Source organism: Peromyscus leucopus, chromosome 7 (genome assembly GCF_004664715.2).
Source record: "Peromyscus leucopus breed LL Stock chromosome 7, UCI_PerLeu_2.1, whole genome shotgun sequence".
Taxonomy (NCBI): domain Eukaryota; kingdom Metazoa; phylum Chordata; class Mammalia; order Rodentia; family Cricetidae; genus Peromyscus; species Peromyscus leucopus.
Window position 1 is genome coordinate 62,039,726 of NC_051069.1, and position 63,459 is coordinate 62,103,184.

Sequence of the window (63,459 nt, forward strand, 5' to 3'; positions counted from 1 at the left end):
CTGAGGGTGAGGTCTGAGTGGCATCGTGATCCGAACATGTCTCAGTGCTCCTCAGTCCTCCTTGTGATCTTGATGCATGGAGAAGTACCATGATGGTGGTAATTCAGCAGTCCCCGAGGACCAGGGTGTCACCAAAGGTCTGCAATCTGAAGACAGAGCCACTGAGAGAGCAGTTACAACAGAGTTAAGCTCGGTTAACTCACATTCTGTTTACCCGGCTCAGTAATGAGCCCTTCCAAGGCAGGGTTCTGGAGCTGAATATTGCTTCCGTGTGGCTGATTGAAATCTGGAGTTCTGCCATAAAAAGGCATTTTCCACAGTCATGCAGGCCAAATGAATTCCATTTTCAAAAGAGCCAACAAGTTATGTTTCTTTTAATCCGTCATCACCACAGCAAACCAAATAAAGGCAACTAGCCTGGAAGCCAAAAACACCTCCTTGGTGCTTGCTTTGCCCATAGGTCCCTGGGGCTAGCTTTGGCTACAGTTTCTATTTTCTCCCCTTAGTCCTAGTGGAAAGCGCTGTAGTCGACTCCTGTCCGGTCTTTCCTAACCCACTGTGTAGTGCTGAGCCAGGGCAGAGGTACGAGAATAACAGAAGGAACTTCCCCCAAGCTCTCTCGTCAGCTGGTGACCCATGGGTTCGCTGTACAGAGTCTGCCCATCACAGTCGCTCGGGAAGCTCCAGCAGTCTCTGGCCCTGGGGACTGTCTGAGCTGCTGTCCTTGGGTCACCTGAGGTGTCTGCATTAGCAAGTCAGTCTGTCCCTCAGTTCAAAGCTGTGGAAGGACAGGTTGTTTGTTTATTTTGCTTTGCATACAGGGTCTTGTTATGCTGCCTAGGCTGGCTTTGAACTTGTGATCCTCGGTTTCAGCCTCCTCAGTTTTCAGATTACAGGTAACAGACACACCCAGAAATATAATTTTTTAAAAGAAAAATGGTGATGATAAACCCAAAATGTAAGCTAATGTGTCACACCTCCAACCTCAGTGTCCCCATGTGTCACCTCCAACCTCAGTGTCCCCATGTGTCACCTCCAACCTCAGTGTCCCGTGTGTCACCTCCAACCTCAGTGTCCCCCGTGTGTCACCTCCAACCTCAGTGTCCCCATGTGTCACCTCCAACCTCTGTGTCCCCCGTGTGTCACCTCCAACCTCAGTGTCTCCGTGTCACCTCCAACCTCAGTGTCCCCCGTGTGTCACCTCCAACCTCAGTGTCCCCCGTGTGTCACCTCCAACCTCAGTGTCCCCATGTGTCACCTCCAACCTCAGTGTCCCGTGTGTCACCTCCAACCTCAGTGTCCCGTGTGTCACCTCCAACCTCTGTGTCCCGTGTGTCACCTCCAACCTCAGTGTCCCCCGTGTGTCACCTCCAACCTCAGTGTCCCCCGTGTGTCCCCTCCTATCCACAGCTGACTCACTCTCTTATTGCAGTTAATTGTCCTGCTTTCCTATTACATGTACACTGTTGCCTGATTTTTTTTTCACCTCTCTTCAAGATATCTTCCTTTCTCACTGTTATGACCCCCATTCTAGGTCTGTGGCCAACACACACACACACACACACACACACACACACACACCACCTACATATACACACCACACACACAGACACTCATGGTGTGGGAATTCTGTTACCAGTCTGCTAGCCAACTGAAAGGAGCAATTCTGTCCAAAGGGCAGAGAGAGATTTTATTGGGGAGTAATTGGCCCAAAGAGAAGGCAGGGCCGCGGGCGGCATGCTCCTTTGGAAGGTGGGCGAATGGGCAGCCAGCCAAGGGTGCAGGTATGGCTGGTGACTTGGTCCAGGTTCCCCATCCCCATTTGGAATGAGGAAGTGACTGCAGCAGCAGAGAACAGTGGAACAGTGTGATTCGGCCTGATTCCTCACTCTGTCTGTGACTATTGTGAACAGATTCTGCTGCGGAATGCCAGTCTGTGTGCTGTGAATGTGTGTTGCTCTGATTGGTTGATAAATAAAATGCCAACTGGCCAGTAGTCAGGCAGGAAGTATAGGCAGGGCGAGCAGATGAGGAGAATTCTGGGAAGAGGAAGGCTGAGGAAGGAGTCACCAGCCAGACACAGAGGAAGCAAGGTGACAAGGTAGAACTGAGAAAAGGTACCAAGTCACGTGGCTAAACATAGATAAGAATTATAGGTTAATTTAAATGTAAGAGCTAGTCAGTAATAAGCCTGAGCTAATGGCCATATAGTTTGTAATTAATATAAGCCTCTGTGTGTTTATTTGGGTCTGAGTGGCTGTGGTCCGGGTGGGACACAGGAAAACTTTCAGCTACATTTGATGTACCGATGTGGGGCTCTTGAATTTCCATAAGGCCTAAAAAAGTTTAAAAAGGGCTTCTAAACACACAATAATGGAGGCAAAAACAGCTTTCTCTTGTACAATATTAGAGGGACCAGCCTTAATATTATACATCCCAGGAGCTCAGGAAAGAGAACTTCAAATACTGAGGACTATTGTTGGGAAATAGAATCTCAGCACACTGAACTCTATAGTCCACTTGCTTTAATTCCTCTGGGATAACATCCTGTTTACACAGCTTCAGTTCTGTTCTCATGCTTAGCTCCTTTCCTGCCTGATTTCTCTCTATATTTATCTACTGCTCTCTCTAAGTTCTATCTTAATTCTCTTAATTGTCTTAATTCTGCCTCATCTAGGTCCTTTTCATCTTGTTCTTACCCAGCTAGTACTTCCCCATCTTCCATCTTGTTCCTCTAGTACTCCCTTCTGGCCTTTTCTAGTTCTTTCCCTTCTCAGTTTGTTCCTCTCAAGTTTTTACCCATCTAGTTCTTCCTTTCTCTTTTCTCTTCTCCATCTCCTTATTCTCTCAGTTCTCCCTAAGTCTCTCTGGAATCCAGTTATAAACCCAAGCAATAGCAATCCTCTGGCGAGCAAGGTCACCAGGCTTGAATTCTACGGGGTCATAAAGGCAGGTAAGAATTTTCCTCAGGCAGTGAAGTCAGGCTTTCTTTACAACCCAAAATAGGAGTGGTAAAAGAGGAGGTTAACTGAGTGCTAATGACTGGTTAGTGTATGAAAAAGGGGGTCTATGTGCTCAGTCTACATTCCTAGAAGTGGTTAGGTAGGAAGTTAGGGGTCTATAAAGTTAGTAAAACTTTAAGAAAGGAGGGTCCAAGCTAAATGGGTCACAGTGTGTTTGAAAAATGTACATAGTCTTGGGAGAGAGAAGAGAAAGGGTATATACAGTCTTAGATTAAAAATATAGATTTAAAATAATAAAATGAAACAAGCCACATAAAGATGGAAAATTCACAGAGTTTGGATTGTGTATATTATTGTGTTGTCTTTAAAAGTTTTGACTGCTATGAGACATTTGATTATAAAAGCTGCTAGATTAAACCAATCTATATACTTTAAAAATATCTTAACCCAAAACTTAAGTCAAAAGTTATGTCACTTTGGGGGAGAGGTTGTGTTTTTGTTTCTGCATAAAATGAGAGGCTATGGATTCATATCAGATTAAGAAAAATCAGGTTAGATCAAGGAAGACCCCCCTGAAAAAGCTCTGATGGGAACTGATGGCCCTGGATATCCAGCATCCAGCACAGCTTCCAGGCTGCTGACTGAGATCATCCAGCCCCACAGAATACTCTAGTCAGGACTGGACTATAATCCTGATTTTCTCAGGGTCCCTCAAAGATTACCAGCACCCACAATCAAGGTCAAAACAGTCCCACTAGCCAAGGTCTTACATTAGGAAACTCAGAGTAAAAGTCCCGGTAGGATATCTTGACATGCCTTTGGTGGTGGGCCACTGGAATTCAAGGGTTGTTCAGTACCACAGTGTGATCTTACCTCTGGTCACTTCATGTGATGAGGCTTCATCCTGAACTGTCCTCTTTTCTCTCCAGTTAATCTATGTAACTGTGTATTCAGTGGTCTGAGCTGACACCACCAAATCTCCCTTTCACCCATTTTGAGCTCCATGTTTCCATATTAAACAGTTTATTGATACCTTCATGTGGTTACCTCTTAGGAGTCTATACATGAGATTAAAAATGAGATTATTCCCGTGGACTATTGTCTCATCTTCCCTGACCATTGAAGCCTCTTCCCTCCAAGAAGTTACTCAGACCATGAATCTAGGATTGCTTCTTGTACTTTTGTCTTTTCCCTGGGAACTGTCTATCTATTATAAAACCTGAGTGTTATAAAATGTAGCTCAAATCCAGTGGTCTCATACAGTCTTCTCCAAGCAGCTCTGTCCTTAATACCCAGCTCTGTTAGCTACAAAGCCATTTATTTTTTCTTTTTAAACTTTTTTCATTAAAAATATTTTCATACAATATATTTTGATCATGTTTTCCCCTTTCCTTATTCCTCCCTTTCTTCCTACCCACCCAATTTGTGTTCTTTTTCTTTCTCTCTCCTAAAAAATAGATTAAAAATGAAACACACACAAAAACACTCCATAAAAAGCACAAAAAATGGGAATCAAAATAATAAGAAAAAGACCAATAAGCAAAAAAAAAAAAAAAAAGTTCAAACAAAGCAACATGAGACAAAAAGTCTACAAAAATACCATTGAGTTTGTTTTGTGTTAGCCAACTGCTCCTGGGCACAGGGCCTGCCCTGAAGTGTAGTTAGTATACCCAGTGAGATCCCACTTGGGAAGACTGGCCTTTCCTTTGCCTTCAGGTATCAATTGCAGAGAGCATCTTGGGGTGGATATAAGTGTCTACACAGCCCTTTTATCATTGTTTCCTCCCCTGCTTGTTCTTTTCAGGTAGAGAAATTGTTCACTACAGTGGATCACGTTACTTCTCTCTTTACATTTCCTTCAATGCATAGTGTAGCTGGAGTTTTCCTGTGTCCACCCGGCTCCTGCAGCTTCTCAGAAAACACACAGAGACTTATATGACTTATAAACTGTATGGTCATGACAGGCTTCTTGCTATCTAGTTCTTATATCTTAAATTAACCCATTTCTATAAATCTATAAGTTGCCACGTGGCTTGAGGCTTGCTGACACTTTTACATCTTGCTTCCTCTGTGTCTGGCTGGTGACTCCTGACTCAGCCTTCCTGATCCCAGAATTCTCCTCTCTCTTTGTCTGGCCTATACTTCCTGCTGGCTACTGGTCAATCAGTACTTTATTTATTAACCAATCAGAGCAACACATTCACAGCATACAGAGCAAAATCCACAGCAGCATAGTAAGTAAAATGTAGTTCCATAAATATCTAGATAGCCTGGATGTCTTGTTCTGTGTACCTAATATCATCTTCTACATCTCCTTTCCCACTTCTTGTGTGTGTGTGTGTGTGTGTGTGTGTGTGTGTGTGTGTGTGTGTCTCCACTTTCTTCTTCCTCATCTTGTCACTTCTTTAATAATATCTGTCACTTGTAGTTATATAACAATTTGCTTTTGTTTGCTCAGCTTACCCCCTACCACCCCATATGGAAATCAATGAGGTTGGGTTAAATGTATTTTTGACTTGGTTCTGTGCCTTGGATCTATGACAGCAGCAGACATTTATGTGAATCAACAATAATGTACCTGGTATGGGTAGGACACATCTCAGTGTGAGAACACTACCACACAACTAGAATGCATGTGAATCCTCTAGAAACAAGAACCAAACGAGAATGTTTTGATGAAGAAGTGAAGTTGTTATGAGAACTCCCTTCTCTGTGACAGGCAGGAGTACCAGTGAAGAAATGAAGAGATGACTAAGTCTCCAAATTAATTTTGTTTCCCTACATGTAAAGTCACAAAGTAGACTAGCTCATAACCTCGGTTTGCAGGCTTCAGTATTCTAAAAGGCTCCTTCCCCAGTCTTACAGGACAACTCTTAATGTATCTCATTCTTCTTAAGATACATAGAGAATGCAACGTGTATGAGGCAAAAGTAAAGATTTTGTTGGTGCAGACATTCCACATGGCCCCATCCGAGAAGTGCATGCTCCATTGCTCCTATGCATCTTGTCTTTCAGACGCTCAGTCTACAGCATGACTAATGTTCTGAGCAGGAATTACTCTAGGAAGCCAGGAATGGTCCAAAAATAAAGCTCTTTATTAAACAATGAAGTACTCATGGAGATGCAGCCTCTCCCCAACTGCAATGAGAAATGTTCACTCCTGTGCAGTGTAACTCAAGAGCAAGTGCAGGAGTTCAGGTGATGCTCTCTAAGAAAGACATCTCTGGACTCATCTTCTTGAGCCACAGAACACACAGGAATAGTTAATCATCCTGACACATAATAAGTTAGGTAAGAAATGGCAGGGCTCATTTTCCAGTGTTTGTACATGTCTCCTCATGACAGTCAGCACAGGAGCCAACTGTTACTCTTCAGGGTGTGGGTCACCGTCCTAGCATTGGGGTCAAATTCAAACTGTGATGATCCGTGGAAGAAATAAAAAAAACCTGCAGACACAGATAAGAAAAATGATGACACTATCTTAAATAAATCCAATTTATGATATCAGTAACTAAGAAAGAACACGAGCTGATGGAGGAGGATGTAGGCTAGGTGTTGTCTGCCTGGCACTGAGCTGAATGATTTGCATGATTTTAACTCATTGATGAATCCTTACCAAAAATGTCTGCCAAACTGAATGAGGACAAACTAAAAATTAGGAAATGTTAACATTTTCCCAAGGCAATAGCCCCAGTGAACAGCAGAGCAAGGATTCCATCTCATTTCTCTGGCTCTGAAGCAGCATGCTAAAACACCAGTATATACTACTATTAAACAGATAGAATTGGAAAGGATTTTAATATTTAAGGGTTCCTTCCTTCCTTCCTTCCTTCCTTCCTTCCTTCCTTCCTTCCTTCCTTCCTTCTTTCCTTCCTTCTTTCCTTCCTTTCTTTCCAAACTCCCTTGTACCAACTAGCTCTTAAATCATGGTGTGGGAGTCAATGGACCCAAGAGAGTTAGACAAATGAAACTCATCTGAGGTCCATTTTCTTCTTGTGTATGTCATGGGCAAGTAGTTTTAATAACAATGTCAGTGGTCTCATGAGTACCACAGTTGAAGCCCAGGGAGACCCCCAGATATACCTTCAGAGGGAGCAAGCAAACGTTTTATTTTCCCATAAGCCCAATACCAGCAATCAAATTTTGTCACTTGAGCACATGAAAGGATGGTATCTATTTTCTAGTGAGCAATGTAAGTAATTTCAGACTGCAACAGAAGCCCAGGCATGGCAGTTGGGATAGGAGATGGGCTGGTGGGGATGGAACCAGCTACCAGCCAGCCTGGCTCACACTCACCTGGTGTGAACTATGACTGTGAGCCAGTGTCATGGGACAGAATATTGAAAATTGTTAAAGAAAAACAGAATTTTAGACCCAATTGGCATCAATTTCAAGTTAATATTTCAGGATTTGAATAAAAAAGGCATAAGGCAAATGATTTGAAAGCTTTTCGTTTTCTTACTTCATTATTGACATTTTAACAACCTTATCAAGTTTTGACATCACATAAAATCAACCAACTTTGATAAGTTTTTGTGAATATTACTTAAAAAATTATAGGCAAATGTTTATTGTAACATTTTTTAATAGTAAGCTACCAGTTCAAACAGCCTCACAGACACTGGAATGCCCAAACGCCCCCACTGCTGTTGGCATGAAGTTCTCCTTACCAAAGGCCTGCAACACCGCATCCACCTGTGATTCGACTCCGGGAAAGTCATCTTTAATCAGCCTGGGGAAGCCTTTATCCATCAGATTTCTCTTCTCATTAAATCTATAGCAAGCAAAAGGAATTCAGATCCACACCAAGACAAGTCCCGTCATACACGCTGTCACACAGCGCTAACAGTTCAGTGTGGGGTCCTAGGGCAACTTTTCAAATTGTGCAGCACTAAATACTTTTTGTGTTGGAGGGGCATATGGTAACATGTGAACTTTCTGGCTTGTAAGCATCTCTTGTAGAATAATGATCTCCTGAAACAGGGGCATCATGCTATAGTCTATAGAAATTCCATATATGTACCTAAGGTCAATTTTCTAAGCCTGGATACACAAAACCCAAGAATCTACCTGTCATAAATACATAAAATCTATATAAACAGAAGATGGAAGCTAAGTTTAAAAAGTTGGCTAAAAATAGACTTGCTATTTACCACACCAGGACCTGGTAGACCCTACAGTCTGCTACACCTGACTCTGCATGGCAGCCACATGCTGAGTGTCTGTGTAGCAGCCACGTGGTGATCGACAATGGCGTGAGAAGACAACTGTCCTGTGGCCCTCGGGTTCACACTTCCTCATGTCCGCTGGTGTCTGGATAGGTGCACCTGGAAAGCCCTGTGTGTTTGTGAAATTGAACAGCCATGCTATCTTTTGCTTAGTCTGAACACTGGAGGTTTGGGAACGTTAGAGGGTGGGCAGGTATCCCGAGAGACAGGAAACTGACTCCTGTAGCCAGGCTCCAAGCAAAGTTCCCCACAGCAGCTCACCTCCAGTATTTGTCCTCCACAAAGAAGTACGTCTTCTTCTTCTGCTTGTCACTAACAGCTGCGTCGATCTTCCTCACAGAAGGAGGAAAGCCGAGAGAGTGGATCGATTTTGGATAACCCTCTTGGACCTCATTTCCTCGGACTGCCCAGAACTGACTTCCTGTTGAAAAATTTCCCAAGAAATGTTGAGTGAAACTAATTGGTTTTAGAAACAAGAACAGTGAATTGTTTGATAAAGGTGAAAGATGAAGCCTTGGTTTTCATTCCAACTCCATGCTTAGTCCGTAGCTGGTATTTTAAAAAGTGTTTCCTGGCTGGGTGTGGTGGCACACACCTTTGATCCTAGCACTGGGGAGTCAGAGGCAGGGGAACCTCTGTGAGTCTGAGGCCAGCTTGGTCTACACAGTGAGTCTGAGACCAGCCAGAGCTATATAGTGAGACTTTGCCTCAAAAATAACACTTTCTGAGTGAGGGGGAAACGGTAAATGAAAAAAATAGATGAGCAGATTCACTGCCCTTTCTGTAGTCATTTTTCTGCATTTATTCCATATTTCTATATTTATTCTCTGAGTTACAGTAGCCAGCTCTAGTTATTTCTTCTAATGGCCTCTTGGTCTACACTTCTTAGACTTCCCTCACAAGGTTCTCCTTGGTAGGTCAGACTTTTAAAACGCTTATTCACAATCACCAATTCTGACTTGTTCTTCTAATAAAACATCTAAAATTTAACACAATGGAGAAAACTCATGCGTTGAAGGTTTTACAGTAAGCTTTATTTCAGCAAAGCCAAAAATGTGTACAGTTCTTACCTTTAAAAATGAAAACACTGTCCTTATTGTGAGCTTCATAGGCAGCATCTAAGTGTGAAGGAAGAGAGGGCCAAAATGCCGAGATCAAGTGGACTTCAGGCTCAGAATTCCAGCGGGTTCTGCGCCAAAAGTACCTGCAATGTATGAGAACTGCAGCAGTCTTTCTCTTGAAACAATAGGCACAGAAGGGCACAGTCTCTGGCCAACAATGATTCACCTCTTCACAGCAGTGTGCCCTGCATGTCCTACATGTGATCCCAGGGGATGGATGTAGCCTGGGGTGACAGGGATGTTCACCCTGTTCCAATAAGATTACTCAGCTCAAATCCATTCAAAAGTATGTAAAGTAGCATGTATTTTATGAATCCATTAATATTTTAAAATATTACATATTTAAATATTAAATGTATTTTAATATTCGTACCTTTTTAAATGTGAGCACCTTGGTAAAGTGGATAAAGAAAGTTGGTAGCAGTCGGTACACACGGGCAAGGATCTGGGACAGCCGAAACAGAAGGGCTTTTCTTATATCTTTTGGTACTATTTGAGCATTGTGTGTGAGTATGTATCACCTTTTCTAAAATGAATTAATTGAAATAATAGCACTTTCTAGCAAGGATAAAGATATTTGTCTGGTTCTAAAGATGGCTAGCACTTTTAGAAGTTCCTTGAGTCATGATATATAAAGAGTGAAAAATATAAAAAAGAGACAAATTTCCCTGGTTGTATGGATCTTATATCCTACTGACCAAAAATCCTCTTCTGGGAGTCTAGAAAGAAATAATCTGGACAATTCCAAGGGCATCTTTAAAAATGCGATATAAACCAGAGCTGAGTGATTTTAAAACATGCTGAGAATATGTTGTAATCATACTACATTGTATTTATTATGAAAATATATATAATCCCAAGTTTATTTTCCTCTCTGAGCATTGAACACCAAAAGGGTAGCTAGGGAAATACAATGTTGTGTTCTAACCTGTCTTTGAAGAGTAGGAGTTCCCCTCTCAGGGTGCTGGCAGCATCAAAGGACAAAGCAGGATCACACTTGGCTGGGGTCTCAGGTCTTGGTGCGACAGAGGACAGAGGTACTACTATGGTGTCAGGGGAGGGACGTGGTCCTGAAGGAACAGGTAGGAGAAGCAAGTGTTAGAAGATCAGGGGTGCATTTAACCATTTACACACTGTCCAAACTTCTTCACCGTGTTTTGAGATGAAACAGTATGCAGCCCTTTAAACCTGGGGCCAGGGAGGAGGCTCAGCTCATAAAGGAACCTGGTGCTTCCAAGTCTGACCACTTGGATGGGTTCCCATGCCCCGCAGGGTGGAAGGAGAGAATGCACTGCCACAGGCTGGCCTCTGACTCTCACGTGTGCGCTATAGCATGCATGCACAGCACACACACAAATAAATAACGTAATAAAAGCAAAACTTTCCTGAAGACTTACTGTACAGTGTTCTTTCTTTTTAAAATGAGAATTGAAAACACCACATTTATTCAGTGTAACTAATTTGAAATACTGATGAAGACACAAAGCAACACATTCATCCTTGGAGTCCTAACCCATTTAGATAGAAGGCAAGTGATATGCAAAACGAAATAACCTAACCAAGTCATATAAAGGATTTTTTTTTTCTATCCTTAAACTCCTCCCCCATTCTCAGCTCCCTCTCTCCTGCAAGGTGATCAGATAAGGAGTAAGTGCTTCTTCAGTAGAGACATTCTCATCTGGAGGATTCAGTCTTTTCCCACAATGAGATTCCTTCAGAAATTAGAATTTCAAGGGGCCCACCATTTCATCAGTTGTTAGCCAAATGTCTCTTTAGAATATCCTTATTCCTACCAGGCAGGCGGGTTCCAGGGATGTCAGGGTAGGGACTGCCAGCTGGGGGACTTCCAGGTGCTGTCACTGACAGCGACATGAGTTGCCCAGAAAAGGAAAGAGTGGAAGACCTGGAGGCGGCTGACCCACCAGGAGGTGGTTGGATAAGAGAGCTCAGTAGGAGCCAGCCTGCCCTCAGGTACACCCCAAGCACTGTGCTCTGGTCACCTGATCCTTGGGCCTTCACACCTAAAGCTTCCTCCCTAACAGTTCCACCATGCTCCACAGCTCTTCGTAAATGCCTGATGGCACCAGCCTCAGAGTGACCTCCATTTAAGTCTCAGGATCTTCTGACAACCTGGATGTCATCTTGAGTCACCATCATTCAGGGTTTTTGCAGGGATCAGGGAAGAGTAATACCATCCTGGTCAGACAAGTGGGTCTTCACATTTGCGAGTTCTCTCCTTACAGGAGGCATGAACTCAAGCAGGGACATACCTGACCTGTGTCCTTGTGGAATCCCATTGCTTCCCATTTACTGCATTTGAGATAAACTCAGTCTTGTGGCCTTGGTCAAGTGGTCAGACACTTTTTAAAGATTTGTATGCCAGTTTCGCTCCTGATCATTTTTTGAACTCCTTCCTCATTTTGTGGAGATTTTAGTTCAGAAACTTCTTTAAGCACCAAGTCTAAGTTAGTTTCTGATGCTATTAATCTTATATTTCTTCTGGGTCATCAGGGCTGAGGGAAAGATGATCAGCCACTCACACCTTACTGCTATTAATGGCATGTTCAGTATTCTCAAAGAGCGCTTATGAGAGTAAACAAACAAACAGAATGCCCTGGGCCCTTATTTCTTCATGCTCACCATAGAGGGACTGAATGCCGTCTATATCATCTTGAGAAAGCCGGAACTGGGTCGGGTTTGTGGAGAACCTGTAGACTGGATACATCAGAGCTCCTTTGTTATTTGAGTGAAAGAGACCCAGGGAGTGGCCAAGCTCATGGGCAGCAACCAGGAATAAGTTGGTCCCTGTTTGAGAAACCACAAATGTTCAGAGCCTAGCAGTTACTATTTCATAGACATGCACATATTACTCCTGCCTACTACACAGGGCACCCTCAGGATCACACGCTGCCTCTTCCTTATTTGTTGACTCACTAACTGGCATACTCCATCACATATCTTTCCTGGTTAACTCGAAGTCAGTGTCTAAGACAGGTTTTCACTAGCTGCTTTCTAGCAGTCTCCTTAGTCAGGATACTAGGTCACTTTTCCTATATCAACAGTAGTAAGTCCTGTTTCCCGAAGAGATTTTTTTTTTTTTTTTTTGGCAGGACCAAGATGAATCACATGCCAATAAAAATAATTCTTTATTGTCTAGAAATCAGAAACCATTGTTAATATTTAGTAACAAACTGGTTTAACCACAGTTCAAATCAACCACAAGCTATTTATATATTCTTCAATCTCTTAAGTAACAAAACTATGGGGACATCATCATCAACCTTTGATTGTTATAAAAAAAAAAACCTTCCTAAGAGAGGTTAATGGAAATAAATATATTCATGGAGCATCATATATATTTATGAAACCATCAAAAACTAGATTTAGAGAAAATCCATCTCCTAGTAAGGGGTGCCGTATGAAGAGCACAAATCCCAGTATAAACAGAAACATGTCCATTGCCTGTTTCTGCTGTGAACACAGCAGGACTCAGAGTTGCCTCACATAATGAAAGGTTATGTCAGTGCTAATCATTAAACCAGAAGTTCAGGCAATTTTGGAAATATTGTTCATCATGTGGCATTGCTGCAGACCTACACAGTTAGTAGAGACCCGCTTCACATTAATGGTCTAACCCACACTTAGAAATCCAGAAACTGTGATTGTTTCAACAGTCTGTCTCCAAAGTACAAATGCAATTTATAAAATTTAAGTACAGTGTAGTTAATAGTAGTCACCATGTCTAGACTCAATAACGTTTTTCAGAAAAAAATTTTGGGAGGAGAAAGGCTTCTGAGATAGCAAAGGTGGCATGCTTATTTAAACAGAGCATCTTCCTTTAGCTTCTGGCATTCTCCCAATCACTACATTTAAAAGAAAAAGGAGCAAATGAGAGTTCAAAGGCAAGGGCAACCTTTGGGGCTTCAACTTATTCAATGGCACTCACTCAACACCACTCGTTTATTATTGGAATGATAAACAGTATTACTTATAATACACTTGAACCCTGTACAAGATCCTGAGTTGTGGAAATGATATCTAATGGGGCTTACTGTATTGTACTTGGTGGAGACAAAGAAAAAAGCAGTTTACAGATTTTTAGTAATGATTAGATGAATAGGGCTTGAGGTTGCCACACAGATAATCAGAAATTGAAGCTGGCAGAACATTCCATTTGAGGCTTGCTTTAGACAAGCTATTCTTGGACAACTCATATTTGAACTCATCCTACCTGAGGGTCCCAGTGTCCATTTTTCATCATCATCAAAATGAGCATCTCCATAAAATCCAGGCCCAGGGGGGTAGGCATGAGCCAGACTCTGTCCTGGTCCATCAAAAGGGTAAAAGTCTCCATGCTCTGATGGGAAACAAAGTTATGGAGATATAACAAGTAAGAATTTCTTCTAATCCTTTTCAGCAAAATAGCACAGGGACTGTGTGGTCTGGATGTTGATGTCTCCCATAATTCTCATGTTGAAATGTAATCTCCATTGTGACAGGATCACAAGGCAGCTCTTTTAGAAGACGCACAGGGTATGAGTGCTCTGTGATGGTTAGCACCCAGGTGAAAGCAGCTGGAGAAACCTCTGGGCCACTTCGGCTACGCGAGGAAACACAGGTGTTACCTAATAACAGACCCTCACCAAGCTGAGTCTGTGGCCCCTTTGTTTTATATTACTCATCCTCTGGAACTCCACACAGTACCTTTCTGTAGTTTACAAATTTCCCAGTGTGAGGTACTTTGCTTTAGTAGCCTGAACAACTCAAACACCAGATGAGTGACTGTACAACTTCATTACCTCCAACTGCAAAGGAGATCATGATGTCAGCCTCTCCTTCAGAGAGCCTGGAGAAGGTGAGCGGGGTCACCTCCTCCCAGACTTTCAGCGCTTTCTCAATGGCAGAATCCACACTCTCTTTCGGTAAATCTGGTGTATAATCCACAATCCTGGATGAGAGAAATGGAAGAAGGTAGTGTGCGCCGCCGTGATGCCTCTGACACAGTGTTAACACTCAGTGAAAACTGGACCCATTACCTGTAGGTGAGGTGGTTTTTCCTCCACTTTGGTGACCCTGGAAAGGTAGTGAAGCCACCAACGTCAGGGACGCCACACCTGGGTTTCAGCATCACATCCATAGTGCTGGAGTCCAGCTTCCCTGTCATCTCCAGCCCGAGGAACTTCTGCATTTCTTGGATTTTTTTGACCACAGGACTACTGTCCTTTCTTCTAAACACTTGTTCCACGTTTTTTTCAAAGTTGTAGTACTTTTCTAGATATTGCTAGTGGAGTGACAAGCACAATTTTAAAGCTGTGACTGTGAATTTTAAACCTTTTATACAAACCTCAAAATTTATTTTAATTATTCCCCAGAAGCAAAAGTAAGACTCATACTTTTAATTTTTTTCACTAAGATGCCCCATTTTATTATTTCATTGCAATTTAATTTGCTACGAAAGTTGTGAGTACATTAAATGAATGTATCTAAGTTTCCATTTCCATTATTAACATAGACCTGCTAATACTGACTGGTGTTAGATAAACTCATTTTTTCTTCACAAATGAAAAATTAGAGTAAGCGTTATTTCTTGAAGTTGTAGAAGATAAATAACTCCGAAGCAAAAGAGATCTCATCCATCGCCATCATCTCTTGTCAACTGGTGCTGCTCCAGCTATCCACCCTGAGTAAGTACACCTTCTTCCTGGCCTCGCTGCCTTTCTCTGTAAAGACGGAGTTTCTACCTCTCACACAACTTCTTATCAAGTCATCTACTCCTGTTGGAAGATCAAGGAGGCACAGTTATCCTTCCACTTGGGCTGAATGGATCCCTCACTGATTGCTTACCTGAGCAAACTCCATGCTGGGGTGGTCTTTGCTCACTGCCCCGGGCAGAGGATATGCCGAGGAGATCGGCAGGCTCAGCATCACCAGGATGGCCAGCGGCTCCATGCAGACAGTCTCAACTTGTAAAGCAATCCTTCTCCAGTTCCTGACTTCTGTAGCTTCGTTTAGTGGCCACTCTTTTATAGGCAGTCAGTGTTTAGGTCACTAACAGCATGACTCACATGTGCAAGCTCATTCACAAAACTCAGCATGAAGACAGAATAGCTTACATCAGTGAGTCCCTCAACCTACTAAACTTGAAAGAATGCTTAATCTCAAGGAAGTGGCTTCTGTGTTTATAAAGAGGAAAAGGAACTGACTGGAGTGCTATGTCCAGATCACCCCCAGAGAGGCCACCAAAGACCAAGGATATCCAGAATGCAACAGTAAGGTTTATTGTAAGCAATACAAGCCGGCAGGGAATTCTTCCCCAAGCACTCACTGGTCACAATGAGGCAGGAAGGAGTTGCTCTTTCTTTGCGAGGCTGGCTTTTTAAAGGCAAAAACCACGAGTCCCTCTAGGTTGTGGGGGAGTTAGTACAGGTACAATTCTAATTGGCCAAATCTTCCTGGGCCTCCGTGTTATCTTATTTTAGTTTGTCTGTTTACTGTGTCAGAACTTTTTACAGCCTGTCTCCAGAGTTGAGATGTGCCATCTCAGGTGTTGGGACATCCCGTGGTTAATCAGTCACCACCAAATGGCCTGGCTTTTGTCAGGCATTTGGGGCACTCTTTTGTTAATTAGTTGCTACCAGATGGCTCTTCCTGACTTTGTACTTTTGAGTTCCTGGGGCTGGCGCCATCATTTCTGGGAGCTTGAAACTGGCCTGGGTCTATCTATATTAAGATATCTTTGTCTAAGTCTCCTTCTTTGTCTTAGAGAATAGAGTGAGGGTCTCACATGGAGAATTAATGTTTGTAGAATATTTAGACATTTTGAAAACAGTGTTTTTTTTTTTTTTAAACATGCATTAGGCTCAAATACATGCAGTCAAGGAGTAAACAGATTAATGGAAAAAGATTCCAAATGTAACTATGAGGATGGCGATCTAGGAAGACATAATGACAGAAACTCCATTTTTTGAGTCTTTGTGAACAGGTATTACTGATTTTCAGATGGATTTACTGGCCCTTGGGAGAGGTGGGGAGTACTGTGAGAAGGCCACCAACATGGAGGAGGCAAGGTCCAGAGGTGAAGCTCAGGCGTCCGCCCAGTCTCTGTCTCATGACTGAGGTCCTCATGTACTGGCTCCACAGAGACTCGTCACGTGGAGGTCAGACACTGCACATTAGATGAAGATGCTCCCCTGGCCTCCTTCCTTATCTCTGCTTTCCAGTATTTACCCTTCCCTTCTCCCAAAGTACAGATGATTGAGGTTTACAATGGGACCTCCAGGCCTTTCTCTTCGAGTAACATTACCCACTAAAAGCATTTTCACTTCCTCCCTTGGCCAAGCTGAGTGCTCTTCAAACACAGAAAGTCTGCAGTAGCTCTGTTAAGCCAAAACTAGCTCTTTTTAAAGAAATATTTGTTTTATTTATGCATATGAGTACATGTTTCTGTGTGTGTGTCACGAGTGTGCAGGTGTTCTCAGAGGCTGGAAGTAGGGTCAGATTCCTTGGAGTGGAGTTACAGGGGGTGGTGAGCTGCCATGTGGGTGCTAGGAGCTTGAACACATACGTCCTCTGGAGGAGCAAGTGCTCTCAGCTGCAGAGCCGTCTCTCCAGCCCCACAAGCTTGCTTCTTAATAGAGAGGCCAGAGGATGCCAAAACATTTTAAGTACATTTTCCTTTCAGTGAAAAGAAAGTAATCCTACCATATCTGAAGTATGATATTTCAAATTAGTGGGATAGAAACAAGTAAATATAGGAGTGACCCTTTTCAGGAGCATCTACCTCCCTACCAGAGGGAGGCATGGCAACAGAAACCTCCATAAACCAGGAGCCTCTGAGACCTCTCAGCCACAGCCTGGAGGGGGAGATGCATGCACTCAGCCAGTCAAGTGCTACACAGACTAAACCAACCTGAAAATCAGAGGCAAAGCTGACCACCAGGAGACTCAGACAAAGTCGGCTCAACTTGAGCAAGTACATGATATCACCACACAATTACTTTTCCTGTGGTGTGGAAAACATCACTCAAAGGTATTAGTTTTTATGCATACTCCATGCTGGGAACAAGCCCCTTTTCATTATATTCTAGTGTCTTTAACAGATGGAGCTTATTGGCTGGGCAGCTTCCTAACTGTGCCCCGAGGTGCTGACTTGACAAGTTTTGAGATGCCTTGTGTTCCTTTGAGTCACACCTTTGTTGGTGTTGGCACACCCTGCTGATTGTTCTTGTGTACCCGAGGGCTATGGTTGTGACTGTAGTTGATTAACCATAAAAGGACCGACTTGCCTCCCAGGGGTGATTTTGATGACTAAACTTACTCTAAAACTCCACACCTGGCAGAGATTAATGACTTGGGGCTATAGAGTCCTGTTTGTTCTTAAGTAAATTACCACCTATTAAATTTACTGAGCATTTACACAGTCAAGCCAGCAGGCATCCGCAGTTCATTAAGGAAAGGTGTAATGCTTAGAACAGAGCTCCTATATGTGCTAACCACAACTTACATGTTGATCAAAATAGTAACTAGGGAGCTGGGGAGACAGCTCAGTTTAAGTGCTTGCAAACTTCAGTTGCAATGTAAAAAAGGGGGGGGGGTGATTTTAATTCCAGCATCAGGGAGGTGGTGGGGAATCTCTGGGCTTCGCTGGCCAGCCTGCTCAGACAATCCAGTGAGTTCCAGGCAATTCAGAGATTCTGTCTCAAGAAAGAAAGGAAAAAAAGAAACAAAGGAAAAAGAAGAGAAAGAAAAAGAGGAAGAAAGGTGGATGGCACATAAGAATGAGAGCTGAGGCTTCTGTCTGTGGTGGTCTGAACAGTATGGCCCCATGGACTCGTGTGTGTGTGTGTGTGTGTGTGTGTGTGTGTGTGTGTGTGTGTGTGTGTGTGTGTGTGTGTGTGTGTGTGTGTGTGTGAGTGTGTGTGTGTGTAGTGTGTGTGTGTGTGTGTGTGTGTGTGAATGCTCAGCTCATAGGGAGTGGTGCTATTAGGAGGTGTGGCCTTGTTGGAGTGGGCGTGGCCTTATTGGAGAAAGTGTGTCACTCTGGAGGTTTTGAGGGCTATAAACTCAAGTGTGGCCAATGTGACACAGTTTCCTTCTGTTGCCTACAGATTAAGATGTAGGACTCTCAGCTCCTTCTCCAGCACCCTATCTGCCTACATGCTGCCATGTCCTGCCATGATGATAATGGGCTAAATCTCTGAAAGTGTAAGCAAGCCCCAATTAAATGTTTTCCTCTATAAGAGTTACTGTGGTCATGGTGTCTCTTCACAGCAATAGAAACACTAAGATACTGGATGACCTTCACAGGCATGTGTACACGTACCCACACTCGTAAGTGTCTCAGACTCCAATATGTCCTTTTCTAATATATACCTTATAGTCTTAGGGAAAATTGCTCTCTGGGCCTTCCTAAGGACCAGCGTCTAGTGCGGGGGGGGGGGGGGGGGGGGGGTGGGAGGGGGGGGTGGGGGGGGGGGGGGGGGGGCTTCGTTTCCATGTAATAATCCATGGACGTTCCTGTCTCCCCGCACCTTCTGGCTGCTAACTCCACACCATGAGACAGAAGTTTTGAGCTTTCTGTCACACACCATGGAACATTGTTGTGTGCACAGTATGAGGTACCAGGTAAACAGCACATTGGAAAAACTCCCGAGTTCCTTTCTGGAATACCAAGTCTCAAGTTATAGGTACCCACTTCACCAACTTCTTCCTGTCCAGCCTTGTAGCCCTGCCACATACTCCACAGTCCAGTGTTAAAGACCCACTCTGCCTTGGCACGGGATGATAATTGCTAAGGGCTAGGTGCCATGATGCCTTGCTTTTGAGGCATCTCCTGCTGTAGACAAAGTCCACAAAAATGTAGAAATTTGAAAAATTTGGATAGACTAATTTTTTCATGAGTATTTTTCGTATTGCTTGTTTTCCATTTCAAATTTGAAAAAAATTAGCATTTATAAGTGAGGCTTTACAATCATATATATGATGTAATATATAATGAAATAGAAAATATTTGAATATAATGAAATAGAAAATGTATAAAGCATTAGAGACAAAAGTGGCTTTAAGTATCAAATCTTTATTTTGTACAAGAAGCATCTCTTAGCTGGGCATGATGGGCATGCCTGTAACCCCAGCGTCTGGGAGTCAGCAGCAGAAGAGGGGAGTCCAGCACCAGCCTGGGCTGTAAGATCCATTTTAAAAACCAAACCCAAAGTATCAACCAACTTTCCACGTATATAGCTGTTTGTGTGTTCAAGAGCCATTTCCTCTGAGGAGAGCTTGTCTGGTGACCCTCCTCTCTTGGAAGGAGAGGCCTAGGATCAATGTCTGTCAGAGTCACTCACTGGACAAATAGCCTCCTTCAGTGACTTATCAGCCATGAACTTGACCTTCTTGGGCTGTCAGTTGTGGCACTAAACTGTTTTAGTTCATAAAATATTATACTATAAATTGTAAAAATATGTAAAATGAAATATAAATAAAACTGTACTCAATAGTGCTGTATATCAGCAATTCTAGAAGGTAAATAAATATAAAAATACTTGGCTCTTCAGAAAAACGCCTTCTTTAAGATGATGAGATATGTATTTTCATTAACTTGGTAACAGGTCGCCAGGACTCTCAGCAGTTGAACCAAGTGTTGGAATCACGGGGAGCACTAACTCTTCTCGTTTGGAGGTCAAATCTGTATTGAGTTGATTGGTGAAAGAAATAGAAATACCCTAGAAATAAAATGAAACATATTTATTAAATTATACATGTAGTTTCCAGATTTTGACTCAATACTGAGTACTGCATGACTCCAGTATATATATTTTTTACATTTGTATTTTCATTTACATTTTTATATTTACATTAAATATCAATACTGTTACTTTTAGTATTTTAACAAATGGAGAAAATGTTTATGCTCTTACCATTTTTCTGGAAAACATCATCAACTTTATCGCCAATCCCAGGGAAGTCCTCTGTTATTAATTTGGGATAACCTGGATCCATGGACCGTCTATATTCATCATACCTGATCAAAAAGTGGTTAAAAGTATTAGGACCTTTGACCAAACATGCAGATTGCTTAAAATATTTATAGAATCACACCAGCATGGATTGCATACAAATTTTTAATTTTTGAGATTAAAAAAGAGTGAATTGGGTGAGGAAAAATTGAATGCCGAGGATGTCAGAATATGCATAAGGTCCCTCTGAAATCCAGTGAACTACAGAGATGTTCTCTTAAGGTAAAATGCTGTGTGAATGGCTAAGTTTGTGTCAAAGAAGCTCAGGAAGTTGAATGCTCTTATTGTCCTGTCTTTCCACAGTATGGAACAGTGCCACAGGCTCACTGGATTCCTTGTACAAGCACCATGTGAGACCTGCCAGTCCATGGAATAATGGATGTTCAGTGGCTACAGCCATTCACAAACAAAGGCAGTTGGCCAAGGCTATTTGAAACTCATTTTAAGATCTTTCTCTATTCAAACTGGCACCCTAACATTATTTGTATCTCAGTCTTTACCTCCAGTACATGTCATCAACAAAGAAGTATGTTTTTCCACTCTCTTCCTCACAGACAGCAGCATCAATATGTGTCACGTAGCTAGGGAAGCCAAAGTAGCTGTGGATGTCCACGGGGTATCCGCTCAACACACTCCTTGTACGAACAGCCCACATCCTATTGCCTGCCAATCAAAAGCCACAGATGAACCTCCTTGTCCACATTTCCAGCCAGGCTTCAAAGGCTAGAGCAGTATCGTAGCTACAAACTGCAACTGTCCAGGGAAGGCGGCGGTGCCTTGTTTTGTGTTAAATGCTGATATTGGGATCCAATTTCAAACCAATTGAATGAGTTTGCCTTTTGTTTGTTTGATTGATTTTTGTGTTTTTGAGAGAGTCTCACACTGTAAGCCAGTCTGGTCTGGAGTTCACTATGTAAGCAGGCTTGGCCTCCAGTTTGCAGCCACCTTCCTTCCTACCTTGCCCTCTTAAATGCTGGGCTTAGAGGCGTAAGCCGCCAAGCCTGGTTTATATGGTTTTTTTTCTAGGCCATTCTATTCTGTAACAAGCTTTGAGAATTATCTTTTTTTTTTTTTTCTATTGCAGTTGAAGCTCCTTTCCAAAGCCAGATACTCAAACAACTAGAAGTTCTAGGCTACCTCCGTGGTAACGAAGTTCAACAGCATCTTAAAAGGTAGGTAGGTAAATGTATGCAGATTCAAGAGTCTGTGTGCAGTTCCCAAGCTCTGTACCGCAGGAAATGATCTTTTCTGAAGGTAAGATCACTCTTGTTCACAAACATGCTTATTTTAGCTCACACGAAATGGTGCTTTGAAACGCTGCACATGTAAACTGCTATTTAATTTGACATAATAAAGGCTGGAGGTGCCATTGCCAAGTGTGGTGTCCGTCTGAACTTAATTCTCTTCTTTGTTTGAGTCTGTAACTGTATCCAGTGTCTCAATTGCTCTACTATACCAAAACATGTTGGTAAAAAATACGTGTGTCTGATATGGTCTTCTAAGTCAGAAGCACTAAACTCTGATCTCACTGAATCACATAGACTCATTGAATTCCATCCACAGTGACTTTGATTTTCTCATATATTAATCTGTGAATGAGTTTCCTGGAAAACTTAGTAAAATTTAGATTCTCTCAAGGAAGTTTCACAGTGAGACTTGAGAGTCTATTTTGTTTTTCAAGGCAGGATGTCATTAGGACAAGGGCCTTGGGAACATGACTGACTTCTCCTTGTAAAGTGGTAAAATGTTCACCACCGCACAGCCTGACATCAAGAAAAGAGGCTCTAAATTAAAGTCAGGTGAGCATATCATCACTTTACTAGGAGAAATCAAGTATGCGGTGCCTCATCTGCCTCCCTGGTGACAGCTTCCTTCTCTCTCAAGGAGATGGTTTGTATTAAAATGGGGTCCAGGAAATTGCATGCACAAAATCATTCTGTGTAGTCCTTTGTAGAACTGCCTCCTGTCTCTCAACTTTTATTTCTGAGCAATCCCAGTGGTATGAAGGAAGTTTAAAATACAGTGATTGTTTGCAAGTTCTTTAACGAGCCTAAAGAGTTACATCTCTATTCACTTACTTTTTAATCAAAATGATGATAAACATGCAATGTAACTTTCAACCAAGATGATGGGCTCCTATTAACTTACTTCATGAAACTTAGATTTTCAGAAGCACACGCAGTGAACATAGCTAATTCCCTTTTATCTTACCCCAAAGCTAAATGAAAGTTTAATTTATACAAACAGAGAAACAATCATAAACATTACCTTTGAAAAAGCGGACTTCATCCATTATACTAGCTTCATAAGCAGCATCGAGTTTACCTGGCAGATCTGGCCAGATAATACCTATCAAATTGAGCTCAGGCTCTGGCATGAAGTAGTTCACACGGATGTAGAACCTAATTTGAAAGGCAGAGAGAGCACAGGTGTCAGTCTCCCAGGAGTCTCCACCCCCTCCTCACTGGAGCTGCTGGTAGTGAATGTCTACGGCTCCTCCAAAGAAGAGGCCGGACGGGAAGGTGTCTGTTCGATGTGCTTGTTTCTTGACAGAAATACTCACGCTGTGGAAAATCTTAAAAGTGACAGCAGTATATCATCTGGGATCCCTATCATTTGGAGACACAGATGGCATAAACCAACTGAACATAAGGAATAAAAGGTAGTGAGAATAAGGCTGGGGATATAGACCAGTGGTGGAGTTCTGGCCTGACGTGTGAAGTCCTGGGTTGGAGCCTCAGTACTATCAACAGGTTTCCATGAAGATGATGACAAAACAATGTTTTATTGCTGTTATTGTTGGTTCCAGAACACTTTAATTTTTATATTGACTGTGATTTACAACCAATTTACATAAATCTTCAAAAATGTAATAGTCAGCTTTGGTGAGCCATGAGGCTCTGACTGTAGGATGTGACCAACTGCAACGCAACGTTCTGTACTTAGTGACGGTGTCACCCCTGAGTATCTGAGGGTGCGTGGACACTTCTGTGAATACCTAAACCTATGGAAGGTTAAATCCTTTATACAGGGTATAATTTTTAAAATATAATCTATGAGTCCAACACCTACAGGCTTCTTCTACACCACATTCAATCTCTCCACCCAGCCAGATCTTCCACATCCTAGCGTCTAGCCCAGTGAGTTTCACTGACCCTCCCCAACTTGCCAGATCTAGCCTGGGTCCCACACCCAGAGTCCCAGTCTAGCCTAGCCACCCCTGCCTAAAACACAAACTTCTAGGCCCCACCCACACTACATCCAACCTTTCCACCCAACCAGATTACCCCCATACTCCAGGCTTGAACCAGGAGGCAAATCCTGTATGTCAGCCCTGTGTCCTCTATACATTCCTCCCAAACCATTTCTAACTTCTTAGACCCAACCTACCCACAAAACTTCTCTATCTGCACCAACCTGCTCTATCCATATCAGATTTAGAACCTATCAAAAGATGCCCAGATCTTATTGAAAATACACTAACAATAGAAATTGAAATCTCAAGCCATTATCTTTTCTTCAAAACCCACCCGTTCTGTGGAAATGTTTGCTGTGAGAATTTCCTAGATGAACCAGAAGGCACAGAATTTAAAAGAACAATCATAACAATCATAAATTTCATCAAAAAACAAAAGTTTAAAGAAGATTAAAAAAACAGTTCAATTAAATCAAGGATAAAGAGCTTAAAGAGAATAAATGCCTGAGTGATGCCCAAGAAAACACAAAGTTGTTGGAAATGGCAAAGACAATCTAAAACGTATGAATAAAAATTCAATAAAGTAATAGAAACATTGAAAAGAACTCAAGCTGAAATGAAGACGGAATTGAAAAACCCAGTACCTCAATTAGATGCAAAGGAAAGCCTTATAATTGGGATGAATCAAGTAGACGACAGGGAATCAGGACTCAAGAATAAAGAGAGGATCTAGGCCCCTGGGTCGCTCTTTTTAAGCTCCCCTGAGACGGGGCTGCGCTCTTCTAATTGGGACTCCAAGTCGACTCCAAGAAGGCCATCACAGCCAGTCCCCCTTACTGCCCCGTAGTGAGGGAAGATGAGTCCAGCTCAAAGTCCAGCCAGCCTCGGGCCTCCAAGCAGAAGAACGAGACTGAGAAGCAAGGCCAGGGCAGCAGCCTCCGAAGGAGCCCAGTGAAGTGCCAACACTGAAGAGACCTCGGGCCGACTAAAGGGAAGAAAAAATAAGGGGGCCGCCAAGACGCGGAAAACTACCACAGCTCCAGGGAGGAAACCAAGGAGCAGACCCAAGAAACTGGAGAAGGAGGAAAAGGGGGGCATCTCCCAGGAGTCCTCGGAGGAGGAGCAGTGACCACGCACAGTGCCGCCTACTCCTTGGCCATCAGAGGAGCAGCCTTCCCCTGGGACAGGAAGCTCTGCTTCCAGGCTCCCCCACCCCCACTGCACACTACCGCACCAGCTGCAGGCTCTGGGGCACCCCGGAGCAGGATTTGGCTCAGTCCCTGTGCCCTCCTCCCCAGCACACCTGCCCTCTCCCGACAAGGCTAACTTCCCATTTAGTCGCAGCCTGTCCTGCTGCGCATCCCCATTAGAGACACGGCTCTCTAGGCTGTCTTGCGGGTCCCTTCCGCTCTGCTCTTCCTGGCTTCCTTGTAGAGGGTCCTGGGAGCATTCCCCGGCCTTAAAGGGCCCCAGCCCTGTCTCGCTTCTGACAAGCCCCACTGGCTGACCTGGCTGCAGTAGGTGCGGTCGGTCGGTGCATGGATGCTTCCATGCCAGCATGCCCCACCAAACTGTCGCAGGTGGGTTCTCAGTCGCTTCTGCTCCACCTTACCTAGACCCTGCACTAGGTTGCCTAAAGCCCCTTGAACTACAGGAAGTAGGGCATGATGGCCCCACCCACCTTGTTCTCCCCTGGAACCCAATGCAGTGACATGGGAGTCCCCACCCACCTCCAGGGTGGGGTCCTATTCTCTGGCACCCACTTAAGGCAGATGGGGCTCTAACTCACCTCTCCCACGCCGACTCTAGGCTGTTTCCCTTCCTCCAGTAGGGCACTAAGGAGCCAGCCTTGCCCCCGCTTTGCTCCTCCCTGCCCCCCAAGGTTCTGGTTCCATCTTTCCCTCTGTTCACAAACTACCTCTGGACAGCTGTGTTGTTTTTTTTTTGTTCAGTGTTCATTCTCAGACACCCACCATTGCTGCTGCTACCAGCACCAAAAGTTCATCCTCCTGTTCTGCCTGCATTCTCCCCTACTCTCTAGGGGGAAGGGGGGCTGGGGCGCAGCAGGCTGGTTACCACACCAGAGAAAATGGGGCCCTGCTGCCCCTTAGATGCTGCAGCTGAGTGAGGAGGGGCCCATTTTGATGGGGAAAGGGTGTAGGCCCGCCTTCTCCCCTTGTTCTGTGGAGGAGGGGTGGCCAGTATTTATCGCAGCCTGGGGCTTCCCTCTGGTTTTCTATTTGCAGTTACTTGAATAAAAAAATAGCCTTTTCTGGGAGAGAGAGAGAGAGAGAGAGAGAGAGAGAGAGAGAGAGAGAGAGAGAGAGAGAGAGAGAGAGAGAGAGAGAGAGAGAATGTAGAACAAAAAAAGCAAGGGATATGACACATTACAAAAAATACACACAGGAAATATGGGACTACATGAAAACCAAACCTTTGAATTACAGACATAGACAGAGAGAAGAACCCCAAGTCAACAGCATAGTCCAGATCTTCAACAAGATCGTAGAAGAAAACTTTCTCAAACGAAGGAAAAACACACCTATTCAGATACCAGAAGCACACAGACCACCAAACAGGCAAGACTGGAAAAAGAAAACCCCCACAGCACACCATAGTTGAAATGCTAAGTACACATATAAAAGGAAGTATGCTGAAAGTTGCAGGAGAAAAAGCACAAGTCACATGTAAAGGAAAACCCATTAGATAACAGATTTCTCAGTGGAAACCTTGGAGGCTGGAAGAGCCTGAAGAAATGCATTTCAAATTCTAAAAAACTATGACCGCTAGCCTAAATTAATACACCCAGCAAAACTATCCACCAAAGGGGTTGGGGATTTAGCTCAGTGGTAGAGTGATTGCCTAGCAAGCCCAAGGCCCTGGGTTCGGTCGGTCCTCAGCTCCAGAAAAAACAAAACAAACAACAACAACAACAACAACTATTCACCATAGTTGAAGGAGAAAGAAAAACAATATGAACAACCTAAAAACTTTTTATCCAACAAGCCAAATCTAAAGAAAATCCAGGAAACAATATTTAGGACTGAAGAGAGACAGTGGAAAAATATGAAGCCATAATTATTAAAACATACAACAAGCATCGAGAACACAACAACAACAATAAAAATCAACAACATGACTACAAATAACACACACAATTCAATAATAACTTTAAATATCAGTGACCCTAATTTCCGAATCAAAAGACATGGGCTGATTAAAAGGATCAAAAAATCAAAATCCATCTGCTGTCTACAAGAAATACTCCTTAGCTTTAAAGATAAGCATCTTCTTAGAGTAAAAGGATGGACAAAATACTCCTGTCAAATGGGGTCAGGAAGCAAGCAGGTATGAGTCTTCTAATATCTGACAAAATAGACTTCAAACTAAAACTAATCAGAAGAGATAAAGAGGGACGCTTTATTCTAATCAAGGGAACAGCTAACTAAGAAGACATTGCAATCCTAAGCATATGTGCACTGAACTTTGGTGTGCCCAATTTCATTTTAAAAAATGTGCTAATAGATTTAACGATACAGACTAAAATCAATCCACTAGTTTCAAAATGCTATTTTATCCAGACAAGTTATATGGACCAAAAATAAAACATAGAAACATCAGAATTAATTTCTATAATATATCAAATGGACTTAACAGTTTTCTACAAAACATTTCATCCAAAGACCAAAGAATACAAACCACACTCAGCAGCACATGGGAGCTTTTCTAAAATAGACCACATAAAACAAATCTTTACAATTCAAAAATATTTAAATGACTCCTTGCATCCTATCTGACCATAGTGCAATACAGCTTAAAATTGTCAGCAAACAAATCTGTAGGAAATACACAAACTCATGGAGATTGAATAACTCATTACTGAATGATGAATGGGTCAAAGAAGAAGTCAAGAAAGACATAAAATAAACCCCTGGAACTAAATGAAAATGAAACCACAACACAAAGCCTCTGTGACACATTGAAAGCAGTCCTGCAGGGAAATTGACAGCTCAAAGTACCTCCATTAAAATTAAAATCAGGAAGAGCACAGATAAAGGACTTAGTCGTGTATCTCAAAAAATTGGAAAAACAAGAGCAAACCAAATGCAAATCTAGTCGGTGGCAAAATAATAATAATAATAAAAATCAGATCAGAAATCAATGAAATAGAAACAAAGAAACCACTACAAAGAATCAGTGAATCTAAGAGATGATTCTTTGAGGTAATAGACAGGAGTGACAGCCTCTTGGCCCAACCAACCAAACGGAAGAGAGGACCTAAGTCAATGGAATCAGAACAGAACAGAAAACATTATACTAGATACTAAGTAAATTCAGAATATTAAAAGGAAATATTTAAGAAATGTGATCCATTACGCTAAAAGACCTAAAACAAATGGATGAATTTCTAGATCCAGTCAAACCACCAAAATTAAACCAAGAGGAAGTCAACTAGTCTCTACCTAAACAGACTCCAAGCAGGAAAAAAAAAGTCCAGAGCCAGATGGAGTCACATCATGCAAGATCTATCCTTATCTTTTACTCTCAAAAGTAGCAAAGAAAAGCCTAGAAAGCATTTGGAGTCAGTATCTGAGTTTGGGTATAACATAACCAGACAGCACCCCGTGTGCTCTGAGAAGAGTGGCTGCAGGGCTCCAGCCTCCCGGAGCACCTCTGTTCTATTCACTTTTCAGTGGGGACATCTGGGTGTGCGATTATGTTGCCTGGACCTTTAGAAATCACCGTGGTGTGGAGGGTAAGCCTGGTCCTTGTGTGGAAGGGGAGCAGTATGTTTTCAGGTCCACACACTGACAGGGGATTTTAAGTTCCCTCTTCTGAGGGGGGCTGCCCTTCTCTGCCTGAGGGAGAAGCTAAGGAACTCAGAAGTCATCCAGCAATGTCTTTTTCCTTTCTCTTTCCTGAGCTTCAGGGGCCACAGACACCCTTCAGGAGCAGAGCAAAGCTGTTAAAGAGCTACCTCATTGACATAATGGTTCATAAAAAGACCTGCTTTTCCTGGTAAAGGAACATCACACTCATCAACACACAGATTGAGATCTGGAAAAGAGCTCTGAGTATGGGGCCAGGAGACTGATAACTGCTCTGCCACCCATAAGCTCTGTGTGCCCAGGGGACCTCTCTTTCCTTCCCTTCCTAATTTACAGATCTATAAAATGACATTACATTAACATGTTTTCACTACAGTGGTGATTTTTCTGAACCAACTGACCTAATTACCACTTGGAACCAGTCATTATAAGTTGTAAAAAGATAAGAAAAGAAACACAATCAATTGTTATCATGTAATTACAAACACTGTAAGGTTAATAGATGAGCCATATCGGTGGCCTACAACAGTGAATCTAGAGTCCAGTGAAGCATAAAGATCTTACCTGCCTATGAAGAACATCACCTCTCCCCGAAATGTAGTTATAGCATCAAAGCTTAGATCGGGATCACATGGTTTTGGTGTTGTTGCACCTGTTGGCTGGATGGGATTTTGGGAAGGTCCTAAAGAATATAAGGGACCTGGAGTTAGTTTCTATGGTTCTAGAAGCCCACCTGAAGAACGAAATGCCTTCAACAGCTAATGGCTGTTTCACTTACCGTATAAAGCCTGGATGCGATTGATGTCATCCTGGTTTAGCACAAAGTCCTCAGTGTACCATGTGTAGCTGGGGAACATTAGTGCCCCAATATCATAGGAATGAGTGAGTCCAAGGGAGTGGCCCAACTCATGAGCCGCAACATAGAACAAGTTAAAATCTGGAAGGACAAAGAACCATTTCCAATTACTAAAAATTATGTTGTTTTGAGACATCTAGTAAGGAAATAATCTTCCAGGGTGAATGTTCACACCTTCTCAGTCTCTTCTTGAAATATCACATGTATATACAGTCTTTTTCTGAAGGTGGGAGCATGCATATGTTAACTGTAAAGAGGCACAGGCAAGCCTACCCTCTAGGATTATATTGGTCCAAAAGAGATCTCACTGATTTAAAGTCCAGCTCAGATGAGTCTGTGTTAACAAAGACCCGGGACAAGTTCCTTTGCAGAGGGGCGATGAAGCGCTAACGTTTTGTACTTTTTCTTATTTACAAAGCTGATAAATGATTACTGCTGGAAAAATAGGAAAGCACAAAACAGTTTTTTTTCTCATTCAGTTTTCCAAGTTTAATACCAAATTTGTTAAGTTGATTGCATCTTTCTTGTAAAAATGGCCCAGGTCCGTAAGTAAAACATTAAAACTTTCAACATTTCCTTTCTTTTTAAAAGAAAAGTGGTTTACATTGATTGATTGATTGATTGATTTTGTGTGTGTGTGTGTGTGTGTGTGTGTGTGTGTGTGTGTGTGCATGTGCAAGCACAAAGTGCACAGAGGATGCCTGTGTGGAAGGCAGAGAACAACTTAGAGGATTCAGTTTTCTCCTCTCTACCAAATGGGTTCCAGGAATCAAATGGAGGATTTCAGGAGCTGCATCTCATCAGCCCTCAGAATTTCTTAAGAGCAGTTTTAGAGTAACCTATTTGCCATCAGGAAGATGATACGCGATCAGAAATCACCCCTGTTTCCTGCTTCTCAATGTGCTACTAGTTCTCTGGGTGGTAATGGATTGCCTACTTCCATTAATGCATTCTGTCCATTAAATCAACCAACAGTGCAAAGGACTAGGAAGGGCCAGTTGAACTGAGAGCAGCGGCCTCGTAGACTCACTCTCACTGGTGTCGGTCCACCTTTCATCAAGATCGAAATGAACGTCGCCCCCAATTCCCGGTCCTGGCTGAAAAGCGTGAGCAAGGCCATATAAGGGTCCATCAAAAGGGTTATTGTCATCATGGTCTGCAAGAAACAAAATTCAATAAAAGGCTCATTTGGTGCTCATGCTGATTAGCTCAGAGCTTTGCTGAGTAGCCAACGTCTGTCCCATGTGATGATATTTCACTCCTCGACCCCATTAAAACAATAATGTTCTTCAACAAGCAACTCCCTCTACAAAGCAGGAGAGATTGAAGGGCAATGTGAGGTTGAAGAACTTACCTCCTCTGTAGAAAGCTAGCACGATATCCCCTTCCTCCTCAAAGACCCTGGAGAAGGTTAGTGGTGTCACATCACTCCAGACTTGGAAGGCTTTCTCGATGGACTCTTCCACAACTGCTCTTGGCAAATACGGTGTGTAGTTCAAAATGCTAAGAAAAAAAAAATAAGATGGTGACACACTGGGTCTTGTTTCCTGCTATTCTAATGGGGAATAATGACCCCATTTTGATTCTGATACGCGGTCTAGTTACCTGTACGTCAGATGTGTTTTTGTCCAGCGTGGATTGTCATAGGTGATGGAGTATGGCGTCATATCAGACACCCCACACCTGGGCTTCCCCATCACTCTCAGAGTTTCAGGATCTGACTTTCCGGTCACTTTCAGCCCAAATAATTGCTGCATTTGCTTCAGCTTTCCAGCCATCAAGTCCTTGCCACTCAGGTTTTTGCCTGCTGTGTCTTCGCCCAAGTTGTAGTAGTTTTCCAGGTATTTCTGATAAAATACAAAGTTAATGAACCACTAAGTCAGTTAAGAGCACTTACTGCCTGCAGAGAACCCAGGCTGAGGGGATCCAAAGACCACTGTTGGCCTCTACCTGAGGTGGGCAGACACACGATACACTCACTCATACACATAATTAAAAATACGTAAATACTTAAAGTTATGGAGCACTAACTGGAAAATGGTTCTTTCTTTCTTTTTTTTTTTTTAATGATATCCTTAGGCTTTAGCCAAACTAGAGCATTACTTTAAAGTTTTGGCTAAGCTGTGCTGCCCTTCAGAGCAGAGAGCTCCCACCACAAAGTACTGAGGATTCGGAAGCTCGTGCTGGGACAAGAGTTGTAGGCGAGGTTTGCACTCTGTTGCAAATCCACAGTTGCAGAGGGAGCTGCCTCTCCTTCCTTGGTTCCCTCTCCTCCAACCAGGCTTGGCTAGATACGGTTTGAGAAGGCTCCATTTCTGATAATCTCCATTCCTCTTAGAAAGAAATCCACCCATAAATGCCATCATGCTGTAATAGAAGGACACAAAGCAAAGGCTCGCATTCCTGTCCCGTGTAAGGTAGCGTCCATTTACCCAGACAGTCTCCGCATCTTGCCGCCGTCCTTCTTGAAACACGGGGAAGGTATAAGAGCTGGTGCCCCAGAGAAGCAACAGCAAAGGAAGGCTAAGCATGATGTCCCTTTTCCCTGGGCGAGACCACCAACGGCTCCCTCCCTGCCTGCTGCAGCGTCCTAGCCAGGAAGCTCCATCTTTATATAGGGACTTCTAGAAAGCCAGAGGCTGTGTGACTCACGCTTTACAACATCCTCTTCATCGGCAGCGAAGAACCTGGGAAATCAGAAACTGTGACCCTAGCAGATTATTTGGGCTGGTTTGGTGCGGTAAACCCAGGATTATATCAAACAGGACATTAGTGAAAGATATGTTCTTCATCAATTAAATGGTTGTTTTCTCCAGTTCATATCCATCTTATCTGAGAAAGGGTCAGGCTATGAAATACATAGGCACAGCATACTCCAAGGCTGTGTGTGTGTGTGTGTGTGTGTGTGTGTGTTGTGTGGGTGGTATGTGTATATGTGTGTATGTGTGTGGTGTGTGTATGTATGTGTATGGTTGTGTATGGTGTGTGTGAACATGTGTGTATGGTGTGTATATACAGTGGTGGCATATGTATGTGTGTGTGTGTGGTATGTGTATATGTGTGTATGTGTGATGTGTGTATATATGTGTGGTATGTGTATGGTATATGTATGTGTATGGATGGTGTGTGTGGTGTCTGTGTCTGTGTGTGTGTGTGTGTGTGTGTGTGCGTGTGGGTGTGTGGTATGTATATTCACATGCCTGTATATGTGTGCATAGAGACCAGAGGACAGCCTTGGTTTGTCCTCCTCAGGAGCCATCCATTTTAGGTTTTTGGAAGGTTCTTCCATCATTCTGAGCTCACCTAGCTCACACATCCTGGTGGTAGGATTACAAACACGTCATCATGTCTCACTTTTCACATGAGTCTCTGGGATCATAATCAACTCCTTCTCCGGCCTTAGCACAGCAAGCCCTTTCCTGATCCGGCCCTACAGCCCCCAGTGGTCCCTGATAAGCAGGTTTTACTACTTGGCTCTCCCATGTCTGCATACACCTTGTTCCCAGGAAAGAGGGCGGGATCACTGACCCCGAGTGAGAGACGATGTTCAGCATCCATGCTGTTTGAACTCTAGGCCCTCCAGTGTTTACTGGCTCTCCTGGGTTCCTGAGGTCCCCTTCAGCCTTCGATAAACTATCTGCTACAAGACTGCAACAGCACCATGGTCTCTTTATCTTTTTTGAGGCATAGGCTATGAGAACCTTGCCCAAGAAGAACTCTGGGAGACGAGATATGCAGAGTTACACAGACTTGCTCATGAGCCTCATGGGACAAAGAAGATGCATCTCTGAAACCTGTCTAAATGCACCAGGTAAAATGGGCTGGCAAGAGACCAAGTGTGATCCTGGGTTCTTGCATGTAATAATCCTTGTTCCCTTAATATGGGCACATCTTTGCTTACTGAGGGTAGGTGGTGTGTGTTTATACTGTGCGCGCGCGCACACACACACACACACACACACACACACATTCATGCATGTATTTATATGTTCATTCATTCAGAAGGTCTCACGGAGCCTCTCTTGAATAGCTAAATACATGTATCACTGTGTTATTGAAAGATGTGCCCTCAAGGACTCATGTTTCATATAAAATTGCTGATTCGTGGCTTTGTATCCCCATTAGAGAGACAAGGCTGTCTGCCTCTGTAGGTCCCTCTATTCCCGTCCCTTCCCTTCTTGGAAGAGGTTCAAGAGTATACAACACAGAGAAGCACTGACCCACTCCTCATTCACCTCCTCATGGTACCACCTTCGCCTGGGACCAGAGTCAGTGTCCTCGGGACTCTTCTCCCCTTGTGGGTGTCTGTTCTCACTGTACAACCAATATCTTATTCATAAATAATGCTTTGATAGATCCTGGGTTGATGTGAAAGCACTCGTTTCCTCTCTAGGCAGTAATATGTGAGTCCAATAGTGTAGGAGACTGGGAGGAGGCCTCTCAAAGACAGAAGCCTCTCTTCGTGGCATCAGATGGAGGGTAGGTGGGCGTGAGGAAGACTTCAGCGGAGTGCCTGCAGCCTAGGGAAGCAGTGGAGCACCGTTATCAGATGAGAGGTGCAGACTGTGCTTCAGGAGTTAAAGGGGGCTGGCACTCCGCGATACCCCAATACTCTTTCTTTTATGTTCTGTTTAAAATAGCTCTTTTCATCCAATATATTCTGAACATGGGTTCTTGTCCCTCATATCCTCCCCGGACTTCCAACTCTTTCCCTCCCCCCCCCCATCTCTCTCTCTCTCTCTCTGTCTCCCTCTTTAAAAAACAGACAGAAAAAATAAAAAAGACAAACAAGGATAAAACAAAATGAACAAACTAACAACAGAAAGAAAAGAAAAAAAAGAAACAAATAGCATGAGATAACACACACACACACACAAAACCCATAAAAATATAAAATCAGAAATCAAAGTCTATATAAGCAAAAGATCAGTAAGGCACCCTGGGTTCACTTGTGTTTGCTGTCCACTACTGGGCATGGGGCTGGCCTCCGAGTGTGGTCTGTGTCCCCGTGAGACATCCTTGGGGAAACTAGCTTTTGCTTTGGGAGCAGTTATCAGTTGGAGGTAGTTCTTGGTTGGGGGCGGGAACCTGTGTCCACTCCTCCAGGCAGCACTGGGACCCCATCTGTTTTGGACCTGTGCAGGCCCTGCGCATGCTATCACAGTCTCTGTGAGTTCATGTGTGCGTCAGTCCTGCTGTGTCTGGAAGGCATGTTCCCTGGTGTCATCCATTCCCTCTGGCTTCCACAGTCTTCTTGCCTCCTTTTCCGCATAGCTTCCTGAGCCCTGAGGGGAGGGATTTGATGGAGACATCCCAGTTAGAACTAAGTGTATCCAAGTCTGTCATTCTCCGAACGTTGTCCAGCTCTGGGTCGCTGAATTAGTTTCCTTCTACTGAAGAATAAAGTTTCTCTGATGCTGACTGAGACACCAACCTATGGGGGCACAGCAGAATGCCATTAGGAGTCATTTTATTGCCATGTTCCTTTAGCAGAACAGTAGTATTTAGTTTTCCTCTAGGTCCATGGTCTATCTAGTCTCAGGTTCTTAGCCACACAAGCTGTGTCAGGCAGGGTTCCATCTTGTGAAGTTGGCATCAAATCCAATCAGATAGTCATTGGTTGCTCCCACAATGTTTGTGCCACTATTTTACCAGCATGTCCTGAAGACAGATCACCACTGTAGGTCAAGGCGTTTGAAGCTGGGTTGGTGTTTAGGTTTCTCCTCTGGTGGTGTGCAGAGTACCTTCCTGTACCATGAACACAAGTCAGTGGGAGTGAAGGCCCTAGGAAGACACCAGCTCAACTTCTCTGTTTTCAGTGAGTTGTGTAGATGTTGTCTTCAGCAGTGGGTCCTAAACATCAGCTTGTAGAGAGCAACCAATAGCTTTGGTAATTGGCTGAGTTATTTTGAGGTTTTTATGGGGCCCTTTTGACAACAACTCAGTTAGATGCATCCCATTCCTACACTCATTGGAGGTTTCGCTTGGATGTGAGTAGTCTAGTTGAGGCTTTGACTTTCTCATTATTTGGTGATTCAGTTACATTTCTTTCATATACATATACGTATTTTAAGAGGCATCTAATGTAGAGGTTTTGGGGTGACCTCTCAAATGTCCCTTACTGTTAGCGCCTCTCCATATTTCCTCCCTTATTCTCCTCTTCCCTCCCGCTCCCAGTTTAATCCTCCCATTCCAGTATCCCTCCTGTTTATCTCTAACTATATTTTCTCTTTCCCCTTCCTTGGGCAATCCTTCCCTCTCCAGTAGTTCTTACTCTATACCTAACCTCTGTGGTTATTCAGATAGTAGCAAAGGCTTAAAAGATAGCATCCACATATAAGCAAATACCTGTCATATTTGTCTTTTAGGGTCTAGGTTATCTCACTCAGGATGATTTTTTTCTGGCTCTATCTGTTTACCTTTGAATTTCATAATTTTTTTAACAGCTGAGTAATATTCTTTGTGTAAATGTACTATATTTTTCTGATCAATTCATCTGTTGCTGGGCATCTAAGCTATTTTCAATTTCTAGCTATTATGAAAAGGACAGCAATGGACATGGTTGAGCAAGTGTCTCTGTAGTAGGATGTTGTCTCCTTTGGGTGTATGTCCAATAGCTGGATCTATCTTGACGTAGAATATGAAGTTTTAGAAAAGTGCTTTTTCCTGGCTCCCTGGACCTAGAAAATAAGGGTTACTAAACTCACTTGACAGAGGATAATGTGACCACCAGGAATTAGGGAGGAGACAATGGCATGCAGTGTGATCCTCCAAGAGGCTCAGAAAATATAAGATCTTGCAGAAATATATGTATTCTACAGTCTAGAAGCTTTCAAACTTTTATAAACTACTATCCTTTACTTGAACAAAACCCTGAAAGCCAGTTTCAGAAACTGTACTTACTCAGACCACGTGTGGTGGTACACACCTTTAATCCCAGCACCCTGAGGCAGAAGAAGGTAGATCTCTGTGAGCTGGAGGCCAGCCTGATCTACAAAGTGAGGTCCAGGACATCCAGGACTGTTTACACAGAGAAAAACCCTGTCTTGAAATACCAAAAAAGAAAAAAGAAACGAAAATGTGCTTACTGTTGTTTGTCTGTGAGGCATGGCTCATGGGTGTGGCCAGAAGACACCTCGTGGAATAGGTTCTCTCTTCCACCTTTTCGTGGGTTCGGGGGATCAAACCAAGGTCACAAGGCTCATACAGCAAGTGCCTTTGCCCACAAGCCATCTCCCTGTCCCCTGATAGAAACGGAAACTCTCTAATGGGCCTTGCCCATGCTCTGTATGACCCACCTTCTTCAGCAAGGTCACCCATTGTCTCCTGATCCAATCCCAGAACCGCTAAGATAAACCTGAAGCTGTTTTATGATCTGTCTGGGTGCAGACAAGGGCTGAAAACTGGAAGCTTAAAGTAACTTTTTATTCAATTTCTTCCAAAAACAACAAAGAATCTTTAAGTTTTGCTAAGGTAGCCAATTTCATAGAATTACACAGTCTTGAATCTTGAAGTTTTCAGCTAGCTATTCATGGCAGAACTCTATTAATATCCACAGGTAGGTTGTGGACTGGTGTGTGATTATTTGGGAATAATAATTAATAAATCCAGGGATTCAGTAAAATAAAATTTATCAATGCCTGGAACTGGCATGGTTTACAGGAAGGTAAAAATAAGTTAAAACTCTATCTGCTCTTTATGTCTGCATGAGTTTTTTTTTTTCTTCTAGGAGAATTTTCCTCCTCCACCCCCTATTTAGATATAATTTTATGGACATTTCTCCCTCTGCCTTTTGTCCTGTAGGAGAATGGCATGCCTAAGAGGACTTTTCTTGAGGACAACTATGCCAACTGACAACCAGCTCTTTCTACACAGGCAAATTATTCTGTGATTTTCTTGGTTCTTTCATGCTGGGTGCTTTGTGAAAGGCCTCAGAGTGTTCGTGTTTTCCATAGTAAATTCAGTATTTGAATTTCAACTTGTGTCTAATTTTTTATACTTAGGGAGTCAGCCTTTTGAAAGTTCTTAGTTAATTTGAGCTGCTTTTCTCCTCCTTCTCTTTTTTCCTACTACATGTGTTGAAATGGTCTTTAACAAGAAACTTTGAAAATTGAGGATTTAATACTGTTTTGTTAGGAAGTGGCATGTAGGAAAAAAATGGTTCTACCCTCTATCTATCTATCTATCTATCTATCTATCTATCTATCTATTCTTATCTTTTATCTATCTATCTATCTATCTATCATCTATCTATCTATCTATCTATCTATCTATCTATCTATCTATCTATCTATCTATCTATCTATCTATCTATCTATCTATCTATCATCTATCTATCTATCCATCCATCCCCATAGATGGCCACTGTTGCCAAACACTGGGTCAGACACTGGTCACACATGGTTACATGGGTCTTCAAGGTTTCATTTTAGGTGTAAACAACCCACTGACCCTAAGTCCTAGGTCACAGCAGGAAGGGGCAGAATCATTTGAACATAAGTCTTTGTGGCTGCTGTGCAAACATGTGCCTGCTCTAGGCACTGAAACTGGAGTCTCAGACAGAGAAATGGTGTCTGAAGACATTAGGGCAGTCCCATTAACTTCCTCTGGCTTCCATGTCACCATCCTGTCCCTGGCCTGAAGAGTCTTCCCTGCTCTCCTCCAAGCTATGATCTAATCTCCCTTATTCATTACAAAAGGTTTTCAAATTGCCACTTGGACCTATTATATCAACTTTTACATTTTTACAAATAAGCATTGAACAAATTAATGTATGAATAAGGAATAAGTAGATAGTTAAGTGATTCTTAAATAAAAGGGATAGTTCCTACTAGGCTTGATTGTCTGAAAAGGGCCCTATGCTTGTGGTTGTTTTTGTTTGTTTGTTTGTTTCTTTTACTCATCTAAGTGAATGATTGAAATGTTCATAAGAAGAGTGTGGGTTTGTCCACTCACTAGATGCTATCTATAACCATGAATGCCGCCTCCCGGGAGACAACACTGCCTTAGCTAACTGATTTATGATGTAATCAGAGATACAGCACAGTGAGTGTTCTAACCTTTAGGATATTCCCCCACAATGAGGTACTAGTCAACAGAAGGTGCACAGAGGGACTCCTGGTCATCAATCCATTATCTTTGTCTATAGTCAGTGTTTTTTTGAGCTATTAAGAGACTGATTTCTAGAATACTAACCCAAACACTGGACATACATTTCCACTGGCTGAAGTCCCGTGTGTCCTAACTGTATATAAAGAAACAGGTTACAGAGCCAGGAGTGACATTCTGGTGTGAAAACCGTCGACTCTGGGGCCTGCTTAGGACACAGAATCTGAGTTCACAGCTTTGGGGCCTGTAGTCTTAGTCACACTAACCTCTTTAATTCTTATGATTTGAATCTGATGTGTGACCTGTCACAGTCTCATGGTCTGAACACTACCAGGGTCACTCAATGTACCTCTTAATTCAACCTGCTTCTGAGAACCAACCACTTCCTCTATCTTTTTCTCCAGCTCAAGCTCACCTCTGTCAGTCTCTCCTTATTTTACTAGCTTTGTTACTAATAACTTCTCCAGATCCGTCACTGTCAGCTAAAGTAGGCAGTCATCAGAATGAGTGCAGCAAGCCGGTACCAGACAAGTCTCCAGTTCCTCTGCACACTCTGAGCATGCCGCGCAGCCTGCCCTGGCTGTACTGTAAGACAGCTAACAATGCCTGTTTCATGGATGAGAGTTATATCACACACACACACACACACACACACATATGCACGCACACGCACACGCACGCACGCACGCACGCATGCACATCTTCCTTTCTGTGTTAAAATAGAAGTAGTCCTGTATGCCAATGTTTTGTTTGGATTTTCTCATGTCCATGGGGGCTTTCTTTTTGCATACTTCTTGATAGTTTTTCATTATCATAATTTCCTGAAAGTCCATGCTCTCAAGACTCTAAGTTCAGCCCAGGTATGATGGTCCACATTTGTCATCTCAGCACTTCTGTGGAAGGAGAGCAAGATTGTCTCAAGTGCATAGGCAGCCCGGCCCACACGATGAATTGCAGGCCAGCAAGGGCTATTAGGTGAGACCTTGTCTCAAAAATGAAAAGGTTAATTTCTAGCTGTGTCATTCTGCTTCTTACATGGCATACTTGCATAAAAATAAGTACCATGTCTTTTACTGATTTTTATTATTATTTAATTGATTAATATAGTTTAATGTAAAGTATCCTTAATTACTTAAATTTCATTAAAATAACTACCTAAATTACATTAAATAACATTTAATCAGTATTCATATCAAGATAATTTTAATGTGGATGAGTTTTCAAATAGTGTAATCTTTTATGCAGATTTAAAAGCCAATAGTATTTTTAAACACTTGAACAACTATTAATCTAATTAATCAAAAATCTAATTACAAAAATTAAGAAATCAAATTTCTTAAGTCAATTCTCATATACTTTTTAAGCACTGTGAAACAGAAAAAGAATACAGCATTCAGGACAACAGACTATATACCAAGTATCATGACTAATCAACACTATTTAAAAAGCCTCAATATTGTATTCACCCCCTTCTCTCTATAGATATGTATATGTGTCATTCACTGACCACTGTGGTGCTGGGCCCTCATCTTCTCACCTGTGTTAAATCCCCTCTTCTGTTGGTTTATCCCTAATTCTTCACCAGATCCCCAACATCTGATTCCTTCCTCCTGCCCTCGGGCTCAGATGCTCCTCTCTTCCTGTAAACACAGAGTACCCGACCTTTCCAGGAAACCCTCCCAAGGCAATAGGAACTAAGCCATTCTGGAGCCTTTAGGGCCAGCCTGTAGGTAAAATCTACAGCACAGAATCAAGATAGCAAGGGAAGGGGCCAGAAGCCAGTTCACACCAAGTTCTAAAGCCTTCCCTGATGCGGACTGTCCTTTGTAGAATGCTGCTTAGAATTTTCTTCCATTTGTGATCAAGGGCTTCTCATTTTCCAATCCTCCCACTACAGCCAGGTTCTGTTCTGTGGTTCTGCAGGCCTCGAACATTCCCGGGATAGGACACAGTTCTAAGAAGAGCCTCATAGAAGTGTACCTAAACACTGTGTTCCCTTTTATAACTCCTTAGCATTGTAAATGCTTCTTCAGATTTGTGATGATCTGTGTCTCTCTGTTGGATTTTAATGATTATAATGATCCCAATGAAGTCAGGAATTATGTGCATATTTTTAGGCTTCTGCGTCTCCAGTCTAGCACAATGCCTGGCACATGGAATATGATTAATAAATTCTCTTCCAATGGAAGCATAGTCTAAAGGTGAGTGAGCACCTAGTGCATACTTAGGAAATGAGCTTTAAGTGCTATTGAGAGATGAAAAACCTGTTTTAGAATTGTCCTTTGCAAATAGACATTCACCTTGGGGCACACACAGATACAAAATGAGTACAGAATGATATTTTCATGTGTGTACAGGGTAGATTTGGGGAAAGTTGATGGTCGAGGCAGGTGGGGACAGTACTGAGGGAATATGTAAGTTAAAGGAATAGGATTCCCTCACCTGTAGGAGGAGGCGTTCAAACTTGATTGCTTGCTGTGAGTGCAGGGTTTTTTGCAGTTATTAGAAGCTAGCCCTAGAATAGGAAACTCACCCCTAGCTTGTTCCATTAGGTATGACAAAGACATCTGAAGTCTAGTTGAGGAAAATACACTTCTTGTATTTTCCTGTTTGTAGGGGTGCATTAGGTGGGTGAGTGACACATTTTCTTTATGAATAAGCTCCACCAGCAGGAACAGAGAATGTCTACTTCCAGTGGCCCAGAATATCCAGCTGTATGTTGCTCAGTCTATCAGTGCCCAAGATGCTGAGTTCTGGAAACCAGCACTCAAAAATCCATGATTAAATAAATGATACGTCATCTTTATTAAATAAAAGCAAATCATCTACACAGATACAATCATTTGTTTATTGTCCAGAAGTGACCTCAACCTCTCCATGTGACAAAGTTCAAGCTAAGAAGTGCTTCTGAATGCCCCATGACCACTCGAGGCTGGCTGGTGAGATCCATAGCTTCCATTTGATTCTGCCATTGCACAAGAATCACTTCAGTTCACAAAGACTTGGATGAAGAACTGTCAACTTCAGTTAAAATACACCAGGTCTTCCTTGACTCTCTTCTAACAATTAAACCAAGTGTTACTCTTCAATACATGGGTCACTTTCTTTGCATTTGGGTCAAACTCCAACTGTGAAGATCCACTGAAGAAATAGAAAAACCCTGCATGTAAAGACAAGAGGAAATGTGAGCTACATTCTTTTAAGTAGAAACTTGGGAAGATAAAAAACCTCAGTAAGAGTTAAGTGGAAAACAGAAAGAATCAGGGATGTGACTTGGTAGTAGGATACTTGCCTAGGGTGTCCAAAGTGTGTTCAAACTCTTAGCTAGAGTGTCCTAAGTCCTGGGTTCAAACCCTTGCCTAGAGTGTTCTAAGTCCTGAGTTCACACCCTTACCTGGAGTGTTCTAAATCTTGGGTTCACACCCTTGCCTAGAGTTTTCTAAGTCCTGGGTTCAGACCTTTGCCTAGAGTGTTCAAAGTCCTGGGTTCACACCCTTGCTCATCTGAGAAAACAACAAAACAAGACAGAATGTCTCTGTAGCTTCAGTCTGTGCCAGGGACAATGTCAAGCATTTAATAAAACTACTACTTTTATAAACTTGCTTGGGCAAGAGCTCTGTGAAGCAAGTCTATCTAATTCCATCTTTCTGACAAGCCAGTTCAAGTTTAGACAGATGCAAATATTTGTCTCAATAGAATTGCCAGGGAGGGAAGGAGACATCATTGAGTCTGTACTTCCAATCAGGAAAAAAAAATGTCTGCTTGTTTGAAACTATGGTTTATTTTCTTTTTTCCCAGCCCCCCTTCTCCCCTTCATTATCTTCTAGTCCAAAGGCTATTTCTGGCTGTAGGGAAGCAGCGACTTTTAATCACCATGCTTTCTCCCTCTCTGCAGATGTGGCCCTCAGTGTCAGTAAAGATCACCAGCTTACTCTTGCATAGGGAAGAAATTCTTTTAGGCTTTGGTGCATGGAAAGATGAGTGTTTACCGGGAATCAATGTTGTCAGTCATTTACTGAGTCAGGAAAGACAGAGAAAGTCTGTGATTGAATAGTGGAAAAGATGAGGATGAGAAGATCAGCCAGCCTTAAACCAGGTCCCGCCACTGATGGCAGCTTCCTTAATAACATGGATAAGAAAGGCAACAGCTCACAATGTGAGGAAGTGACTTCCCAGTGCTTTGAGCTTCCACGCGTACATACAATAGAAGAGTTGTGTCAATCATTCGCCTTCATGAGGCAGAACAGCTCACCCGAAGGAGAACCGTAATTGCCACAAAAGCAAACAAGTTGAAATTCTTGGGAGAGAGGAGAGTACTGATTTTTAAAAATCTGTTATGAGAAATTATTTATCCTCTTCCGTCTTCTCATACTACAGAGCATTTCAAGGGTCCCATTGCCAACACAGTAAGTGTCCTCTTACCAAACGCTGCAAAGGCAGCATCCACCTTTGAGTCCACGCCTGGAAAGTCCTCAGCTATCTTCCTGGGGAATCCTGGCTCCATGGATTGTTTCTTCTCATCAAATCTGCACACAATGAGAGAAGTGCAGCTCAGCAGTGCATGGAGAGCATGCTCCCCAAACTTGTGAGCCATGTGGAATTCTAGTAACCTTTCCAAGTTCTGTAATGCATGGAGGGCATGCTCCCCAAACTTGTGAGTCATGTGGAATTCTAGTAACCTTTCCAAGTTCTGCACATAAATGTCAAGATTATTTAGCACCATGTGTTTTTCATAAGGTGAAACTTAGCTCTTAAAAACATAGCTGCACTGGGAACAGGACAACAGCCTACTACAGCAATACTGTTTGTTACTGTTTTTCTTAAGCCTGGACAAGAGACTCCCCATCTTCTTTCAACCAGAAGGGCATGGTTGTGCGAATATACAACCATGTATACATACATATGCATATAAGTGCATACACACACATGTATGTGTGGATTGAGTTACTGGTCAGAAATACAATTTCCATGGCTAGAGAGGTGCCTTAGTGGTTAAGAGCACTTTTGGTGTTCTTTCCCATGACTGGAGTTCATCACACCACCCACAGTCAGGTGACTTACAACTGCCTGTAACTCCAGCATTGGAGGATATGAATCCCCTCTTTTGGCCTCTGTGGGCACCTGTATGCCTATGTACACACTCTCTCACAGATAAATCCTCATGAGTAGAAATGGACTGTTTGGGCCTGGAGTGACGGCTCAGCTGTTGAGAGCACCGTCTACTTTTACAAAGGCCCCAGGTGAGGTCCCCAGTACTCACGTGGTAGCTCACAACCATCTCCAATTCCAGAGGAATGCTATACACATTTCTGTCTCCAAGGGCACCACACACACACACACACACACACACACACACACACACACACTACTCATCAACATAAAATAATAAAACAAATTTTAGAAGTTGAATATTAAAAATGAAAAAATACACTTTCCAGTTCACCATAGTAAGCTGCCTGTCCTTTCCCATCCTGTACATTGAAGTTTTCTATGGAAGCCCTGGAGGAAAAGGGACTGAATGAAAATCAAGACACAGTAAGTGTGGTTTTGACCAATGGTCTTCCTTGTCTCAACATCTGGACTGATGGCCTAGGAATTAGGGAGCCTGCAAGGGAGTCCTGAGTGGAAACCATAAAACTGGTGTCTTATCTCTAGCCAGGCAGAGGTCGTCAGTGTGTGAGCTCAGCTGAAGTCCTTGAGAGGAGGATGAGACCCAGGCACAGGAGACAAGGAGAAGTCTGGATCACTGGGAAAGGAACAGTAAATTAAGAGGAAGTCAAGACTTCATGGAGGTGCAGGAGTTAAGTGTGAGATGTGTGCAGGATTGAGCAGGTAGAGAAGAGAAGGCTGCACACAGTCGGGAGGGAAGGGGAGACACATGCTCTGAACAGGAACACTTCAGAAATGCCTGTTGGAAGATGCTCCTGTGTTTCAAAGCCCTTCCCACAGCTGTCAAAACCCCTGTCCTCACCCAGAGAGGAGAGTGAGGATAAGCGTGAGATGGAAGTGTTTCCTCAGAGGGAGAACGCAGTTCTCAAGTTGGTCTCTACACAAAAGCATCCTCACAGCATCTCACCTCCAGTATTTGTCCTCTACAAAGAAGTATGTCTTCTTCTTCACCTTGTCAGAAACCGCAGCATCGATCTTCCCAACAGTTTCAGGGAGACCCAAAGTGTGGATGCTTTTAGGATAACCTGCTTGCTCCTCGTGACCTCGGACAGCCCAGAACTGATTTCCTATGCAGAAAGCAAACAACAGAACACCAGTCATGTTAAAAGTCCAGTAACTATGTCTTGAATTTTGGAAATACATTCTTAGCACTGTCTTTTCATGGTGAATAGCTCTAGGCTTTAGCTCTATGATGGGCATTTAACAAAAACTCTCAGGTGGAAGGAACTAAGGAAGGGAGTTCTCAACCTGGACAATGCATCTCCCTGAGTTCACTCTCTAACTGTAAATAAAATGTTGGTTTTATGTGTTTCCTTATTATCTTTGGCTATTTTTTAATTACACAGAATTTGACATAAGAAAGTCAAGTCCTGTTCACCTTTCCCCCAGAAGGCTTGATTCACAAAGTTAAAGCAATGTTGTGGAATAATCACCTTTAAAAATGAAAACAGTGTCTCTGTTAGTAACCTCATATGCAGCATCCATGCTGGAAGGAAGGGATGGCCAAAATGAAGAGATCAAATACAAGCCAGGCTCGGGGCTCCTCAAAGATTTTCGCCAAAAATGCCTAAAAAGTAAGTCAGATGTGCCACACATGCATTCACACACACTCTGCACATGGGTGTAATTTGTTGTAATTATAAATATATTCTTGTACATTCACAGAAAAAAATCTAGGATACACAGAGATCTTGAAGTAGGATATGTTGGCACAGCCTGGAATCCCAGAACTTGTAAAGAGGCAAGAGCATAACAACTTCCAGTCAGTCTGGGCCTCTCAGAATATCCAGACTATGTATAGAGGGGTCTTGGGGTGAAAACTTTCCAGCTCCCTTTCATGCAGAATGAATTCCCAGTAAGCAAACTGATAAAACATGATGCTTCTCCTGGTATTGTTTTGAAAGAAAGTAAAGAGCAAACTGACTCTGAAGGTCATTTCTACCCTCTAAAGAGTAGCCTGTCCCTAGGACACTTGGGAACAAAAACCTCAGTGACAAGAATCAAACCATCTGGCTTCAAAAAGGAACTTGATTTTAGAAACACGTGGAAAGGGCAGTGCTAGATCCAAAAGATCTCATGACCCAGAGTTTGTCTTTTAAATGTTTATATATGTCTATTGTTTTCCTACTTATTGCCCTCTCTAAGCATTTTTCATCAAAATTAGGTAGCGATTTAGGGCTCTTGGTCTGACCTGTTTTTGAAAAATAAGAATTCTCCCCTAAGAGTGGTGACTGCATCAAAGGACAAAGCAGGACTGCACATCAGTGACCCAGGTTCTGGAGAGCTGGATGTGGTGGGTACCACGGGGACATCAGGGGATGCTGGTGGAGGTCCTAAAGGGAACAGATTAAAGGAGGCAGAGTTAGAAGAATTGTGGCCTACCTGTCAATTCTGTGTTTCCCAAACACCCTCAACGTCTCCGAATTTAACTACAGATACTTATGTGGTATCACAGCAGCCGCAAGGACTCCCTTTGCCTGTTTCTCTCACCGTAGAGGAACTGAATTCCTTCCACATCATCCTGAGAGAGACGAAAGCGGGTCAGGTCTGTGGAGGACTTGTAGACGGGGTACATCAAGGCTTCAGTGTTGGCTGAGTGAAAGAGACCCAGGGAGTGGCCAAGTTCATGAGCAGCAACCAGGAATAAGTTGGTACCTATGGAAGAAATCATAAGTAATAGCTGCTTATCCTTAGCTACATCTACATCATCTAGGAACATCTGGGCACAGCGTTTGTTTACTTCCTGAAAACACACAGGCTTGCACTCACCTCCTTTGCTGTCTCACTGCACAGGGGACTGATCACACACTCAGATCACACACTCAGCAGGAAAACAGGTGAATTTTGAAAGTTGTGCTTGAGATCAGCCAAGTACCCAGACTCCCCCAGCAGTCCCTCTCCTGGGCCTCCAACGGTCTGACAGCAGCCCTCCCTCATGCTGACAGATGAAGATCAGTACTTACCACGTAGCATAGCAGAGCTCTCTTTTCTTTTGTCCACGAAAAGCTAAAACTGCTCCAGCATGGGGTTAGCATTTGACAATTTCCGTATCAGTCAGCTCATCTCAGGGGATTCCTCCTCTCATTCCAAAACCGGAGCATAACCCTAATCCTGCACTTTCCACTGGACTTTGCCTATATCATTTTACAGCTTCATCATCCTTTTACATACCAAGTCCCAAAAGACGACTAGTGAGAGAGATGTCATAGGGTTTGTAAAATCGGTTTTAAACATAGCACGCCCGAGTGTTTGTCATAAATGAGATCCGGACCTTCACTGTATTCATGTTCTTCTCACTATAGCTGTGTGAAGCAGTCCCTCGGCGCTGAAGTTGGGATGGGAGGAGATTATGACTGGCATAACTTCTGTAAATACTACCTGTGGATGTTGTAGACCTGAGGGCGTTCTCATTTTAAATAAGGGTCTTCTGGGAGGGGAGAATGCTAATTCTCTAACACGTGAATTTCATTCAGTGAAAAAGTTAGATTTGTATTTTCTACAGATATCATTTTATATTTTCATTATGAATCCCAGCTCAATCTCGAAAGTAATGCAATTGATTTCAGCCAAGTTTTTGAAAACTTAGTCAATCCCCAAAGTTATGAGCTAAGAGACCTTCTCTCTGGACAGTTCAGTCCTTGTCCTTCAGGGATAGTCATTTTCTTTCAGAAATTGATAAAAATTCATCCTAACCAGAAGTCACAAAAATGTGAGCTTAGTAAGACCAACAAACTAACCAAACAAACAAAAACCCTCGGATTTCTGAAGTTTAATTTTGGCTTCTGCTTTGAAAAGTAAAGAGGGGGGGAAGTAAAGAAGTGCAGAGCCAATGTACTACCCTGTGCGATTGCCTGAATATCTACACTTTGGCAGCATTAGGGAGTTTTTAGTGCAGTACTCTGTAGATCACACAAGATCCTCAACTGTTAAAAATTTAGTGATTTTCCCCATTATTGAAAATAGATTCTTTTCTCATCTCTAATATCTCCTGATTAGAGTTTCTCCTCCCTCTACTCCCCCAGTTCCTCCCACCTCCCCTCACAGCCAGTTCCCTTTCTGTCTCTCATTGGAAAAAAACAGGCTTCTAAGAGACAACAACAACAACAACAAAAAAACCCAAAATACATAATATAAAACAAACCCATCACATATATTGATATATTTTATATTGTACTTATTAAGAAAATGAATGCTTTTTAGGCATCTGAAAATACACTAATCTGTTATTAAAACAAAAAAATGTATTCCACTGGGATCCAGAACACATTCTAGCATTAGTACAGCTGATGATGAAAATTTCCTAATACGAAAAGAAATGAAACCAAGTCATGCTAAGAGGCGGAGCACTAACCTGTCCTGTCCTCTGTCCACTGCTCATCATCATCAAAGTGAGCGTCTCCATTAATCCCCAGCCCGGGTGCATATGCATGAGCCAAGACTGTTCCAGGCCCATCAAAAGGGACGAAGTCTCCATGTTCTGAAGGAAAAGTTTATGTATATAACTGTAACAAATGGTAATTAGGACCGCTTTGTAACATTTTAGTAAAATACCACTGAGCAATGTGTATTTCAGGCAGTTCTTGCGCCTTTACCTCCAACTGCAAAGGAGATCATGATGTCAGCCTCTCCTTCAGAGAGCCTGGAGAAGGTGAGCGGGGTCACCTCCTCCCAGACTTTCAGCGCTTTCTCAATGGCAGAATCCACACTCTCTTTCGGTAAATCTGGTGTATAATCCACAATCCTGGATGAGAGAAATGGAAGAAGGTAGTGTGTGTCCCGTGATGCCTCTGACACAGTGTTAACACTCAGTGAAAACTGGACCCATTACCTGTAGGTGAGGTGGTTTTTCCTCCACTTTGGTGACCCTGGAAAGGTAGTGAAGCCACCAACGTCAGGGACGCCACACCTGGGTTTCAGCATCACATCCATAGTGCTGGAGTCCAGCTTCCCTGTCATCTCCAGCCCGAGGAACTTCTGCATTTCTTGGATTTTTTTGACCACAGGACTACTGTTCTTTTTCCTAATGAACTGCTTCCCATCTTTTGCAAGGCCATAGTAGTTTTCTAAGTATTTCTAATGGAATAAATATGACTTTTAAGTCACAATTCTGATTTTTTTTTAGCTATTGCTATTTATAGTAAATGTGTATAGTCATATACCTTCCTTATTTCATTCATTCATTTACTCATCATTCATTCATTCCTTTATTCATGACAGAGTCTCAATATCTACCCAAGGAACTCCTAGGATTCCTGATCCTGGGATTATAGACTCACACCAAGCCCAGCAGTACCTTTACTTTTCTTAGTCTTTGACCTATTTTTCTAGTTCACTGAAATTGTAAGCATAATACTTCATTTAATTTGTCAGCAGTAGCCCTTCCTTGCTTTGTTTTTGGAACACAGTGTCTTTGTTTGCCATTAAAGCAATGTAAGTGGAGAGGAAATCCCTAAGTATTGAGTACAGAGAAAACCAAAAGGAACAAATAAGCACTTTGCCTGTTTGGGGTAATTTTATTTAATTTCCTCAATTTTCTGCTTTTCACAGGAGTTGGCTTACTAGGGGAAAGTTCGTCAGGCCTCTCATGTACTAACACTGTAAGTATTTTTCTAAACTACACTGGACTCAGACTCTGAGGGATGGTCCAAAGCAAGGCACAGGTCACGCTGCCTTCCCTTGCCGCTGCTCCTGCCACCTGCTGTGTGACCTCAAAGTGTCACCCAGTGCTGATGGCCTTTGTCTCTTATACAAAACGAAGAATCTGTGGTACGATGCTGAGACCCTCCTCCATTGCAGAACCAGTCTATGGAATGCAGAGCTGTGGCCTGCCAAAGAGCCTGAGGTCCTTTTCACTGCTTACCTGAAGAAGCTCCATGCCAGGCTCTTCATCCCCTGCCCTGCTGTGCAGTGGATAGGGCGAGCAAAGTGCTGCACACAGCCACAGCAGCACCGGGAGACGCTTCATCTCCATTGGCTTTCGTCAGTCTGTGCTGCCTTCGCCGTGTTCTCTGCCTGCCTCCTTCTACGTCCACCCTCCTGAGCCCAATTTTATAGAGTGACAGTGTTTGTGGAGATCACCCGCAAACTGACTCATCATTGCTTCCACCCAAGTGGGACTGTTTCCAACAACCAATAATCAAAGTAGGGTGATACAACCTTCTTCACCAAGTTCTCTGAATCTTCTGAATTTTGCAAGTCAAAACAGTGATTAATCTCCAGGAAATGCTTCCTGCCTGGCAGGAGAGAAAACTGGGGCTTTTTTAATTTACTTTATTTTTTTTTTTAATTTGGAAAACTTAACTATAGTTCAGACGCCGTGATGTTTGTGACTCATGTAGAAGTGGACTAACTTGGTAAAAAGTCCAAGTTGTGTAGAACTTCTAGAAGCCAAAGCTGAATACAGTGAGATGCGGGTAAGGAAAATATGTACCTAGAGGACATACTGTATGTCACCACAGATCACGCTGTATGTCACCACACACTGTATGTCACCACAGATCACACTGTATGTCACCACAGATCACACTGTATGTCATCACAGATCACACTGTATGTCACCACAGATCACACTGTATGTCACCACACACTGTATGTCACCACAGATCACGCTGTATGTCACCACAGATCACGCTGTATGTCACCACAGATCACACTGTATGTCACCACAGATCACGCTGTATGTCACCACAGATCACGCTGTATGTCACCACAGATCACACTGTATGTCACCACAGATCATGTTGTATGTCACCACACACTGTATGTCACCACAGATCACACTGTATGTCACCACAGATCACACTGTATGTCACCACAGATCACACTGTATGTCACCACAGATCACACTGTATGTCACCACAGATCACGCTGTATGTCACCACACACTGTATGTCACCACAGATCACACTGTATGTCACCACAGATCATGTTGTATGTCACCACAGATCACACTGTATGTCACCACAGATCACACTGTATGTCACCACAGATCACACTGTATGTCACCACAGATCACGCTGTATGTCACCACAGATCACGCTGTATGTCACCACAGATCACACTGTATGTCATCACAGATCACACTGTATGTCACCACAGATCACACTGTATGTCACCACAGATCACACTGTATGTCACCACAGATCATGTTGTATGTCACCACAGATCACGCTGTATGTCACCACAGATCACGCTGTATGTCACCACACACTGTGTGTCACCACACACTGTATGTCACCACAGATCACACTGTATGTCACCACAGATCATGCTGTATGTCACCACAGATCACACTGTATGTCACCACACACTGTAAGCACAGGATGGAATATCCAGAAGGAAACGGAAAAGGGCAAAAAATCATCTTTTTAAAGTTTTTTTTTTTAAAGCCCATAACTGGTTTCTTATTTACTTATTTGCTTATTGATTGATTGATTAAGACGGAATCTCACTGTGTAGCCCTGATCTAAAACTCACTGCAGACTAGGCTGGCCTTGAACTCACAGAGATCCACCCACCTCTGCCTCCCAAGTACTGGAATTAAAAGTGAGTGCCAGCCATGTGTGGCCCTGAATTTGATTTAAGAAGAGAAAGCTCATGGGAAGGGAAGAGCGAAGAGGATCTATTTATGAGAAATAAGCCAATCATTTGGGGGTTTAGTTTTAATTCTGTGCTCCATTTGTTAAAAGACAAAAGCTTTTCCATAAGAATCACAGAACTGAAATTATTTGCTGGTCCGAAATGTCCTGGTTTGATCATATATGGTTCTTTTTGTCCTTAGGGTCCAGTTAATAGATGGTCTGAAGCTAAAAGAATCACCCAAGATTCTTTGCTTACTCTTTAATTTGTTCCTCTTCTCTCTTTCTCTCTCCTCTCTCCCCTTCCCTCTGTCAGCCCCTCCTCTCTCCCCCATTCCCTCGATCTGTCCCCTGCCTCTCCCCCCTCCTCTCTCTTTTTTCCTCTCCTCTCCTTTTCCTTTCGAGTAGAATGCTGCTCATGTTGCTGGTGTGTGATATATGAGTGCAGTGAAGACCTTAAACATTTTAATAGAAGTTGCCCCTTTCCCCACCTTCTTCCCCCAGTCTTCCCCATCACCACAGACTGCTGGCTTTTTATGTGCTTGTCTGTAGGCCATTTGCTTGCTAAGGAGCACACTGTACTGGAGCTGGGAGTGGGGTTAGTGGTTATGGTACACATAGAGACATTTTGTGAACACAGACTTCGCGGACTCCCTCTCTTTGCATGTCTTTCACATTTCCTTTTTGTTCAATTTATTTTGCCAGTTGGGAAGATGAATAAAGATCAGACAGGGTCACTCTTCTGAGAATTAGATCACCAATACTAGAAATGCAAAACAGACTCCTGACAGCCAGTTAGCAGGAGGCCACACATCACACCACACGAAGGCATTCATTTTCACTCTGAGTTTTCTTTAAAGGTCTCTCAAAATCAGAATTTTATAATTCTCTGTTCCTTAAACGAAAAAAATTGTGTTTCTGTCTTGACTGAAAAAAGAGGGAAATATCTGTTCATGCTGATGTGAGGACAAGGGTTTAGTGGCAGACCCTTAGAGGATATGGAATCCAGGAAGCGGCAGGGCCAAGCAGAGAAAGTGGGATACGAAAGGCAGGCGAGTCATGGTAGCCACAACTGTTCCTAGATAAACAGTTTTTCTTTATATTTTTTCTCTGAAATTCTCACTAAAATATATGTTCATATATTAAAGTTTAGAAAGATATGTGCTTATATTCCCATTTGTACAGATGTGATTGGCAAAATGGTCATGTTGTTCTTGAAATAAAAACAAACCTGTGATATGTAACAGAATGATATCTTTATGAACAACCTTAGACTTCCCTGAGAAATCTTTTCAAGTACCGGCCATCATTCCTCATTTCCCAAGGTTGCCCTGTGTCTGCTTCTGTTAGCACGTTTTTCAAATCTACTGTGGTGCAATGGTTTATGCATCCATCTCCCAAAATTTACACTAAGTTTCTTGACTCATTTGGTTCTGAATTCCTAGTACTTAGCATGGCTCTTGGCATATAGCACACACTGAAAATATTGCTTAGACAGCCAATTAATATATTAATCATGAATGAAAGGCACATAGAAAAACAAAATTTATAATTCATGCAGATAATTCTGAATTCTCAGATCCTACACATACTCTAGTAACCAATCTTTAAATTTTCCTAAAGATTGGTCAGTTTATGTGTTGTGTGTGTTTCCTTGTGTTCCCATAGGTGCTTCTGGAGGTCTGCACCACGGCATATGGGCAGAGATCAGAGAATAACTTTCAGGAATCCGTCCTTTTCTTTCACCGTGTGAATCCCAAGGATCAAACTCAAGCATAAGGCTCAGCTGTAAGCACCTTTATCCCTAAGCCGTCCCACTGACCTTCCAGGAATTGAATTTTTGAAAGCTTCATTTCCACAGAAAAAGTTCAAGCTATCCCCTCAAGTTCTTGTATTAAAGGAACAAATTGAGTGCATATACTTGAATGTCTTCTGACTATTCAAACTAAAATCATAGAACGAGCTACTTTTCTCACAATGCAAGAGACAGTCAGAGTGTACTCTGTTGGTTGAATATAGAAATGTATTTCATTGCTGAAAAGGAATAGATAAAATGAACTGAGTGAGAAGAGGGAGGGATGAAATGGAAGTCAGGAAGGGAGGAAGGAAGAGGAAGAAAAAACAGAGAAAGGGAAGGAAATGGGAAGGAAGAAAGGAAGGGACAGAGGAAGAAAGGAAGGAGAAAGGAGAAATGAATCGATATTTTGAATGTGAAGGAATATGTGAACACCAGGGAAAATGTGTACTTCCAACACAGAATGGGAATGATGGCCCCACAGAACTATCATTTATTGCATGGTTTCATATATACAAAGATCTGGTAGTAGCTAGTTTTATACATCTGGCCTCTGAGTGACCAGAGACCTGGAGCTAATTCAGTCTGATCTAAAGTTCTCCACAGAAGTTGCAGCTGGTTCAAGTAACATCTTATCTGATAAGCCTTCAATTCCTCTTCCTGTTGGTCATACTCCTTCCTGACTAACCTGCCGTGACAGTGCGTAATCCTTCCTCTGCTCAGCAGATAAAATCACTTAGCTCTGCACTAATTTATCAAGTATCTGCATCTGAGGCACTTCAAAATATCCAGACTAATAGTTCACAATGGTTGATAAAAATTTAAAAGAAATTTAGGGAAGAGGGAGTAACAAAATTAATTAAAGATAATAATTTAAATTAATTTTTTAATGGAAAACAAAGAATGGAGGAAAAGGAAATGAAAGAATGATGGAAAGCAGGCTACAGTCCAGAAGAGGTGTTCCTTAATACTTCGGTAAGAAATAGGAGTTAAACAGAAATTGTTTAAAAATAGAAAAAACAGCAAAAGCTGCTAGTGAAATTAGTTTATAAAAAAAATTATCTAGAGAAATAATAGTGGCAGAGAACTTGCTTAGCATGCAGAGGGCTTTGGGTGTGATTCCCAACACTAAAAAGAAAAAGCTAGACACCCTCTGAAAACAAGGTAACAGTTACTTCTCATTGAAATGCGAAATGGCAATAATGAAATAAGAAAATAAAATGTGTGAAGGTGAACTTGGGTCTGATCATGGAAAATCTTGTCTCCAGCTGAGGTGTTTGGAGTTTATTCTATAGGAGATAGAAGGCCTTGGTTCTGCAAAACATAAGGAAGTTTAAATATCTATGATGGAAAGTTTAGAATACATACACATAGAAGGAGATAAATGATTTATAGTCCCATTGCAGGAGGAAATCTCCTAAGACTATCAACTGTGCATTTGTATTTTTTAAGATTTACTTTTATTTTATGAGGATAGATGATGCTTGCATGTCTGTGCACCCTGTGTTTGCCTGGTGCCCTTAGACATCAGAAAATGGTGTTGGATCCCTGGAACCCAAGTTACCGATGGTTCTGGCCTGCTATGTGGGTGCTGGGAGTCAAATTCGGGTCCTCCGGAAAGTCTGCCAGTGCTCTCAATAGTTGAACCATCTCTCCAACCTTGAATTTGTATTTTTATGCCTGTATTTTGTTTTCATATAATGCAGGTCATGGGAACTTAGAAACTTTCATCTATCTGTTCTCAAAAATTCTGGATCCTAGTAGCCAGAGAAGTCTTAATAAACCGATACAACTCAATCTGAATTATAGGAGAACTGATTCCCTAGAGATCTTTTGCTGTGTATTTTTTAGTTAAAATTGTGCTATATATGTTGACTTTTATGGCCATTGGCTTCAGGAACAGGCACATATTCTAACTGGAAGATGAACTAGAATGAGAGGGCGATGAGGTTAAGGCTCAGTGACCCTCCGTACCCAGCTTGTTGGAGGCTTGGGGCTTCAGCCCCGGCGTGGGGGAACAAGTATCTGCATATTTGCACTTGATGGCCTTGGTGTTTGCTCCATGAAGGGTCTCGTGAGGAAGGACTGGGAAGGTGATTCAGTCACCAAAGTGCTCACCTTGTCACACAACCTGAGGACCTGAAGGGTTTTCCCCTCATCTTTTTAGTTCTTTGGGAATTCCATTCAGTGTATTTTGATCATGTTCACCCTCTGGTCAACCAGTTTAGTCCTGTCAAGTCAGTGAGCAGAAGGTTCCGGGAGAGATCCTGTCTCAAAAAATAAAGTGGGAATAAATTGAGGAAGACACCTGACACCTGCCTCAGGCTCCATGTGTGAACACACACACATGCGTGTGTACCTGCACATACATATGAGCACATGCACACACTCACACATGCAGCTCTGGGGCTTCCTATCTTGTCACATGATCTTCCCCTATCATCTCTTCTCCCTCCAAAATGCCAGTTGCTATGCAGGTGCCCCAATGGGATCTACACCAGTGCTGAACTATACTGGTGCCATGTCCTTGAACCTCTGCAACAAATCCTCGAAAAATAGCTCCAAATGTCAGGAACAAACCAATTTCTTTTCAAAACAGAAACTTTTCTGGAAGATGGCAGAACAACCCAAACCACAAAGGAGAGTCCCCTTGATTTGAAGAGCGGTCCTATAAGACAATGAATATCATGCAAGTGGCCAGGGGCCTTGGGCATCAATGTTCAGTTGAAGATAATGGTCAGTGTGAGTTTCTACCAACACTACCCAGTCATCATGTCTTCAGATTCTAAGGGAGACTCGCCTGAAAAGCTTTGAGCCACAAGCTGTTGGGTCCAGGAGGGCACCAGTCTTTTTTCCCAGATTGGTGCCCATGGGACTTGAATTCCATAATAGAAGAAACTCCTGATTATGTGTGCTTTCTGAAGTACTCTGCCTCAGGTACATGGTGACACACAGAATTAGAGATGATTTTTCTTGAATACTCTCCTCATATATATTGGATAGTCAGATGCTGAGAGGAGATTGTGACCCTGGTGTTATGGCAGCTGTTGGCCACCTTAGTCCTTTTTTCCTGGAGAATTCTTTATGAGCAGTTCTGATGTGAGATGGTCACATAAGGTCTCTATGGCGAACAGAGCTCCTGTGAGGATTCTCTTCCGGTTAAGTGATCTGTGTCTCCATCACTCAGTTCCCTGACTCCTGACCTATGAAGTCTCCTGCCCTCTCTGCCAATGGGAGTCTTCAATTCCCTAATAGAATACCAGCTGGGTGCAGGGTAACCTTCCCCATGTAAGAACTGCTTTTCAGAAATGATAGTGGGGGAGGTGTCCTGTTTTCCTTCTATTGATGTGATAAACATCATAACCAAAAGCTAGTTCAGGAGAAAGGGCTTATTTGGCTAACATGGCCCAGCATCACAGTCCATCACTGAGAGAAGTCAGGGCAGGAACTCAAGGCAGGATCCTGGATGTAGGAGATGATGCCAAGGCATGGAGGAACACTGCTTCCTGGATTGTTATTTATGACTTGCTCAGCCATTTCTTATACAGCCTCTGAACAACCTGCCCAGGGTAGAACTACCCACAGAGAGCTGCACCCTTCCCATCAATCATTAACCAAGAAAATGCCCCCATAGAGTTTTCTATAGGCCAGTCTGATGGAGGCATTTTCTCAATTGTGGTTCCCTTTTCTCGAATGACCCTATCTTGTGTCAACTTGACAAACCAAAAACAGAAAGGAACACAGGAGGAGGTTCTCATCAATGACAGTGGAACACTACAGTCCCCACAGGAGGAGGTTCTCATCAATGATAGTGGAGCACTACAGTTCTCACAGGAGGAGGTTCTCATCAATGACAGTGGAACACTACAGTCCCCACAGGAGGTTCTCATCAATGACAGTGGAACACTACAGTCCCCACATGAGGAGGTTCTCATCAATGACAGTGGAGCACTACAGTTCTCACATGAGGAGGTTCTCATCAATGACAGTGGAACACTACAGTCCCCACAGGAGGTTCTCATCAATGACAGTGGAGCACTACAGTCCCCACAGGAGGTTCTCATCAATGACAGTGGAACACTACAGTCCCCACAGGAGGTTCTCATCAATGACAGTGGAGCACTACAGTCCCCACAGGAGTTCTCATCAATGACAGTGGAACACTACAGCCCCCACATGAAGAGGTTCTCATCAATGATAGTGGAGCACTACAGCCCCCACATGAGGAGGTTCTCATCAATGACAGTGGAGCACTACAGTTCTCACAGGAGGAGGTTCTCATCAATGACAGTGGAACACTACAGTCCCCACAGGAGGTTCTCATCAATGACAGTGGAGCACTACAGTCCCCACAGGAGGTTCTCATCAATGACAGTGGAACACTACAGTCCCCACAGGAGGTTCTCATCAATGACAGTGGAGCACTACAGTCCCACAGGAGTTTCTCATCAATGACAGTGGAACACTACAGCCCCCACATGAAGAGGTTCTCATCAATGATAGTGGAGCACTACAGCCCCCACATGAGGAGGTTCTCATCAATGACAGTGGAACACTACAGTCCCCACATGAGGAGGTTCTCATCAATGACAGTGGAGCACTACAGTCCCCACAGGAGGTTCTCATCAATGATAGTGGAGCACTACAGTCCCCACAGGAGAAGGTTCTCATCAATGACAGCGGAACACTACAGTCCCCACAGGAGGTTCTCATCAATGACAGTGGAGCACTACAGTCCCACAGAGAAGGTTCTCATCAATGACAGTGGAACACTACAGTCCCCACATGAGGAGATTCTCATCAATGACAGTGGAGCACTACAGTCCCCACATGAGGAGGTTCTCATCAATGACAGTGGAACACTACAGTCCCCACATGAGGAGATTCTCATCAATGACAGTGGAGCACTACAGTCCCCACAGGAGAAGGTTCTCATCAATGACAGTGGAACACTACAGTCCCCACATGAGGAGATTCTCATCAATGACAGTGGAGCACTACAGCCCCACATGAGGAGGTTCTCATCAATGATAGTGGAACACTACAGTCCCCACAGGAGGTTCTCATCAATGACAGTGGAACACTACAGCCCCCACATGAGGAGATTCTCATCAATGACAGTGGAACACTACAGTCCCCACATGAGGAGGTTCTCATCAATGATAGTGGAACACTACAGTCCCCACAGGAGGTTCTCATCAATGACAGTGGAACACTACAGTCCCCACAGGAGGTTCTCATCAATGACAGTGGAACACTACAGCCCCACATGAGGAGATTCTCATCAATGACAGTGGAACACTACAGTCCCCACATGAGGAGGTTCTCATCAATGACAGTGGAACACTACAGTCCCCACAGGAGGTTCTCATCAATGACAGTGGAACACTACAGTCCCCACAGGAGGTTCTCATCAATGACAGTGGAGCACTACAGCCCCCACATGAGGAGGTTCTCATCAATGACAGTGGAGCACTACAGCCCCACATGAGGAGGTTCTCATCAATGACAGTGGAACACTACAGCCCCACATGAGGAGGTTCTCATCAATGACAGTGGAACACTACAGTCCCCACATGAGGAGGTTCTCATCAATGACAGTGGAGCACTACAGTCCCCACATGAGGAGGTTCTCATCAATGATAGTGGAGCACTACAGCCCCCACATGAGGAGGTTCTCATCAATGACAGTGGAGCACTACAGTCCCCACATGAGGAGGTTCTCATCAATGATAGTGGAACACTACAGTCCCCACAGGAGGTTCTCATCAATGACAGTGGAACACTACAGTCCCCACAGGAGGTTCTCATCAATGACAGTGGAACACTACAGTCCCCACATGAGGAGGTTCTCATCAATGATAGTGGAACACTACAGTCCCCACAGGAGGTTCTCATCAATGACAGTGGAGCACTACAGTCCCCACATGAGGAGGTTCTCATCAATGACAGTGGAGCACTACAGTCCCCACAAACAATGAAGTGAACACTACAGTCCCCACAGGAGGTTCTCATCAATGACAGTGGAGCACTACAGTCCCCACAGGAGGTTCTCATCAATGACAGTGGAACACTACAGTCCCCACATGAGGAGGTTCTCATCAATGACAGTGGAACACTACAGTCCCCACATGAGGAGGTTCTCATCAATGACAGTGGAACACTACAGTCCCACAGAGTTCTCATCAATGACAACACACATGAAGAGGTTCTCATCAATGACAGTGGAGCACTACAGTCCCCACAGGAGGTTCTCATCAATGACAGTGGAGCACTACAGTCCCCACATGAGGAGGTTCTCATCAATGATAGTGGAACACTACAGTCCCCACATGAGGAGGTTCTCATCAATGACAGTGGAACACTACAGTCCCCACAGGAGGTTCTCATCAATGACAGTGGAACACTACAGTCCCCACAGGAGGTTCTCATCAATGACAGTGGAACACTACAGCCCCCACATGAAGAGGTTCTCATCAATGACAGTGGAGCACTACAGTCCTCACAGGAGGTTCTCATCAATGACAGTGGAACACTACAGTCCCCACATGAGGAGGTTCTCATCAATGATAGTGGAACACTACAGTCCCCACAGGAGGTTCTCATCAATGATAGTGGAACACTACAGTCCCCACAGGAGAAGGTTCTCATCAATGACAGTGAAGCACTACAGTCCCCACAGGAGGTTCTCATCAATGACAGTGGAACACTACAGTCCCCACATGAGGAGGTTCTCATCAATGATAGTGGAACACTACAGTCCCCACAGGAGGTTCTCATCAATGACAGTGGAACACTACAGTCCCCACAGGAGAAGGTTCTCATCAATGACAGTGGAGCACTACAGTCCCCACATGAGGAGGTTCTCATCAATGACAGTGGAGCACTACAGTCCCCACATGAGGAGGTTCTCATCAATGACAGTGGAGCACTACAGCCCCCACATGAGGAGGTTCTCATCAATGACAGTGGAACACTACAGTCCCCACAGGAGGTTCTCATCAATGACAGTGGAACACTACAGTCCCCACATGAGGAGGTTCTCATCAATGATAGTGGAACACTACAGTCCCCACAGGAGGTTCTCATCAATGACAGTGGAGCACTACTGCCCAGCAAATTGACTTTAGGACCATAAACTTCTAAGAGCACAGGGAAGTACTGATGGGGTGAAGTAGTTACTAGATAGCTCAGGTTAACTGTGGGTAACAAGTTGATTTCTTGGAAAGGAGTAAGAGAAGTCTGGAAGCTTCAAACCATCAAACCATTCTCTTTGAGAAAGTGTCTCATATACCCCAGGGTGGCCTGTCCTTCTGATCCTGTTGCCTCCACCTCTCAGTGATGAGATTGCAGCCTTGTACACACCCAGTACTCATATTGATCCCAGGGTTTTGTGTATGCTAGATAAGTGCTCTACTCATTGAGCATCAGCCCTAGCCCCTGTCCTCTCCTCTTGAGCATTTCTCGGGGAGTGTTGAAGTCTGCTGCTGCTGCTCTAATTGGAAATGCTGTCCTTAAATCTAACAGAAGAATCTAGAAGACAACATTTAGAAAGAAACTTGCAACTTACCTGGATGGTAGGCCATCCTTAGTATTATGTAGTGATCTTCAAGTTGAGGAAGTGTGCTTTTCACTCATTATCTCTCTGAAGATCTCTTTAGATTTTAATAATTATTCCATAGCAGATATATCATTCCTATTGGGTGGGGGTTTTCAATATTCCTCAAACTGTTTGTAAATTGTGAAAATACAAATTCACAAGCATCATATAAATCAGTTGCATTTTCTGATGTCTGTGACAGAAAGGCAGGTCATCTTTTAGTTTCTGAAATGTCTTAAGAGACATAGATTAGAGAGGAGATGGGATCCATCATTATCCTTTTAGTCCTGTGGTGTGTGTGTGTGTGTGTGTGTGTGTGTGTGTGTGTGTGTGGCAGGTGGGGGGTGGTATTTGCTTGGGATCATGGGAAAACATAGAGTATACAGAACATGTACCCAACTTGGAGAACGGAACAGGATATTTAGAATGATAGCAATATTTGCTATCACACTTCATAATAGATGTGTGAAAAGAAGCTAGAGAAATAGAATCCTGAGTTACATTTTAGTATTTTTTTCCAGGGCAATGGAAGATGCAAATGTGTCATTATTCTGATTTAAAATGCATAATGATTCAGATCACTCTCAAGAGTGGTGAACAGTGTTGAAACCAGTCATTCAATGTCCTTGGCACCAAAAATGGCTTTCATGTGGTTTCAGGCAACTGACTTTAAGAGGGGAAGAAGGACATTTCATAACATTCTTAGTACAAATATTCCAATTGTGCAAATTGGGATAACATAAATTAATAATTATAGTTGTACTTTTAAAAAGTGGTGTATCCCATCTAACTGTGGAGGGAGAGAATGCTGTTTAAGAAACATTTTTTTCATCTGTGAATCTGTATGGAAGGGGAGGAGAGGATCATGAGAAAGGCCGGGGCCAAGCTTAGCTCTGGGATGAGCAGCCCACCTGAAAAGTTGTCTTCCAATCAGAAAATTGACTCTGTCAAACAAAGGGGGCAAAGGAGAGTCCAGGAAACTTACAGCCTGACCGATGTGCTCTGTCTTGATGACTTTAGCTGGTGACCACATGTCATGTTTGATCTTGGGTTTTGTTGGCCACCCCTATGTGAGAGAGCTATCATGAGTGAGTGAGAAAGTCTAGAGCCACCGTATTTCCTCTTCTGCAAGCCATACTCATGCAATGGAGACACAGATTTGCTGTTTTCTAGTTGATGGCAAACAATGGGTCTCACCTCCTATAAGGAGTGAGGTGTCTGTCTACTTCTTCTGGAACCAGTGCTTGCTGAGCTTCTGCCTAAGACAAATTCAAGCAGGACTCTGAATCTTTTAGCTGATACAATCATTGTTCCTTTAGCTAATGGGAAAATTCATTCCAAAAAGCAAGCAGCCTTGTTTTCAATTCTATGGTTACTAACAGTTGCCTTGTAGACTGAAAAGTTTCCTGTTTGCTGTTTTGGACAGATAAGTGACCTCACAGCTGTGCCTGTATGAGAATTATCGGAGGTGGGGATTGAAGAGGCTGGAAATTAGAAGAAGCAAAGGCGGCACTTTTAAGAGCTACCGAAACTGAAGGGCGGCTTGCAGACAACCTGAGGCAGTGATGGTTATGTATACTTATTCCAGCAGGAGGCTCGTGAGGTAGGATTGTGAGTTCAAGGCCAATCCAGGCTGTATAGCAAGATGCCGTCTAAAAATTTATATATTTCATGTGTGTGTATAATTTTCAGGTATAGATATGTATGCATTATACATATACACACAATCTGGAGGAGCGCAAGTGTAAATGAAGAGAACTGATAGAGAACAGGAGTGATATAGAGAGAAGAAAGGCGAGGAGAGACAGGAAGACGTGGTGTGACATCCGGAAAGTAGCCATCCACAATAAAGGCTGGGCTCCGTGGGGACTGTGAGACAGCACCGTGAGGAAAGGCACCTGCTGTTAAGCTTGATAGCCCAAGTGTGATCCCCAGGACCCACCTGGAGGAAGGAGAGGACTGACTCCCACAAGCTGCCCTCTGATCTCCACATGCTCACTGTATCTTGAATGTGCCCACTCAGATACGCATAAAACAAACTAAACTGTATTTAAAAATTTAAAAACAAATTTAAAAAGCCAGGTTAGGTTACTTTCATAACATGGGAGACCTTTTCCTGGTGTGGAAATAATCAAAGCTGCCACAAGGTGGAAAAGCAGAGGCTATATAATCACAGCTTACTACCACAGATGTGCCAGCTGTGGCTACTTGAGTTCTGACAGACACCAAGATGGATGGAGAAACAGGAACGCTTCATAGCAGAGAACAAAAGGAGGCCTCAGACCCTCCCAGCAGGAGTCTGTTGGCAGGAAGTTGTAGGAGGGTCACTTGGACGTGTGGAAACCTTTGTTAGTGGCTCAGTGTTCATATTTAGTGCTTTTTATTTTTTTGTTCCTAAGTTGGAAGGTGGGAAAAAAAAAAAGTGTGGCCCTGCCAACTATCAATAAAATCCTGGCCATCTGGAGGCAACTGATCCTGAAATGCTGTGTAGTTAAAGTCCACCTTCCTGAGAGCCTGGCCATATGTGGTGGATTTATTCTAGATGAGGAGACTGGTTTCCTGGGAATGTTGGTGGAGCCCCTGTGCACCAGTCTGTCGCTGGAAATGCTGTCTACTACCTCCACAGCTTTCACCTCTGACCTACATACAAGTCTGGGATACTCCCTTGGCTGAGTGATAACAGTAAAATTTTAAATGTAATTAATAATTGTCTTATTACAGGACTTAGTTTTCACGTTTTTATTTTCTTTCTCAAACACCTGTAATCAGTACTGTTCATTGCATGAAAAATCCGTGAACATGAAGTTATGAACTAACTTCTTTGTCACTGCTCTGAGGAAACCTTCTTTTGAGTCATGGCTGTGTTAACAGTGACACATCCTTTGGATGGATCACATTATGTAAGAATGACAGAATGGAGGTTTGAGTTGTGGGAACATCCAAACTTAGGCTCGGATGTATCCCGGGGCAACGCTTACTCTCCAAATGCCAGTGAGCTGATG

The 63,459-nt window shown here is 43.0% G+C and overlaps 3 protein-coding genes across 3 annotated transcripts; all 3 read right to left on the reverse strand.

The window, feature by feature from the left end:
• Positions 1–6,045: 6,045 nt before the first annotated feature.
• Positions 6,046–15,579, reverse strand: Mmp10 (matrix metallopeptidase 10). The gene is made up of 10 exons (XM_028890982.2): positions 15,157–15,579; positions 14,349–14,593; positions 14,112–14,260; positions 13,544–13,669; positions 11,953–12,117; positions 10,241–10,382; positions 9,262–9,395; positions 8,453–8,612; positions 7,634–7,737; positions 6,046–6,409 (listed from the first exon to the last, which is right to left on the reverse strand). Exons 1-10 carry the CDS (start codon positions 15,259–15,261, stop codon positions 6,309–6,311), a joined length of 1,431 nt encoding a protein of 476 aa, XP_028746815.1. The 5' UTR covers positions 15,262–15,579; the 3' UTR covers positions 6,046–6,308.
• A 3,788-nt stretch (positions 15,580–19,367) lies between these two features.
• On the reverse strand, positions 19,368–31,806 carry Mmp1 (matrix metallopeptidase 1). The gene is made up of 10 exons (XM_028890978.2): positions 31,641–31,806; positions 30,814–31,055; positions 30,563–30,711; positions 30,239–30,364; positions 29,131–29,289; positions 28,917–29,034; positions 22,596–22,729; positions 20,828–20,990; positions 20,229–20,332; positions 19,368–20,033 (listed from the first exon to the last, which is right to left on the reverse strand). Exons 1-10 carry the CDS (start codon positions 31,737–31,739, stop codon positions 19,933–19,935), a joined length of 1,395 nt encoding a protein of 464 aa, XP_028746811.1. The 5' UTR covers positions 31,740–31,806; the 3' UTR covers positions 19,368–19,932.
• Positions 31,807–41,097: 9,291 nt separating this feature from the next.
• LOC114708015 (stromelysin-1) lies at positions 41,098–49,525 on the reverse strand. Its single transcript, XM_028890979.2, has 10 exons — positions 49,346–49,525; positions 48,314–48,558; positions 48,078–48,226; positions 47,837–47,962; positions 45,976–46,140; positions 45,677–45,818; positions 44,919–45,052; positions 44,393–44,552; positions 42,739–42,842; positions 41,098–41,476 (listed from the first exon to the last, which is right to left on the reverse strand). The coding sequence occupies exons 1-10, from the start codon at positions 49,454–49,456 to the stop codon at positions 41,376–41,378; spliced, it is 1,437 nt and encodes a 478-aa protein (XP_028746812.1). The 5' UTR covers positions 49,457–49,525; the 3' UTR covers positions 41,098–41,375.
• Positions 49,526–63,459: the final 13,934 nt, after the last annotated feature.

Excerpts from the sequence above, each read along its gene's own strand:
- Mmp10 (XM_028890982.2), bottom strand. The coding sequence starts at position 15,261 with ATGGAGCCGCTGGCCATCCTGGTGATGCTGAGCCTGCCGATCTCCTCG. Across the intron at positions 14,594-15,156 it reads CCAGCATGGAGTTTGCTCAG|CAATATCTAGAAAAGTACTA; the intron begins GTAAGCAATCAG and ends TCACTCCACTAG. Across the intron at positions 10,383-11,952 it reads CGGCATTCAGTCCCTCTATG|GACCACGTCCCTCCCCTGAC; the intron begins GTGAGCATGAAG and ends CTGTTCCTTCAG.
- Mmp1 (XM_028890978.2), bottom strand. The coding sequence starts at position 31,739 with ATGCTTAGCCTTCCTTTGCTGTTGCTTCTCTGGGGCACCAGCTCTTAT. Across the intron at positions 29,290-30,238 it reads GTGGACCGACACCAGTGAGA|ATTTTAACTTGTTCTATGTT; the intron begins GTGAGTCTACGA and ends TTGTCCTTCCAG. Across the intron at positions 20,034-20,228 it reads TGATGTTTTCCAGAAAAATG|GGTATTTCTATTTCTTTCAC; the intron begins GTAAGAGCATAA and ends TTTTATTTCTAG.
- LOC114708015 (XM_028890979.2), bottom strand. The coding sequence starts at position 49,456 with ATGGAGATGAAGCGTCTCCCGGTGCTGCTGTGGCTGTGTGCAGCACTT. Across the intron at positions 48,227-48,313 it reads AAAAACCACCTCACCTACAG|GATTGTGGATTATACACCAG; the intron begins GTAATGGGTCCA and ends TCTCTCATCCAG. Across the intron at positions 41,477-42,738 it reads TGCTGCCTTTGCAGCGTTTG|GGTTTTTCTATTTCTTCAGT; the intron begins GTAAGAGGACAC and ends CTTTACATGCAG.